The 72089-nt window shown below is 35.9% G+C and overlaps 2 protein-coding genes and 1 pseudogene across 2 annotated transcripts; 2 read left to right on the top strand and 1 right to left on the bottom strand.

Annotated features, from left to right (window-relative positions):
- Positions 1–20062: 20062 nt before the first annotated feature.
- On the top strand, positions 20063–26967 carry LOC113729297 (UDP-glycosyltransferase 83A1-like; annotated as a pseudogene).
- An 8934-nt stretch (positions 26968–35901) lies between these two features.
- On the top strand, positions 35902–37592 carry LOC113729296 (uncharacterized). Its single transcript, XM_027253608.1, has 3 exons — positions 35902–37074; positions 37238–37369; positions 37458–37592. Exons 1-3 carry the CDS (start codon positions 35902–35904, stop codon positions 37590–37592), a joined length of 1440 nt encoding a protein of 479 aa, XP_027109409.1.
- Positions 37593–53279: 15687 nt separating this feature from the next.
- Positions 53280–66071, bottom strand: LOC113732657 (peptide-N(4)-(N-acetyl-beta-glucosaminyl)asparagine amidase). The gene is made up of 17 exons (XM_027258574.2): positions 65818–66071; positions 65667–65720; positions 65347–65508; positions 64891–64989; positions 64604–64690; positions 62413–62495; positions 60649–60762; positions 59502–59556; positions 59347–59433; positions 59052–59107; positions 58909–58968; positions 58568–58655; positions 57731–58477; positions 57539–57599; positions 55826–55928; positions 53830–53964; positions 53280–53734 (listed from the first exon to the last, which is right to left on the bottom strand). The coding sequence occupies exons 1-17, from the start codon at positions 65893–65895 to the stop codon at positions 53635–53637; spliced, it is 2169 nt and encodes a 722-aa protein (XP_027114375.1). The 5' UTR covers positions 65896–66071; the 3' UTR covers positions 53280–53634.
- Positions 66072–72089: the final 6018 nt, after the last annotated feature.

Raw genomic sequence — 72089 nt, 5'->3', positions numbered from 1 at the left:
TGAGTATAGAGTATATGGGCCCCAGGCCTCCTCCGGTATCTAAGTATGCGCCGACGTAACACCTGATTCACTGGACCCCCAGCACTCGGAGGTCTCGGTCCCGATCCCACGCCACTGGGTCTCGCACCACTAGGATTACCCGGATCCATACCTAGAAAACATTAAGTCGTCAGTTCACCGGCATTTCAACTTAAATTATACCATTCATCTTAAATAGAAATATGTAAAGCCTATCACGTATATCTCACTTGCCCAAGTCCTCTAACCTAAGCGCTCTGATACCACTTGTGACGCCCCCACTTCTCCAAAGAGCGAACCCGAGGGAATCGGCGAGACGCCGGCCTTCCTCGCGCCAGGACTCGAAACACAAAGCAATAATCTATATAAACCAAAAGAGTACTATTCACAATATATTCAATCCCAAAAGAGTATTTACATTCTCAAAAGGAGTTATCCAGACTACTACATTATTTTATGCTAATAACCAAAAATATCAAGTAGACCCAAAGAGGAGTCCTTATACAGGTCACTAAAACAAGAAGAAACATCTTAGTTGTCCAGCTATTACAAGCCAATCCTAACTATACTAGTGATTGAGCCAAAAGTTCCCCGCATCGGCCCTTGTTAAGGAAAACAAAGGGAAAGGGGTAAGCTATATGCTTAGTAAGTAAACAGGGGTAAAAACATAAATTTCACAGTAATACGAACAATTACGTCACAAAGATGTCAAATCGAAATTATAAAAGTAACAACACAAGTTAAGGATACAGGTTGGCTCCAAAGCCACGTCATGTGCCATGTGTGACCTCCTGTCGACACTCCGTCGACCACAAATAAGGTTCCGTAGAACTCCACTTACTCTCACCGTACACCTTATCACCCACACTGGCCAGTCACCTCACAAAATGGCTCGAGCGACTGAAACAAAATTGAACTTGGTTCACAAGCTCAGTTCACAAACTTGGTTCACAGAACCACAAACTTGGTGACCTTAAGACTAGGTTGGACTGGCTTCGACCAAACCCCTGCCAGCTCGAATAGTCCATCTAGGTCTTGAGATCGGGCCCATAATTTCATCATATTTCACAAATTTCACAAAAGTCACCCCGAGCTACAAGCTCAAGGGGTTCAGCACCAAAATAATTCATATATACACAGCTCATAAAGAAGCACAAGTACAATTTAGGGTTTAGGTTGAATGTGATCAAGTACACCCTCGCCTAAGTATCCTCTCATCCATGCCAAAGCACATAAGCAAGTTATATACAAAAAACGGCCTGAATACTTACACAAAGATCAAGTATAGCAAAATGTAAAGATCACGTAACGTATCCCAGCTAGTAGGCTCCACTGACACCGTCTAACCCGTCACCGTCTGAAATAAAAGATTGCACCACATTACCACACAAACAACTACTAAGATGCGCAAATAAAGCGCAACAGCAAAACGGATACACACACGCGCGGAAATGGTGAACGGAAGCGGAAACGGCCGGCAAACGGAAATGAGCAGATTTGCTGCCCAAAACTGTTTTGACTACAAGTTAGGCTAGGAATGTCGGATGAAAGTGGGTGAGAAACCGTTTCGAAGCTAAGAGAACGAGTTACAACTTTCATGAAGGCCCTGTAGTCCAGATCGCAATGGAACTAGGGCAAAAATACACAAGACAGTCCCAGCCGTTTCAATTTAGATTACCGAACAGGCCCTGTTTGAACGACCATAACTCATGACTCAGAGATCGGAATTAAGAAATTCTAGAGGTGTTGGAAAGCTCATTTATAAAGCTATAACTTTTGTGTTTTGATCCGAAGCTGAATCAGTACAGAGTATAAGGAAAAACGGGTCCAAAGTTCCTATTTTGCGGCTATTGATCCAAAACTCGGTGGTTACGTTGAAGTGAAGATGTCTTGGAGTTTACACAAAATTAACAAAAGAAGACAAGAAAGAAGAAAATTCTTGTCATCACAAGATGACTTCAAATAAAGCAAGAGATACAAACACTTTATATAACTATAAATGAGTTGCTCTATACTCTCTAATTTTGGAAAGTAAGTCGATCTCAAATCTTAAATAGAAAGGATGGATTAAATGATCTTCATATATATCTTATAGGTTTTCACGACAATGAATTCCGACCAATTGCAATTTCAATTATTTGAGATAATTTGTACAAAAGGAAGACCAACTATTAATAGATCTAGCTGCTATATTAAAATGCAATACTTTATCCAAGAGAATTCACAACTAAATCAATTAAAGAGCATTGTCCAAAATGAGGAACAAAAGTTATAAAAAGTGGACCAACTATAGCCAAATGCAAAATCTAAGAACATTTGACGAGTAAATTTTAAGAGCTTTTCTTAAAGCAAAAGCTCGGGGAGGGGACGAGGTGGAAGTCAATGGGGCTTTCTCCCAAAATTATATGGCAGCGAGGAGGAGGACTTCAAAAGTATTTCTCAAAATTTATAGGGGATTAAAGTTCAAAACTACAACCCCTGCGACCCTCTCCCTTGCAATTTCTAATTTGCCCTAATTCCACTCTGTATCCTTAATGTTTTGATCAATTTAATTTTTACCTTTCTATTTTTTTTGGTGCAACTTCACAAACAATAGTGTTATTATACTCTTACTTTGCAAATTATATTTGCGCACGTATGTCTTCATGACCTAACTCAATTTGGTAACAACATTAATAAAAATGTCGCGAGATCTTTAGTTTGACTCTCAAATTTTTTTTTTTAATATTTTTTATCCTTGTAAGATTTAGAATCTTTCTTGAACAAAAATAATAATAATAATAATAATAATAAAATCAAATAACATAAAATTGAATGCTAACTAATTCACAATCTAAAGTTACTGACGCATCCCAATCTTTCACACTATTAAGAGAGGTACGGAAACTTAGGATTATGCGCATCCCAACTGCTCTCCTTTATCATTGGAAAAAAGGGGGTGAGTCAACCTTGCTAGGAAAAAAAATAAAGCTACTCTCCTTTGTCAATGAAGAAAAATATTGTACATACACTTATTAATTTCACCTATTTCTATCAAGAGTGCCAAGAAATGGGGTAATTTGGGACGTTTTGCTAGCTCAAGGATGCAAATTAAGTCATTAACATGCAAAATGAGATTGGATGTACATTACTTAAAATAAAGTTGGTTCTTGATTAGATTATTCATCGAAAGGAGACAAGAATATGAAGGATGCAAAGACTGAGATAACGATAGCATTCACCCATCGGGGGCCAAATGGGGCTGGGAAAGAAGGGGACGGGCAGGGCATGGTCGAAAGGAATCCCCTGCCTATTTCTTCCTTAAGAAAACATGAGTGATGGAGATTGCACTTGTAGAGCAAAGGTATTTGTACTAATTTTTATTCCAAAAAAAGAAGAAGAAGAAGATATCCATCTTTTCTTTATCACATTCATATCGATAATATATATGCCAGCTTATTGAAAAGTCCAAGTCCAAGTCCAAGTCTGCACAACGATTACACTTCAAGTATTCAATAATTGGAGTCCCAAGTCTTCTCCGAAAGTGAATTGTGGACTTTATCTCAGCCACAATGTAGCAGATAAAGCAAATTAGCTTGATTTCTGGGACAATGTCTCGATATGGAACACAAGAATAGTTAACTAACCAAGGAAGATGGTTAACTGACAAATAGTTGAATAAGAGCATTGAAGAAATCAGCAAACGGTTACACAATGGACACCACTGATCAGCAATGACGCCCCACCTTATCAACCTGTCTTTAGTATCCAATCGATATTTCTACACATAACTCATGATAAAGGCAGGTCATAACAATTCCATTGCTGGCTTAATGAAGAAAGACACAGTCTCATCCCTTTCTTCTTCCCATTGGCAATTTAATACTACCAAACTACCTCACTATAGTACGACCATATTTCCGCAACAGAGGGTGCCATTAATTTTCGAACCATATAAGAGTGGAATCTCCATTGCCAATCACTGACACAATATAATCTGGTGTTAAATGTGTCTTATTTCCACTTTTTCTTTTCCTCCAAAATCAGGAATAGTCAATAGGATTTGATATCGCCTAGAGCCCAGAACTTCATCCCTCAAGTTTCAGAAGTTTGATAGGAAGTTGTTTCCTCACATAGAAACTCAGCGCATACCATTATTCCGAATGGAATGCCATATGGAATTGCAGTTAATATGAAACTGAATGCACTGGTAACATACTGACGTTGTTTTGACGTCAATATAAACATGAGAAAATAACTTGTTTCATCCTTCACATTGTAGTTAAAAATTTCTTTTGTCTTTCTAAATTCTCATTTAGATGCTTAACCTCGGGCTTGAGCAAGTTGGCATCTACAACCTGAATTGCTCCTTTACGCAGAAAGTCTTCTACCCAACACTTTTGGCTGAAATCTTCTTTGAACATTAGACTACTAGGCTTCATTCTTTTAAACGTTCCATCAATATTATGCCAAAGGTATGCGCATACTTAGAGCAAAACGTTGCCCGAAAGTCTTATTCATAGGGCTGAACCTTCTTCTTTCCAATGAAGTGAAGGCCGAAGCCAAATCACAAACTTATTAGATGTCTGCTGCATGTTATGCTCAACAAGTTTTCATGTAATGTCACCTTTACCAAGGTCATGCATCATTGTGAATTCTAAATAAATTTCGTCAAAACATCCATTTACGTTTTGCCTTCTCTCTAGAATTAAGAAAGAGTACAATCCCATCTGCGATTTTCTCATGTCTTTTACATATAAGATTATATTAAGTATGATTAGCTAAAGCGTTGTTAACAAAATATATTGCCAAGAGGGAATCAGCTTCAAATACAGCATGACAACCACCAAAAGTCCCAGACCATTTGTAGACCTTCCCGCAGCCAATATTGTAAGATTACCCATTGAAGAGCCATTTTCAACTTGGTCCAGCCCATCTTAAGAAAATTCAAACCTTTTTTTTTTATCTTGAGGTATGTTGAGCTTAGCCCTACACATTGATTCCAATATCACCAGTTGGTTGAGACTTACAGCCCAAGTTTCCTATCATACAATAGTAGGATTATTCATTTCATTCATATTATTCAAATTAAACAACTTATTATAATGGCCATTGTTTTTGCATTTTCTAACTCACAATTGAAAGTGGTCTGATGGGATCTCATGCGAGGCCATACTAAAGAGGTGTTTTCCGTAAATCATATTTTATACCAGTTCCAATACACATTTAATTAATGCAAAACGATTTGTTTATTAAAGCACTGGTTTTTTTTTTTTTGAAGGTGCACTGCTTGTCTTCAGACACAAGTTCAAAACGGCTGGCCTTTCTTGACCATAGCTTAAAGTATAAAAGTGTTTCATATAACTAATTTTGGGCCTTGACAGTGATACAGAAATATACTAAATTCCGGCCGAGATGTGATCTTCTGTAATTGGAAAAAGTTCACCTTCCAAGAAGTCCTACTAGAAAAGCCTAAATGATAGGCCTACTTATTTTTCTGTCATCAGCTGGTGCGATTAGCGAACTCCCAAGACGTTTATGCATTCCACAAATAACGATTGCGTGATAATTGTGAGGACTTGCAAATTCCTTTTATTTTTCTTAAAAATTCCCTTTTATTTGGAAATTATTATTTTATAATAGCCCTACTACCGTTTGTTACCGAATGAGTACACCACTTGAACACCACTTTATTATCTTAATCCCCTTGTTATGAATTGAACAAAATTAGCCCTAAATATCTTCTCCTTTCAGCCGAAAATGTGGACCAAAAAAAACAAGAGAGAAAAGAAAATTTTGACTTCCAATTAAATTGTGACACTTGTCAAACCTTTGACCAAATTAACTCCAACCTTCTTATCATTTCTAGAGCTTTGTTTCTTCTTCATTTCTGCATATTGCTGGCCGAAACTTGAGAGGGGGAAAGGGAGAGAAAACTTCATTTTGCACTTCAATTTCAAGCCTCAATCTTGAGTTTCAACCGATAATCTTGCAAATTCCTCCACAAAAGTTGATCTCCAAGGAAGTTTAAGGGTTTTGGTGGAGTGATTTGGGAAGAGGAAGGTCTTGGCAGCTTCTTGACATAGGGATTAAGGTGAATTTGGTAAGAAACTTCCCTCTACTTCTTATATGTGTAAACTAGAAGCTTAAAGTTGTAGTTTTGATGGATTTTTGGGAAAAATTTCATGGGTTAAATGAGATGTTGGGATGTTTAGTTAGGGTTTATATTTTCAGCATTGATTATGGTTATCTACTTCTTACTTGATCTTATTGAGCTAGTAATTGGTGGGTTTGATGATAGAGCACTTGTTAGATATGAATTTGTAGAGTAAAGGTGCAAATTCCAGAAATTGGAAACCAAGTTGCTCTGTTCTGTCCGGTTTTAGTTCACCATGATAGAGGCCGAATTAGGCTTAGTGCAAAACATGAAAGTTGTATAGAATGATGTTTTATATTTTCCTACAAAATTTCAGCCCAATCCGAGCATTGTAGCTCATGAAAAGACAAAAATACCCCTGAGACTGCCCTAGGTAGCGTCCAGCAGACAGTTTTAACATTTCCTCATGTTGGCTGCATTTTTCATCTTGATACGTACCAAACCAGTCTTTGACTAAAACATGAAACTTTTATCCCTATGTTTCAGCTTTCCAACGCAATTAAAAACACCTCAATCGGACTTCGATAGCCTGAGTTATTGTTGTTTACGTATAGTGCGGTTAACTAGCCCGAATGTGAGATTTTGATTCTGTAATTCGGACTTTTGACCTAGATACACTATGAACTGTGTGACGCCCCAAAAGAATGAGTGCGAGAACCCAAAAATTTTCTAAGTTTCTAGGGTTTATTTTATTGTTCGCCCGCCTTTTCGACATTTTCTTTATTAGAAAATTTCCCAGATAATTTTATTGAGTAAATATAGTTTTTAGATGATTTTTCTAGTATCAGTTGGTTTTTGAGAAATTAAGAACATATATCGGACGTGGGACCCACTAGTGCGGAAAGTTCGGTAAAATTCGGCCAATTAGGTTAAGTTATGGATACCGGATTTATTTTACTAGGTGCTAAGAGATAATTAGAGGTTGTTATATGGATGAGAGTGGAGAGACAAAAGGATAATTATAAGCCAAAAGAGATGATAGGTGTCGCGTTTTCATTGGACCTTGGTTTTGACCACTATTCACCAACTTTACTAAATATCAAAAATTGACCAAAATGAGCTTCATTTTCCCTTGCTCTTGGCCGGCCATGGAGGAGAGAAAGAGAGAGAGAGAGAGTTTCTTCAATTTTCCTTCATTTCTAGCTTGAATCTTACAAACCTACCGGTTAAATTCCAAATTTCTCCACAAAAGTGAGTTGCTAAGCTAGTTTAAGGTGTTGAGTGGAGCCATTTGTGAAGAACAAGCTCTAGTTGTCTTGTTTCTTGAAGTTGCAAAGGTGAGGTATTAAATATCTTCTCTCTCATGCTAATAATGATCAATTAAGGATTTCTAGTGGTAGAGCATGTCATTTTATGGATGATTTCATGACCTATGGGTGAGATTGATGGATTTTCTTTTGTTCATGAATTTTTCTGATTTCATATGGTTGTTATGGTGTGGCTATGTATGATGATTGGAAATGATCTAGAATGAAGCTAGAAGGTGGAAAAAGTGGTTAATTGCTGGAAATTTCTGTTTTGGAAGGAAAATTGGAAAACTAGGGTTTATGTTCCTACATTCTGCCCGGTTTTGTAGCTCATAGTTAGAGGCCGAATTGGCCTTGGGTTAAAACATGAAAGTTTTAGGAAATGATATTTTAGAGAAACCTGCAAAATTTCAGGTCAATCGGAGTAGCGTAGCTTGAGAAAAGATGGAATTACCCTTGCTGCCCTGGTTTTACCCGAATTTGAGAATTGCTTCTGTAATTGGTTATTTTGGTTAGGAATGCTTCCGAATTGGTTGTTGAGGTTTTCTTATAAAATGTAACCCTATTTCTTAGCTTTCAGATGGCTTTGGAATTTCTTGATTTGGACTTAGGTAGGCTGATTTATGATGTTTGTACCAGAATGCGATTTGTGAACCTATTTTTGCGGTTCTGGTGTAGTAGATTGCATTTTTGACGTAGTTACACTCGAAACTAGGCTGAGTGACCTTCTGTAATATTGTAGCCCTATCTCTTAGCTTCGAAACGGTGTATCTTGCACCTCCATCCGATAATCGTAGTGCCAATGGTGCCAAAACCGCAAAAGGATGTCAAAAACTGTTTTTTTTTGGGTTAGAGTTAATTCCATTTCCGGATCTTTCTGGTTTACTCTAGTACTTATACATTCTTATGGAGCCCTATTTTGGTGGTATTTGGAATTGATTTATGACTTGTAATCGAGTCTTATTGTGATTATTTGAATATTTTAGGGCTTGACTTTTATTGCCGGATTTTTCCCTAACTTGAATTGTACTTATACTACTTGGAGCTTACTGAACGGCTATTGAATGAACTTATTTGTGTGACTTTGGGACTGGCTGAGGAAATATTGAAGCCATGATGGCTGGAAAAGTTAGCAAATTTAGTGGAAGTGCTGTCCGAGCTTTGAAAGGACTTGATTGCATTGAGTTTGTGATCTACGACTTGGATTTGAGCAAGGCAATAATATATGATGGATGGTTTCTGAGCCATGGAGGTGAGTGGCCCTAAACTGTTTCCAAAGTTACTTACGAAGTGTTTCTTGCATTATTTACTCGTTTGCATATCATGTGTGCCGGCATGTGAGTCCATGAAATGATTTGGCTTAAATGAGTTCTTAGGAAGTCTTGTGTTGAACACCAACGTCTCTACTCCTGTTTATTGTCCATGACATGATCTGGAGCTCAAAAGGGGCTCCCTCTTATTGTTTAACGTTAAGTAATCTATTTGAGCGTTGGGTGTTTAAGTGCAATGATTTCACTGGCTCATGAGAGCGATAAACGAACATTTGATCCTTAATTCATGACATCATTGAAGTGCATTATCTTGAAATATATTTGCTTACTGATTTTGCTGGTTACTCACTGAGCTTTTAGCTCACCCCAAAACTATTTTATTCTCCTCCACAGGGCTCGTGGCGAAGGAAGGGCTTGTACTACGTTATTTGTATAGCTGGATGGCGTATCTCTTGTACAGTTTGGATTTGGAATTATTTTATGTATAGTTAGGAATTGTTTCCGCTCCGCTTTTGATATGTAATTATTGGAGACTTGGATGTATAGTTGAGATTTATATTGTAATTCATTTGAGAACTGTAGTGAACGACTGAGTCCCGGCGAGAGTTGGGCAGGCGGCCCGCCGAACCCTGGGGTACGCCTTAGGGGGAGGTGGGGCTGTCACAAACTGGACTAAGTAGTTTTCATCAAAATTGTAGCCCTCTGTCTTAGCTTCGAAACGGTATAAATTGCACCTCAATCCAATAAGCGTAGCCTCGGTTGTGTCCGTTACGTAAAATAACATCAAATCTGTCTTTTGGTTCTTGACTCAAACTTCATTTCCGCACGTCCTTAGCTTGATTTTGTACTTGTATGACTTTGAGCCTATGGAATGGCTATTGAAATGAGATGATTTTGTGTGTGACTTTGGGATTGATTGAGAAAAAGAATGAAGCCATAAATGACTGGAAAATAGGTAAATACAAAGGGCGTGCTGCCCAAATTTACGCTCGAAGACGAGGTAGATATACTTGCGACTTGAGTAAGGCTTGAGAGCGAATACCACGTGAACCATCTAGGATATTTGCGTCTTCTTTTTTCGAGGTATATAAGTTAGAACTTGGCCGAACTTGTACCCTTGAGAAAATGGAAATAACGACTACTTGAAATATGTTTTCCTCGTTCTTTCGACTCCAATGGGAGTTCTAAAGTTTTAACCGCTTCCTTACCAAAACTAAACGAATGAGCATGAATTTTTCGGGATTTGATAAGTATCTTGAATACTACTTAAACGAGTTACATTTACTTGATTTTCTTGAAACGAAACTTCTATGTTTCGAACTCTAGAGAGTTTTTCATTCATATATGATATTTTATCACAGATTTGGACTCCAACCAAGGAGTTGGACCTGAACGTGACTTTTGAGAGGCACTAGACCTTTGGTGAGTGCTTCCTAATACCTGGTTGAACTGGACACTTGTTCACAATACTTGATCAATGTAAATAAATGATATGAGATTTGTTGATCGGGCAAGAATGTACTTTATCGCACTTGCCCTAACATGATATATTCTTGTTTATTGTTGCAATTAACTTGATATACTTGTACTTGAGTTGTAAGTGCGGAGCGGCAGTATGTATCACACCAATTCGAGTGGGAGGTGTCTCTCATTCCCGTCTCCGTATTTTTATTTTGATTCAGTCGGTTGGAGATGTAATCTCATCGACAATCTTGGGGACCTAAACCCCACTGGCTAGTTAATCGAGTCGAGTCGGCAAGGGCTTGGTCGATTAGATAAAGAACCATGGGTAGTTAGTGATGTCGAGTGGAGTGTTATCTTCTCGACTAATCGGTATATTCGAGTATTATCACCAGTGTTTATTGAGGATTTTGGGCCCAGTAGGGGGTGTGAATGGTGGACAGAGAGTAGTGTAAGTGGTGCTCTACTGGATTGGTTACTTACTTGAAGGTTGATGGAGTGTCAACTATTACTTGATCAAGCTCTGGTGATGCAATGGGAATTTGGCTCCTAAGAGCCATCCGTATCCTTATACTTTGGAATGATTATTGCTTATTGGATTATTGTTTCTTCTGAAAAACTTTTACACTCGCTCACTTTGAGATTTGCTACTTGAAGTATTGAAGTGTTATTGTTCACTTTTACGAACTTTTGATGCTCATTAATTTTGCTATGTTGATATTCGTACTTTTAAAATGGTCAATTTGTTATTTGGAACCTCACTGGATTTTTAGCTCATTCCACGCCATTTGTTTTCTTTACAGGGGTACGAGTTAGGCGTGAGTCGCGTACAGACTAGCATAGGCTAGATATTTTGAATTTTGATATGTACTCGCGCTATTACTCAACTAGGATGCTTTGTACTTAGATTGTATTCACTTTGAAGACTTTTGGTATATAGAAGCTTTGTATCTTAGTTTTTGCATGATGTATATTATAAGGTTGAGCGTGAGATACTAGTGAGTAAGTTCTGGCGAGAGTTGGGCAGGGGTCCGTCGAACTCTAGGGTACGCTCTAGGGGGAGGTGGGGCCGTCACAATAATGGTAACAAAAATGTTTACAACCCAAAGTCGAATGAATTAAAAGAACGCTAACTAGTTAATCAGTAGGTGAAATCTGGGAAAGAGACTGTTTGGGGGACTGAATTGAGAGAAGAAATAAACGATATTGCGGAAGCGAAAATCCAACTCAATAAACGACATTAGCTATTGTCTTGCTATTAAGCATCATAAATAATTCATGCAAGTTGAAGTTATAATTTTTTAAAACTCTTTATAAATATGTTTGCTTAAAAGGAAGCTTTGTGCATCATAATATTTGGAAGAAAGGAGTGTAAGTGCGAGATTTCGGGTTCAAGTTCTTCCACTTTAAAAAAAAAAGAAGAAGAGTTGCAAAAAAAAATATATTTTGAAGAAGATCAATTTGATTGTATTAATGAATAATGATCTTTTATTTTGTATTACTACATCTATGAATATCAATATCTAAGGCTACTGTGAAAATCATCAAAAATACTCTGTTGAAGAACCAGACGGTAAAGTTGGTGGATCTCTAATAATTAATTTTTGATACTCACAACAAGTGATGAGTACTTCTCCTAATAGAATTCGCCTTATATGCTTAGTCAGGCAGGGTATTTGAGTTACATTTGTAAACACAGAATTCGATCACAAGAGAGTTGTCAAATCATTATCACAAGAGGACAATGCACCAACTGTAATGCAACTGGTGTCAATCCCAGATGGTGACAAAATCACATGCATTATTGCTGATGAGACAATGGGATGGGTACTCGAATTGCAAAGAAAATGAGAATCAAGGTGGCAACCTTCTGGCCAGCGTCAGCTTTACTATTGGCACAGATATTCTATTGGACGCCTCTACAGTCTAGTATCAAAATTGTACAAGTGGTGTGGGAATTAATAAAATATAGAAGAAGAAGTCAGATTAAAACTTGTCAACTAATAGAGCCAAAAACTCAGCAATAGGACACGGGGTGAAAAGTAAAGAAGAGTACTAGTTGTTCAATGTAATATGATGCACCTTAGGGACATCAAAAACGTCTGAGATGCAATCGAGGGATTCTTCTTGACACATTATCAGAAGGATTAGGGACATCACCAGATGAAAAATATGCATTACCAAGAATGAACAATGAGATGAATTGACTCAATTTTCTCTGACTTCCAGCGCGATCCTGAGCTCTCCGCGAGCTTTCATTGTAAAACTCTAATTTAGTATCATCAATTTCAAGTTCGAGCTTAATTGAGTTCGAGAAAAAATAATAATAAGTGGTTATTATTTTATTTATTAAAATAATAATAAAATAGTCATTTATAACATAAATGAATAGTCATTTATAACAAGTCATTGGTAAAATAGTCATTTATAAAATAAGAATAAAATAGTCATTTATAACATCAATTTGTTAAATATTCATTTATAACTTCGAGTTTCGAATGTTTTATGCTACCTAGGAAGTTTTAGAAAATAACATCAACTTTAACTTGATAGTCATTTATAGTCATGGTCAAATTAGTTCACAAATTAGATTATATTATAGGGAAATAATAGAGTCAATGTAGTTGTTAGAATAAAATGTCATTATAGTAATAGAAGTAAATAACACCAAATTATCGTATGATCTAATGGACCAAACGAACTCTTCATGAAATGAGAGGTGGTTACTTATCTTCGGATGAGTAATCTAGTTGTCAAGCGTTTGGTTAGTTTTACTTTAGATGTTTAGTTTAACAGAAAAATCAAGTTCCTTGTGTTTCATCAGGAATAGGATGAGATGTATTTACTTACTTATAGACCAAAATTGCTTTTGGGCAAATCTACTATTAATTCTATCAATAATAGGGGTAAATTACTCCAAAAAAGTAAAGTTTAATTGTCATGGCCAATGTAGTCCAACACATAAATTTTGTATTCGTAGAAGCGGGTTTCAGAGAAAACATTATTTATTTCTTTAAAATGGGTAAATGCATAAAAAGTTTAATTTTGTTAGTTGTATGACCACATCGGTCCAAAACCATGGTATATGATTAACATAGATTAGTCTAAAGCTTAATTTTTTTTCATTCATTTTTTGATTACATATGTTAATATTAAATTTACAAAAAACATATAGATTTAATGAAAAGGTTATCATTTATAGGATTGTAAAATGAGTTGAATCGATTCAATTTTCTCGACTTCCAGCACGATCCCGAGCTCCACGAGTTTTCATTGTAAAACTAGAGTTCAACATCGATCTCGAGTTCGAGCCTAGTTGAGCTTGAGTGAAATAATAACAAGTAGTTATTATTTTATTTGTTAAAATAAGAATAAAATAGTCATTTATAACGTAAATTTGTTAAAATATATTCGTTTATAAGTTCAAGTTTCGAATGTTTTATGTCATCTAGGAAGTTTTAGAAAATAATATCAACTTTAGCTTGATAGTCATTTATACTCATGGCAAAATTAGTTCACAAATTAGATTATGTTATAGGGAAATAGTAGACTTGATGCACTTGTTAGAATAAAATGTCATTACAGTAATAGAAGTAAATAACTCCAAATTATCATATGATCCGATGGACCAAACGAACTCTTCATGAAATGAGAGGTGGTTACTTATCTTCGGATGAGTAATCTTGTTGTCAAACATTTGGTTGATTTTATGTTAGATATTTAGTTTAACAAAAAAACTAGGTTCCTTGTGTTTCATCACGAATAGGATGAGATGAACTTACTTACTTATAGATCAAAATTGCTTTTTGCAGATCTACTTTTAATTCTATCAATAATACGGGTAAATTAGTCCAAAAAAGTAAATTTTAATTGTCATGGCCAAAGTATTCAAACACATAAATTTTGTATTCGCAAGTGTGGGTTTTAGAGAAAACATTATTTATTTCTTTAACATGGGTAAATAGATAAAAAAAAAATTAGCTTTGCTAATTGTATGACCATATCGGTCCAAAATCATGGTATATGATTAACTTAGATTAGTCTAAAACTTAATTTTTTTTCCAATCACTTTTTTATTACATATATTAATATTAAATTTACAAAAAACATATAGATTTAATGAAAAGGTTATCATTTATAGGATTGCAAAATGGGTTGAATCGACTCAATTTTCCTGACTTCCAGCACGATCCCGAACTCCATGAGCTTTTATTTTAAAACTTGAGTTCAACATCGATCTTGAGTTCAAGCCTAGTTGAGCTCGAGAAAAATAATAACAAGTGGTTATTATTTTATTTGTTAAAATAAGAATAAAATAGTCATTTACAATATAAATGAATAGTCATTTATAACAAGTCATTTATAGTCATTGGTAAAATGTTAATTGTATCACGATATCAGTCCAAAATCATGGTATATGATTAACTTAGATTAGTCCAAAACATATTTTTTTTATTAGTTATAGCAAATTAAGCCAAAATTCTATTATTTTATTAATATGTAGTTAACATAGTTTATATAGTTGTTTGAATAAATTATTATATAGAAGATATTGCATTAATGTTTGTAGATTGTAATAAAAGTAATATAAGGGGCACAAATTGATGAAATGGACGAAATCGAAACGTGTACAATTCACTAGGGGAAAAAATTTTGCAAATGCATGGGCTTGTTTTCTACTTCAAAGTTCAAACTAGGAATAAATTTCACAATTGCCGCACTTTCACTTCCCGCCAGATGCTAATTTGTGGTGGGATCCCAAATTTTGAAACATCAATTAATCTCCCATAGGCTTGTGCTTGGTGTTTATTCCTTTCCAATGCTAGGGCCACTATTCCTATAGTCAAACTCCATGCATTAGACTATTGCCATCATTCATTCCCTGCCTACTTTCGCTTGCTGATCTTGAGGGTCAAAATGGAAACCACAGAACTTTTGGCTTGAGTTATTTATGTTGCCAGTTGCAAAACCATAGAACTATGTTTGAATAGTAAATTTTTTCAAAAAATTTTTTGCTTACATCATAAACATATTTTCTAATTCATTTTTTATATTTTTAATCACTTTTTTATCTCATATACATTACATCACAACAAGTGATACAATAATTATTTGGAATGATACTCCATCCAAATAAAGCCATAATTTGGTGGTGGCTCATTTTCATTGCCCACAGTCTTTCTATAGCCATTTTCTTCCACATATACATATGCGTCTTTTGGATATTCATTTAAATTCAACATTGATTGTCTTCCATACATGCCTCCGTTATCTTCCATTTTTGTTCTACAAAACAAAAGATTCACATTATTATATACCATTCATGTCCGGCAGAATTTGTATTCAATATTCACATCCCTTTTATTAGATTTCATTTCCGTGTGGTAAGACTTAGGTTTCGTTTGATAAAACTGAATCTGAATTTTGAAGTCTGAATACTGAAACAATTAATTTACTGAATTTTAAGTACTGAAAAGAAATATATGAATATCTGAATTTTAATGCTAAACCTATTTATACCGTTTGATAAACATTTATAACTGAATGCTTAATAAGTTAAATTTGACAATTTTGCCCTTATATCTTTTCATCCGAAAAAGAAATAGAACCTATGATTTAATTAGCTAAAAATGTTAGATATGAAAATGACAATATTTATTTTTAAATCAAATTAATATAAAAGATGAATTATATTATATGAGGAGTATGGAGAAGAAGTGAAAGTCATTCAAAATGGAGAAAAGAGAAATAGAAAATTATTAGATAGAGAATATTAGGTTGTTTAATTATATAAGAATTTTGAACATAATTAATAAATAAGGGTAGATTTGGTAGATAAGATAAGGTAGTTGAAGTAATTCTATTGATTCTTATTAGAATTAAGCATTCAGTTAGGATTCTTGTACTGAAAAAAATACACACAAGTTCAGCACTACTTAACAAGTTCAGCAAATGGATTTTCATTTATCAAACACCCAAAACATCTAAATGTTTGAAAAAGTTCAGATTCAGCACTTTTTTATGTTATCAAACAGACCCTTAGTACTCCAACTTCACTTGATAAACGAATTCAATAATATAAACACGCCACTTTTAAACTTCGCTTCTTCCACAAAATTCATAATTAAATTAATTATACAAAAATGTAATACATGTAATTCCTTTTTTTTCCTTTCAAAAATAATATAATTAAATTAAATCTTTAAACTTAGTCCTACCAAAGAAAAAGAATGGAGTAGCAGGAAAAAACATTGAATTGAGCCCGGCTTCGAAATCAGTAATAGGATTTAAAAGTCTGAAAAAAGGCCTCTATGTTAATTATCCACCATTTTCTCCCACTACCCTGCTTGCAATAAAAGATATAAGTGGACAAAAACAGTTTACTATTTCATCTGGAGTTCTGGACACAAACTCATTCACAATTTGGTTAGTTAATTTCTTCCAATGCTTTCTCCCTTATAATTTCTTCCTATTCTTTCTTCCAAATTTACATATATGAAAATTATGTCTTTATAAAGTTTTTATTGTCCGTCACATTCTTATATTAATATTTTAAATTATTATTATGATGTCAAATCCATGTCCTTAACGGAACAAATAGTCAAATAGTGACCCAAAACTTAGTGAAAATAATTAAACAAAAAATTAGTTGCATAAAAAGTGACTTTTTTGTAGTTCATAAAAATTAATCAAACAAAGAGGTGCATATCCCGCCATAAAATGCAAGACCTGGAGACGACATTTTCCTCTAACATTAGTGATTTATCTAATTATTTAAAAAACATAAACATGGTCTTTATCAAAATTTAATAAATATTATTTACCTTCTTTTCAACTTTGGGAGGTTTTCTTCGTTGATTTTCTGCTACTTTTCTTCCATATGCATTGTGGTGGATCCTTTCCTAGCGCTCTTTGACGTTTACAATTAGAGGTTTTCTTTGTTGATTTTCTACTACTTTTCTTCCATACGCATTGTGGTGGATCCTTTCCTGGCGTTCTTGAAGAATTTGTAGTATAGGTTTAAAGTAATGCCATTTATTATTTCCAACAACCTTTTCAATTCATTAAATTTTTTATAACTTATTTCCAAACGCTTCAGTTACTGTTGGTGAAAGCATTGAATGCAACTAGGAGAACAAACTTTGGAACCAATCCTCGAACAATCGAATTATGGTACAACTAGAATTGAGTTTTGTAAAAAAAAAAAAATTGAATTTTGTCAAAAAAAAATTGAATTTTGTTTGATACAGTTTTGTTGGGAAGACCATGAATTTTCGTGATGTGCACGGTTAAATACAAGAATATGCTCTTTTGATCTCAAATCTGGGCCCCACTTCTCTCATTTTTTAATACAAATGTTGCCGGTTATGCATCTACAACAACCGGTCATGAGTCTCATGACCCGAGGCAGAACACTTATTTTCATCAATCATTACAAGTATCAGTTGTTGAGGTGGCACTCCCACATTGGACAATGATGAATACAACACGTCTAGTATATCTATGAGCATCCTAAAGCTCATAGATAATAGAATCATAAGTAGCACTGGTAAGATTGACTCATTTCAGATAATTCCTTGCCAGCACCATTAGAGAAAGAAGATAAATTATTTGTAGTCATCAAACTGCTAATCATCATAGCACGTATTAGTACCATTGGTTCTACATTTTGCTATTTTGTATGCAGTTGAAAAGGTTCTAAACATGTCAAGCTTTTTAGTGCGACCAGTACTGTGTTGAAGAGCCAGATGGTAAAGTTGTCACCTACCATACCAGAGATGAAGCCTGAACATCTTCTTTTGACCTGGTTTAGTGATCCCACATTACAAAATTTTGCTTTTGATACCTTGTTAAAATTAACATAACAGTTAAACTGGCAGATTAGTTGATTGCAATATGAGTTGTGAATTAGAGGTGGCAGCCTTCACTTTATTTGCTCAAATACTACCTGGAGGCCCTCTTTTGGCAAGTAAGGGACTTGGAAAATCGGTTGGCTCCTTCTGGCTTGAAGATTCGGATTGGAGAAAATTATCAACATGGCTACTAAATTTTTGGAATCATTGAGTTTTGACTTTTGGACTATTAAAAATCTAGTTTTGGCCATTAGACTACCTAAAGTTTAGATTTTAGGCTATTTCGTCAGATTTAATCGTTAACTATGCTAGATCTGAGTGCACGCGTGATTCACGAGACAAAAGAAATCAGCATAGTTAATGATTAAATCCGATAAAATGGCCTAGAATCTAAACTTTAGATAATTCAGTGATCAAAATCAGACTTTTAATCGTTCAGTGATCAAAACTCAACAATTCAAGAATTTAGTAGCCTTCTAGATAATTTGCTCCCTGCTTTGTAGATTTGATTGTGCATTTTTATGATCCAAATTTACTACTTGTTTTTCATAATGTTCTGAAGGAATCTTCTCTTTTTCTTTTGAATTATTCAACAAAATATCGTATGATAAGGATCATTATACATACCAAGGCGCAAGCATATGAAGACTATATTTTTCAAACCAGTTGACCATTTAATTAGAAGTTGAATACCTGAAAAATTATGTAAAAACTCTTACTCTCTTAATTTTAGCCATTCAAAGACTGAATACCTAATAAATTATGTGTGTACAAATAGGCTACTTATCATTATTGTAATTTGATAAGATAAATAATGGATAATTTTTTTTTAAGTGGGAGATTTTGAATTCAAAATATTCTACTTATAATACCATCCACCTTATCACCTAACCCAACCATCTCTTGGGTGTATTTTAGAATTGCAAAGCATATAGATCACTATAGAAGGGACTGTCCCTTAGTCAAATACATCAAATCAAGAAAGGAAACCTATAATCTATATTACAAGTCTCTACAATGTCATCAATGAAGTAAAGAAATATCAAATTCACTGCATAGTTGTAAATTTTCCTGCTTTCTATTCATATTCTTCCATCCTATTAGTAGACTACGGCCATCCTTAAGAATCACATGAACCATACACTCAGGAGAATGCAATATTTTCTTAAGAACCTGTTGATTCTTGCTCCACCACAAGTGATACACAGTAGCTGCAAATGTGATCCTTCTTACTTGAGAAACAAAGTTCTGCTGAGAGCAATCAATGATCATCCATTGCAATTCACTATCCTACTCAGAAGCCTGCTTGTAAACCAAACACTTTTGTTGCACATGTTCCCACACATACCTGGAATATGGACACAAGAAATATAAGTGGTCCATAGATTCATCACATGTTGAACAGAACTCACGTACATGTTCCCACACAAAGCTAGAATAAGGAGACATTAAAACTTTATTTTAAGTTAATATAAAAGGTCTAGAATGAAACAAGACAAATAACATGAAGATACGAAGGATATTCTTAATCAAAGATATAAAGGGAGATAGACAAAGGAGTTGCGTATAAAAAAATCAATGTAAAACCTAAAATTGCAAAAATATCACATATAAAGAATTAATTGTTGTAATTCAACAAAGTGAGAAGAAATAGTTCATCTGTGAAGAAATAGAAAAAAGGCCTTTGCAAGGTTTTTATCTCTTTAAACAAAAAGTAATCTCTAAATTGTCTTAAACTGTGTACCGATCCCTACATGTATTAATTAACTCATATCACAACCAAATTTCAAGGGAAAAAACTTTTGTCTTTGAATAAAATAACTATTTAATATATCTATTCTAAAATATGTGAATGATTGACTAAATATTTCCAATTTTAAATCACAACTCCTAATAGTATTATATATATATCCATAAGGCAAATTAAGTAATGTTAATTCATGACTAAATAAAGAGGTTTCGTTTCAGTATTGATTAACCAACATGTGCAATGCATGTGCATTTTCCTAGTAGTCTGTAAATGGCGGGACAAGTAGGGAAGTTCTTGTACTACATTTTCTGCATTAGAGGAACATCATGAATCATCTTCATCCACATGTTCTAGTCATTCCTTATCCAGCACAAGGTCATGTACTTCCCTTAATAGAACTGGCCTTGTGCTTAGTCAAGTAGGGTATTAGGGTTACGCTTGTAAACACCGAATTCAATCACAAGAGAGTTACCAAATCATTATCACAGGAGGACAATATACTAGCTATGATGCAACTGGTGTCAGTCCCAGATGGATTGGAATCATAGGAGGACAGTGTTAGGAAAGGCGCACTGGTGCAAGCACACAATATCAGAGTAAGTCCAAGATAAATTACTCTTTCCCCAAGTACTAGTTAAAATAGGAATAAATTAAATCACCAAATAATAATGCTAGTAGTGATAATAAAATGTAAGAAAAATAAAAGGCACAGGACACCAAACTTTTTACGTGAAAAACTCAAATTGGAAAAAATCACGGGACCTAGTCCAATAAAAAATCTCCACTATCACACTAATGGAAATACACAGGTCTATCCGAAATATTCGGATGATAATAATATCACCAATATCAACCAAACAAAATTGCTGCAAAATCACCCCCAAAAACTACAACTGTCAAAGAAGTGAGTTTGGAAAGGTGTTACCAAATGAAGAGAAAATCTGAAATCTGAATGGTAGATGAATAGAGTTTGACGAGAGGATCACGTATATAAAATTTCGTCTCAATTGGATTTCAAATCACTCCAACTGAGGCTTCAAAGTTACAAAAAAGTTTATCTCTCTTGGTCTCACTCTTTCTCTCTCTTCGTTTCTCTCACAAATTGTGCAGCTAGAATTCTTCTCACCAAATTGCTTTCTTACGGCTATCTCAATATATACCGTCACTCGAGAAACCCTCAAGTCTTGATGGTTTGTGTATTAGGTTAGCCCACAAATGGGCTGACCCACACAAATCCAATAATCTCTCCCTCCAGCTCATTTGGGGGGTTCCACCAAACCTGTTTCTTGTCTGCAAAATAAAAGTTTCTCCTTAGGCAATTCCTTGGTAAACATGTCAGTACCATTATCATTTGTATGCACCTTCTCAAGTGTCAATTACTTGGAATCCAGTATTTCCCGAATCCAATGATATCTCACATCAATGTGTTTGGATCGAGAGTGAAATGTAGAGTTCTTACACAAATGAATAGCACTCTGACTGTTACAATAGAGGTTGTACTTCTCTTGCTTCATACCCAACTCCTGAAGGAATTTCTGCAATCAAAGAGTTTCCTTGCATGTTTCAGTGGTTACGATATACTCTGCCTCTGTACTAAAAAGGGCGATATATTTTTGTAACTTACTTTGTCATGATACTGCTCCCCCTACAAAAATCATCAAGTACCCAGATGTGGACTTCTTGTTGTCAAGATCACCTGCCATATCTGCATCGGTGTACTCATCTAATATAGTTTTACCATTGCTGAAACACAGACACAATCTAGAAGTTCCCTTGAGATACCTGAGAATCCATTTGACAGCATTCCAATACTCCTTTCCAGAATTAGAGAGATATCGATTGACTACTCCAACTGCATAAGCAATATCTGGTCTGGTGCAAACCATAGCATACATCAAACTACCAACAGTCGAAACATAAGAAACATTCTTCATGTCTTTTTTATCTTTCTCACTTGTAGGATACTACTTGATATTTATTTTAAAGTGACCGCAAGTGGAGTTGAGAGTTCCTTAGTTTTGCTCATATTAAACATGTTGAGTACTTTCTCAATATACTTTTTTTGAGACAACCAAAGCTTCCTATTTTGCCTGTTTCATGAGATTTTCATCCCCAATATTTGTCTAACCGGACCCAAATCCTTCATTGCAAAGGATTTACTTAACTCCTTCTTCAGCCTATCAATTTTCATTGTATCACGGCCAACAATCAACATATCATCAACATACAACAAGAGAATAATAAAGTTACCATCTGAAAAATTTTTCACATAAACACAGTGATCAGATGTAGTCCTGTGGTACTCGTGGTCTATCATGAAGAAATCAAACTTCTTGTACCATTATCTTGGTGCCTGTTTCAACCCATATAAGTTCTTCTTGAGACGGCATACAAGATTTTGCTTGCCACTTTCTTTTAACCCTTCCGATTGCTCCATGTAAATCTCCTATTCCAAGTTACCATGCAGGAAAGCTGTCTTCATATCAAGTTGCTCGATCTCCAAATTTAAACTGGCTGCAATACGTAGAACAACTCGAATTGACAACATCTTTACCACAGGAGAGAAAATTTCTTCAAAGTCTACACCCTTCTTTTGACTAAATCCCTTCACAACCAATCTTGCTTTGTACTTTGGTTATATGCTGTGTTCCTGAGTTTTCAACCTGTAAACCCATTTGTTCTTCAAAACTCTCTTACCCTTAGGTAGTTTCACTAAATCATAGGTATGATTCTCATGCAAGGACACCATTTCCTCTTGCATGGCTCGCAACCAATCTTTTTTATTCTGATGCTCTAAAGCCTCACAGTAGGACTCTGGCTCTCCTCCATCTGTTAACAACATATATTCATCAGGATTATATCTGCTAGAAGATCTCCTCTCTCTGGTAGATCTCCTAAGCTCATCTTGTGGTGGCACCGGTGGAGTAGGTGGCGCTTCATGCTTAGGTTCATCAGCAGTAGGATTATCACCATGATTAACATCCTCTCTCTGAATTTGAACTGTAGGAATGTCATTTGAAGATTTTGTGTTGTCACCTTTATCAATTCTTCAATGGTTTGATCTTCAAAGAAGACAACATCTCTATTCCTGATCACCTTTTTTCAATAGAATCATACAACCTATAACCAAAATCTTCATGTCCATAATCCAAGAAAATAGACTACTTTGATTTTACATCAAGTTTTGACCTCTCATCTTTAGGAATATAAACAAATGTCCGCCAATCAAAAACTCTCAAGTGTTTAAAAGATATATCTTTTGCCGTCCATACTCTCTCTGGGATGTCACCATCTAGAGGAACTAATGGAGAAAGATTAATCAAATCGACCGCAATCCTCATTGTCTTACCCCAAAAGGATTTTGGCAACTTAGTATTAGAGAGAATGCATTTGACCCATTCAGTGATGGATCTATTTATCCTCTCTGCTACTCCATTCTCTTGAAGAGTTTTTGGCACAGTCTTCTCCAATCTAATCCCACGGGAATTGCAATAGATTTCAAATGGTCCTCTGTACTCACCACCATTATCACACGAATACATTTTACCTGGTTGTCAGTTTCTCTTTCAATTTTGCTATAAAAATCTTTAAATACATCTAAAACTTGATCTTTGGATTTCAAAACAAAATACCAAACCTTTCTAGTAAAGTCATCAATAAAAGTTACAAAATGAACAGCACTACCAAGAAATTTATCTTTCATATAGCAAACATCAATGTGCACCAATTTTAACGGATTCAATTTCCTAGATAGAGAAAAATTTTGAAATGCAACTTTGTGTTATTTCCCATAACTGCAGTCAACACAAGGTTTAAGTGCATTACCTCTAACTTCAGGTAGCAGTTGTTTGCGAACAAGTGTCTGAATCCCTTTTTCACCCATGTGCCCAAGTCGCTGATGCCAAAGGTCAATTGATGAATTACGAACTGCATTCACTTCTCCCTTTTTCAACTTGGCTTGCATCAAGTAGAACGTACTCTGCTTCTTTCCTCTAACAACAATGATATTTCCTTTACTACGTTTCCATTTGACTCCACCTTGCAAGTTATGATAACCCTCATCGTCAAGTTTTCCTGTAGAAATAAGATTAAAACAAATATCAAGAACATGTCGAGCATTTCTTAATATCAGCTGGCACCCGATATCTGTATCCAAATATATGTCTCCCATGCCAACAACTTTGCATGAAATCCCATTTTTTATCATAATATATCCAAAATCTCCTTCGATGTAGATTGAGAAGAAATGTCTGTGAGGAATAACATGATAGGATGCACCCGAATCAACTACTCAATCACTGTCATAATGAATAATATTCACTTAACTATCATCACAGAACACAAACATATCATCATGAGCTGCCATAATTGCTGTAGTCTCTTCATCACCTTTTTCCTTCGCCTTATTTTTTTCTCAATTGTTCCCGTTTTAAGATTATGCACTCCTTCATATAATGCCCATTCTTTTTACAATAATAGCATGTAATATTTTTTCGTGACTCAGATCTGCATCTAGATTTGTCATTCCTGTTTTGGAATTCTTTACTTTTGCTTCTTCCTCTTCTTTCTTTCTTTTCTATCACCAGGGACTGGGACTCATAGACAATTCCTTGTTCCTTCCTCCTGAACTCTTCATTCGTCACGGCCTCTTTTGCCATAACCATGGTCAACACACCATTCGAAGCTGAATTGCTGATGGAGACCACTATGATTTCCCAACTATCCGGTAGCGAACTAAATAATAATAAAGCCTGCACTTCATCATCCAAATTCAAATTTAACGTAGTTGCCTGATTTATCAATCCCTGAAAATTACTCAAGTGTTCCGTCATATCTTCCCCATCTTTATATCTCATCCGAATAATCTGCTTCAGACAGCTAGTCTTGTTCAAATCGATCTTCCGTTCATACATACTTTCAAAATTTTTTCCATAATATATCAGATCTGGTGTCATTAGCAATATGTTGAAAAATATTTTGACCAATCCATTTTCTAATATTACCAACAGTTTTTCTATGCATAACAGCCTATTTTTCATCACTCATATCATTTGGATTACCTTTATCCCCTAGAGCAGGTTCAAACAAATCTCTACAATACAAGTAGTCTTCCATTCTAGGCTTCCAAATCGAATAATTAATAGCATTCAATTTTATCATGCAACCACTGTCCGAATCATCTATTTTTAACCAGTACAAATGAGCAATCTAACCCGACTACTCTGATACCACTTGTTGGGGAAGGGGTACCGGTGAAGCACATAATATCAGAGTAAGCTCAGGATAAATTAGTCTTTTTCCAAGTACTAGTTAAAATAGGAATAAATTTCACCAAGTAATAATGTCAACAGTGATAATAAAATGTAAGAAAAATAAAAAATACGGGACACCAAACTTTTTACGTGGAAACCCTAAATTGAAAAAAATCACGAGATCTAGTCAAGTCAAAATCTTCACTATCACAATAATGAAAATATACATGTCTATCCGAAATATTCGGATGACAATAATATCACCAATATTAACCAAACAAAATTGCTGCATAATCATCCCCAAAAAATTACAACTGTCAAAGAATTGAGTTTGAAAAGTGTTATCAAACGAAGAAAAAATCTGAAATCTAAACCGATAGATGAGTAGAGTTTGACGAGAGGATCGCGTGTGTAAAATTTCGTCTCAATCGGATTTCAAATCACCTTCCAACTGAGACTTCAAAGTTACAAAGAATTTTCTCTCTCTAGCTCTCACTTTTTCTCTCTCTTCGTTTCTCTCGCAAATTGTGCGGCTGGAATTCTTCTCACCAAATTGCTTTCTTGCGGTTGTTTCAATATATTTCGTTACTTGAGAAACCCTCAAGTCTTGATGGTTTGTGTTTTAGGTTGGCCCACAAATGAGTTGGCCCACACAAGTCCAATAGACAGAAATGACGTAATGAAATTGATGCTATCAGTTTACCAGGTCATACCTGCGAATCCAGAGTCTCTAATAAAGAGTATAAATCAATGTGACAGTGATAAAATCACATGCATTATTGCTGATAAGACCGTGGGATTGGCACTAAAAGTTGCAAAGAAAATGAGAATCAAGGCAGTAGCCTTTTGGCCAGCGTCAGCTTTATAGTTGGCACAGATATTCAGCATCCCAAAGCTCACAGATGATGGAATCATAAGTAGCACTGGTAAGATTGACTCATTTCGGATAATTCCTTGCCAACACCATTAGAGAAAGAAAATAAATTATTTATAGTCATCACACTGCAAACGTTATGTTGTTTTATAATTCAATTGAAAAGGCCTTAACATGATTTTTTTTGTGCAGGTGTTGTATTGAAGAAACAGATGATAAAGTTGTCACCAACCACACCAGACATGAAGCCTGAACATCTTCTTTGGACCTGCTTTAGTGATCCCACATTACAAAATTTTGCTTTTGATATCTTGTTAAAATCAATCAGAACAGCTAAACTGGCAGATTGGTTGTTCTGCAATACAAGTTGTGAATTAGAGCCGACAGCCTTCACTTTATTTCCTCAAATATTACCTGTAGGCTCTCTTTTGGCAAGTAATCGACTTGAAAAATTGGTTGGCTACTTCTGGCCTAAAGATTCAGATTGCTTGGCATGGCTTAATAAGCAGCCTCCGCAATCTGTCATTTATGTTGTTGCATTAGGGAGCTTCACAGTTTTTGATCCGACACAATTCAGGGAGCTGGCGCTTGGGCTTGAACTCACCAATAGGCCATTCCTGTGGGCTGTGAGACAAGATTTAACTACCGAGACAGACAATGCATATCCAGAAGGCTTCAAAGATCGAATGCAAAGCCGTGGGAGGCTAACAGGCTGGGCTCCTCAACAACAGGACTTGAGCCATCCTTCGGTGGCTTGCTTCCTCAGCCGTTGTGGTTGGAATTCTACTATCGAAGGTTTAACCAATGGTGTCCCTTTCCTCTGTTGGCCTTACTTTGCAGATCAGTTCCTTAATGAGAGCTACATATGTGATGTTTGGATGATTGGTTTAGGATTTGAACTGCAAATGGAATCATTCCACAAGAAGAAATAAAGGATAAGATTGAGCAGCTTCTAACTGGTGGAGAATACAAAATGAGGGCCTTAGATTTAAAAGCCAAGGTTATTGATAATAATAAAAATGATGGGAGCTCAGGCAAGAATTTCAGCAATTTGGTCCAATGGATTAAGGACGAGAAAAACCATTCCTGCATTGGGCAGTCTTGACCGCCACCTGTGAAACCGAAGGATAGGCCTGTAAATTGCTGGCTTCAACCATAGAAACCATTTTTCTTTTTCGGCAAAAAAATTATTTTGAAGAAGATCAATTTGATTGTATTAATGATTAGTGATCTTTCATTTTGTATTCCTACCTCTATGAATATCAGTCTCTAAGGCTACTACGTAAATCATGATAATTTTATTATAGCATGCAATAGGACATCTCATGCATGCATGACTCGCCTGTAGGAGAAAACTTTCAATTGTTATATCATTTGAACAAACAGAACTTGGACCAAACCACACGAGATGAAGCAACTGATGAAGCTGTATGTGATTTGTACAGCTTTCTTAGTTACTTTGTACTGTTCTAGCCAATCTCCAAAATCTTTGCTCGTTATATAAACTATCAATACAAAAGTTAGTCGTTGAAGTCAGTATTCTATAATGACCTACTGCTAAATGACTAAAGTACGTAGATAGATCCCCTAAAAAAGAAAGTACCAAGAATCTCTGTTTTTAAATTTGGAGAAATTTCCAGCCATTCTTCTCAAGCGCATATTTTCAACTAGTAAATATGTTTGACTAGTGACCTGCTGAAATCTATTTAACAAGATCCCGCAATGTACAGGTTTGAGTAATTGAGTTCTTTTTTTGGTTCCAATGCAAGGGAGGGTCATAGACCCATTACACAGAAACTAATCTAGGTAAAGATATACCACAGAGATCCTGACATAGTAGTCTTCTTAGGTTGCACGGAGGTTCCCTTAGATTACTTATCCCTGGAGCTAGACTCCTCCCCATCTTTGCTAAGTAATCTGCACACGTGTTCCCTTCATGCCAAACACAAACTATCTTGTATTCCCTGTTAGGGTGGTTATTTATATTTGACCTTTAGTAAAAATCATCACCTATTAAACCCAAAATCTATATGGCGATTACTAAGAAATAAACTAACAGTAAAATAGCGGAAGCGTACTTGGATTCATATCGACAAACTGGTATATGAATTTCTAAGGGTATTGGGGTGGCCTTCCAGGTCAACACGTATTCACCGATTCTTGAGAGAACCTTTAGTATCTCTCTGGTATCTTTCCTGACGATGGGATATCAGGGAAGAGTTATATTTTGTGGTACTAGGGAAATACGACAAAAGAATGATCCGTATGACTTGGGGACCATAACCCTATTTATAGATAACATTCCTGTTATCTTTTGGAACCCTATTTCAACCCATCATAGAAATAGGAGCCCTTAAATTTCTACACATTAAAGGCCTACATCCTATTAGATACATTAAATCCAAACTATATTTGATCACTTTAATTGGACTTAACCTTATTTGACAGTTTCCAACCCATAATTATTCATATATAAGTCCAATGTTGGATTAAGGATCCAACAATCTCCCAGTTGAACATATAACCTTATAATTATATTTTGTAATTAACCGTATGAGCTCAACTTTACTATCATTATCACAATGTATCTGTAACCAATTCGGTCCATCAATTACGCCAATACAGGATCAAAGCGGCCTTTGTTACAATTTCGTAACTCGACCCATCAATTGTCACATATATCGATGCAATTGAATGACATGAATCATGATGTGTGTAGCATGGAAATTTCATGTAATGTGATCAAAACATGCCTATTTTCAACTGGTCCACTTTAAAATTTTATGAGATCAAACCATACCAAAATCAGAATGTAAATAAATTCAAATTTTATTTATGCATAAAATATCCTTAAATCATTAATAACCGAAACGTATCATAAGAGCATTTAAAATATCAAATTTTCACTAAAACTGTATATCATTTATCAATATGACACCCATACGAGCATTATGCTCATGAAATATTTTATGTGATAATCCCTTAGTAAGCGGATCCGTAACCATGGAGTTTGTCCCGATATACTCTATTGATAACTGTTCACTCTGCACTCTTTCTGTAACAGCCAGGAACTTGATATCTATATATTTAGATTTCGTCGAATTCCTGTTATTATTGGAATATAGAACTGCTGACTTATTGTCACAAAATAATTTGAGTGGTTTTTCAATACTATCTACTACATGTAATCCTGTGACAAAATTTTGCAACCAAATTTCTTGATTGGATGCCTCATAACAAGCTATAAACTCTGCAATCACAATAGAATATGCTATGAGGGGCTGTTTAGAACTCTTCCAGGATATGACACCTCCAGCCAACAAGTAGATATAACCTGACGTTGATTTCATAGTATCTTGGCATCTAGCATAATCGGAATCAGTAAACCCAATGATCTCTAACTCATCTGACTTCTGATACGTGAACATGTAATCTTTTATTTTCTGTAAATACCATAAGACCCGTTTGGTTGCTTTCCAATGATCTAATTCAGGATTGCTTAAATATCTACCCAACATTTCAGTAATGTATGCAATATTCGGATGCGTACATACTTGAGTATACATTAGACTCCCTACTACTGACACATAAGGAATCTTTTGCATCTCTTTTTTCTCAAAAACATTCTTAGGACACTACTCAAAACTAAATTTATCTCCTTTAGCCACGGGAGTGTCACCTGATTTATAATTTTGCATGCCATACATTTTGAGAACCTTTTCGATATAGCCCTTTTGTGATAGTCCTAAAATACCCCGAGATTGATTCCGGTGTATTTGTATACCTAACACAAGATGCATCATCAAAATCTTTCATCTCAAAATTCTTAGTTAGAAATTTCTTGATTTTATTCAATAGATCAATATCGTTGCTGGCAAGCAAAATGTCATCGACGTACAACATCAGAAAAATGTACTTGTTTCCACAGAACTTATGGTATATGCAATCATCTACTAAATTCATTTCAAAATCAAATGAGATGATCATTTGATGAAATTTGAAATACCATTGTCGAGACGCTTGTTTGAGCCCATAGATAGATTTTTTAAGTTTGTAAACCATATTCTTTGGATCTCCTGATACAAAATTTTCAGGTTGCACCATATAAATTGTCTCATCAATGTTACCATTGAGAAATGCTGTCTTTACATCCATCTGATATAATTCAAGATCGAAATGCGCCACTAATGCCATGATAATTCTAAAAGAGTCCTTTGAAAAGACCGGAGAGAAGGTTTCTTTATAGTCGATACCTTCTTTTTGGGTAAATCCCTTAGCGACAAGGCGAGTTTTGTATCTTTCCACATTGCCTTTCGAATCCCTCTTGATTTTAAATATCCATTTACAACCAATGAATTTCGCATCTTCTGGCAACGGGACAAGATCCCAAACATCATTGTCCTTCATGGATTTAATCTCCTCATTCATGGTATCAATCCACTTTTGAGAATTTGAACTTTTCACGACTTGACGGAAGTTGATTGGATCATCTTCCATCAATCCAATGTCATCCTCATGTTCTTGGAGAAAAACAATGTAATTATCTGGTACTGCACTTCTCCTTTCTCTAGTGGATCTTCTTAATGGTACTGGTTCTTGAGAGGAAGAGTTTGTTCTTCTATAACAGTTTATTTTTCGACATTGTCTTGATTTGTCATGTCATGATCTTGTTCAGGAATAGGATTTTGAACAAGATCAATGACACCTGTGGGAATATTAATATATTTCTCTTTAAAGACAATATCACTTACTGTATTTTTTCTCCCAAACTCGACATCCTCAAAGAATCGGGCATTTCTTGTCTCAAAAATTGATTTAGTTGTGGGATCATAAAACTTGTAACTTTTGGATCTTTCAGAGTATCCAATAAAATAACAACTAACTATTTTTTAGTCCAATTTCTTTTCAATTGGCCTATAAGGCCTTGCCTCAGTTGGACACCCTGAAACATGCAAATGCTTTAATTTGGACTTTTTTCCTGTCCAAAACTCATAAAGGATTTTATTAGTTGTTTTAGTTGGAACTCTATTAAGGATATATACTGCAGTCTTAAATACTTCACTCCAAAGTGACTCTGATAAGGTAGAATGACATATCATACTCCTTACCATGTCTTTAAGCGTTCTATTCCGTCTTTCATAGTGGGTGAACCCGACATAGTGTACTGTGGGACGATACCGCATTTCTCTAAGTATTTAGCAAATGATCCTGTACATTGTTCATCTGAACCGTCATATCTATCATAGTACTCACCACCACGGTCAGATCTGACGCTTTTAATTCTTTTGTTGAGTTGATTCTCAATTTCAGCTTTAAAATTTTTGAACACGTCCAGTGACTGTGACTTTTCTGAAATGAGATATATGTAGTCATATCTTGAAAAATCGTCTATGAACATTATAAAATATTGTTGACTATTCTGAGCAGATGTAGAAAATGGTCTACAAATATCTGTATGTATAAGTTCTAAGACGTCTAAGGACCTATTGGTTTCAAATCTCCTTTTATTGGTTTGTTTCCCCTTTATACAGTTAATACAATCATTAAAATCTATAAAATTCAAGGGGTCGAGAATTTCATTTGACACAAGTCTTTCCATTGTCCGTTTGGAGATATGTCCCAATCTCTTGTGTCATAATGCAATTGAATTCTCATTGGCTAATTGTCTCTTTACTCCTCTAGTACTCAAATGCAGAGATTCATTAAATGAGACAATCGTATCAATTAAATATAGATTATCGTAGTACATTAAAGAACCAGAACTAACCAATTTTGAATCACGAAATAATTCAAATTTTCCATTTCCAAATGAACAAAAATAACCAAATTTGTCCAAAGCAAAAATAGAAATTAAATTCCGTCGAAAAGACGGTACAACAAATGTTTCATTAAGATCCAAATAAAATCCGATCTTTAACAATAATCTAAAAACTCCAATTGCCTCAACTTGAACTGTTTTGCCATCGCCCACGTAGATATATCTTTCATTATCATTAGACTTTCGGCAATTCAGGCAACCCTGCATAGACACACTGATATGAGTTGTTTCACCAGAATCTAACCACCATGTGTGTCTAGGTACCGAAATTAAATTAACTTCAGAACAAACTAAATTAAGAAGCATACTTTCTTAGCACGCCAAGCGTGATAGTTGGTGCAATGCTTTTTTTATGTCCTTCAGTTCCACAGAAGAAATAACTATTCTTTCTCTGATCATCTGATTTCTTTTGTTGTTTCTTTTGTGGCGCTGTACCTGCAGCTTCTTTTTTCTTCTTTCTCTTAAGTCCTTTACTTTTATTATTAGTGGTTGATATCAGATGGGTACTTTCTATCTGGTCTTGTTTCAACCTTTCCTCTTGCTCTACACAGTGTGAAATGAGTTCATTTAGAGACCAAGTCTCCTTTTGACAGTTATAACTCACCTTAAACTGGCTAAACTATGTAGGAAGAGATATTAAAATCAAATGCACTAATAACTCTTCAGAGAGTGTCAATTTAAGTGCATTTAATTTTGAAACAAGATGAGACATTTTCATAATGTACTTTTTGATATTACCTTTACCACTAAATTTTATTGAAACTAGGCGAGTCAAAAGCGTACTAATTTCAGTCTTTTCGTTCTTGACAAATCTTTTTTCAATGTCCTAAAGGAACTCTTTAGCGGTTACTGTCGTTTCTGACATTGTTCCTCTGAATGCTTTTGGAACGGCCTTTTTAATGATCATCAGACACAAGCAATTCGATCTCTCCCACCTCTCATTATTTTTCTTTTCATCAGAGGTACTCTGATCTATAAGAGGTGGGGAAGAATCATCCCTTAACGCAAGGTCGAGATCCATTATTCCAAGTATTATCAAGAGATTTTCTTTCCAAGATTTGAAATTTGTGCCATTCAACATAGGAATATTATTGATGTTGGTAGTAATACTCGTAAGATCATTTACAACTGAACAGAAAACATAATATAATTAAAACTATGCTCACATAAACCAAAAAAATAATAAATTTAAATAAAGGTAACCTCATCTCAAGATACCGATGTTCCATTAATATTTTCTCTTTGGACAAAAATATTAACTTTTAAGTGATATCTTGGTATAGTAATAAATACTGATAATAATAACATGTCAAAAATAAATTTTCCTTTGGGCTAATTTATAAATCACATGTAAAATCTAAATAATTATCATGTATTTATTACCACAAGTGCACATGTAATTTATTAAATATTGACCTTCCTTTGGACCGATCAATATTCATAAAATTACAAGTACCAAACTAGTTATATTTTAGAACAAATTAATTTTCATAACAAAGGTCACTTTGGTGGCATATTATTTCAATTAATTTATTCTAAAATATATATAATCATACCAATATTCAAATTTAAAATTACACAAATAAAACAAAATTTTTTTATCAAAGTCAACTTTGGTCAACTCTGGTCAAAACGGCCAATTGGATCAAGACTTATTGGACCAAAGGTCCATATCCATAATTTGACCCAATTTATTTTTCAAGCCCAAAATTTTCTTGAAATTCATAATGTCTTATAAAAGTGTTAAAAACATAAAAGCCCCCTGTGGTATAGTTATTACACATAAAAATTCCTTGTGATTTCAAATCATACCTATCGGTACCCCATGATTTGAAAGAAAGTGCATTTTCGACGGAAATCGTTAAAGGAAATGGAGGTCAGTGAAAAGACATAAATACCCTAACAATATAAGCGAAAAATTGGTGAAGGAATTAGTCAGTTTGGCTGTTTCAGAACAAATGAAGAGAGAGACAAAGAAGAAGAAAAAGCCCTAGAGAGAGAGAGAGAGAGGCAATTATCAGCCAAATTCTCGATTGTTATAGCAATCAAACTCCGACAGCGACAAGAAATACAAGGAAGTGAAGATTTGCTGAAAAAATCGAAGAAAAATGGGTTCGTATGCCGTCCCTCATCTATTTCGATTTGGGGTTTAGGGTAGTTTGTGATTTTTATTGTGATTTACTGGTTTCATACTACATTTTAAGGTCATTATTTAACAAAAATAAGATTTTTGATATATATATTAATGTTGTTAATGAATTTAAGGTTTTTGAAATATGCCCCTACATTTGCTATTTTGATTATCAATTGGCAAATTTGTTAGGATATTGTGTTTGGTTGACTACGAAAAAGAAAAGCCTTATAATCTGGAGTTGTTAGTGGAGATTCTTAGTTGCTGAATCTGAATATTTGATTGTCTTTGAATCTTAGTCAACTAAGTTGTTCGTCTTTGAATCTGTTGTACTATCGAATTGGAGTAATTGGCAGAAGACTGAATCTGTCCAAATTTGTATCGTTATCAGTTTTTAGGAGTTAATGAAAACATGTTGTAGTCAAATGTGGTCCCCCATCTCACATATAATGAATTATTTGTTCTGGATCTGTTGTATTATGTTAGCTTTTTGTATAATTGTGAAAGATAAATTGCTGAAAAATGAGTACTTTATTGTTTGTCATGCAACAGCAGAGGAGAACAGCAAGGATAAAGTAGACATAAAGATATACTTTGGTGAAAAATTCAAAGAAAAACCAAGTCTCCACTACACGGGAACCCACATGGCTATTTTCAAAGAAAGAGTTGAAGATAAGGTAGACATAGTGAGTTTGTGTAGAATGTTTAAGAAAGTAGATGAAGGAGCAACGGGAGCAATGTTTTGGTTTTGTGCCCCCTTTGTTGATTTGGATGGTGGCCTACATCCAATTAGAAACAATGATGATATTAAATTGATGAATTTAGCATATGAGGGGACACCAGAAAGACTAATTTATGCTTGCAGTGGGGATGAGCCATTTGAGAAAGAGCCTGAAGATGGTGGGGTCAATGATGGTACATCTACAAAGGAAACATCCAACGACACAACAATAAAAAAGAAAGGCAATGATACAAAGGATGGTGGGGTATCTATAGTTACTATAGGGACAGATACAAGTGTTGATGATGATGAAGAGCCAGAATGGTTAAAAGAGGGGTTAGAAACAATAGAACATGAGGACATATTTGCACCCAAGAAAGATGCCGCAGGAGACAACAACCAGACCAATATAACTAGTAGAGGCAACAACCAAAAAGCTGATGGAGACAAGGACAAAGCTGATGGGGCCACTATTTCAGCAAGACTACCTCTGCACGTATTCTCATTTGCTGAGAATAAAGATGAAAAAAGTGCTGCTAAAAGTGTGGATGCAAGGAAGAAAAAGACAAGTAAAACCAAGCAATCAAAAGGGCCTGATGTGATTCAGAAAATTCCACCAACTATTTCAACTCAAATACCATCACAAATTCCATCAGAAGATGAAGCTGTTAGAACTGAAAAAGACCCTTCAACAGTTGGAGATCCAGATTTGAGAGCAGACACACAACAGCAAGTAAATGATGATGTCGTTGAAGAGAATTGGCAGGAACCAGTGATTTCGGATGAGAAGTTGTTGGATGCAAGAAGATGTGATGGTAGAGAAGATGATGATTGCCTTGACTTTAATCCTGAAGTTGAGTTTAAGAAGCCAAACTTTGAGCTGAAAGTGGGGCAGAAGTTTACTAATTTCAAAGTGTTCAGATTTGTGTCGCGTGAATGGCTAGTCAGAGAAGGATATGAAGTTACTTGGGTGAAAAACTACTCCAAGAAAATTATTGCCAAGTGTGCAAAAGGCTGTACATGGAGGATTCATGCAACACCAATTCAAGATGAATCAACCTTTCAAATAAAGTCATTGAAGGGTGAGCATGTGTGTGCTCGAGAGTATAAAAACAAGCATGCAACAGCTGCATATTTGAGCATCAAGTATCAAGATAAGATCAGGGATAATCCAAGAGGTGATTTGATGGGGCTGAAGAACGACATCAGGAGAGACTTAATGATCAATGTTTCAATTGCTAAGGTCGGCAGAGCTAAGCATAAGGCAAAGGATATGATGCTTGGCACGGACATGGAGTAGTATCAGAAACTTTGGAGTTATGCATCGACAGTCCGAGACACAAATCCTGGAAGTACTGTCAAGATTCAGATGGACAGACCAACTGAAGGTTCAAATGGGACATTTGAAAGATTATATTATTGCTTGCATGCATGCAAGCAGGGTTTTCTTGATGGTTGTAGACTAATAATTGGTCTAGATGGCTGTTTTCTTAAGACAGCATTTGGTGGCCAATTACTGTCTACACTTGGGAGAGATGGCAACGATAACATGGTGGCAATAGCAGTTGTAGTGGTTGAGGTAGAGAGGTATAACTCCTGGAAATGGTTTTTGGAGTTGTTAATGGCTGATTTGGGCATGGGAAAGGATGACATTCCTTGGACATTTATCTCAGATAGACAGAAAGGGCTAGTACATGTTGTGAATGAACTTTTTCTAGATTCGGAACATAGATTCTGCTTGAGACATATGTACCAAAATTTCAACCAAAAGTTCAAAGGAAAGGAAATGAAAGACATGTTCTGGGTTGCTGCAAGTGTTGGCAATGAAAAGGAATGGAAGGTGGCAATGAATGACTTGGAAAAGGTAAACAAAGAAGCTGCTGAATGGCTGAACCGGATTCCACCAACTCTGTGGAGTAGATCACATTTTAGAGGAAGTAGTAAGTGTGACATTCTAGCGAACAACCTAAATGAGTCATTCAACAATTATATATTAGAAGCAAGAGAGTTACCAATCATTGGGATGCTTGAATGGATAAGGAGGAAACTGATGCATAGAATTCAAACAAAAAGATCTGGAATGCAAAAGTTTCATGGACAAATCTGTCCAAATATAGCAGAAAAGATTGATAAGAATCAAAGGTTGAGCCGGACATTTGTTGCGACATGGGACGGACATCACAAATATGAGATAGATTGTGGTCCGAGAAAATGTGTGGTTGTTGATTTGCATGAATGGACTTATACCTGTGGTTATTTTCAACTAACAGGTTATCCTTGTGCCTATGCATGTGCTGCAATAGGAGTGTGTAGATTACCTATTCACAATTATGTTCATGCTTGCTACACTAGAGTAGAATATCTGAAGACATATGCACACACTATCACACCTATTCCAAGTGATACCTACTGGATAACATGTGAACAAGAGGGCTTAAACCCCCCTGCAGTTAGGAGAATGCCTGGCAGACCAAAGAAGATGCGTCAAAGAGCACAAGATGAGCCTAAGAAAGGCCAAATATCAACTAGAAAGGGTCTATCTGTGCATTGCAAGAGATGTTTTCAGCCAAACCATAACTCACGGACATGCAAGAATCCCATTCACCCTAACTCCAAATTTTAAAAGGTAATCTTTCATTGTACACTTAAATGGCATTGTTACAGCATTTGTATTTATTATTACTAATGTTAAATGCTCTTTGTAGGCACCTGAAGCAAGTGTTACAACTTCCATTCAATCACAGCCAATTGTTGAGTCATCTACTGAACCACAGTCATTTACTGAAGAGGCTGCTGCAACCGGAACTACTACAAAGACAAGCACTAAGGCTCGGAAGGTGTACACTCCTTCCATAACATTCACTGGTTGAAAGACTTATCAGTTCAGTGGGACATTTCTAAATTGTTTTTTTGTTTTAATTACAGTCTGTAGCTGGTACAAACCAAGGGTGTAACAGGGCTGATGACACCACTGCACCAACAAAAAGAGCTCTGGCTCGTAGTGTTACTGATGTCCTGCAGAAATTAAGGCCAAAGAGGGCAAAAGCTGTCCAGCCTTAATTACTTGCCTAATATTTGCCTATCTGTATTTAGACTTTCATTTTGGAATATTACGTCTGGTTGTAATGATGCCTGCAGAATGATTGGTTGCCTGCAGAATATCTGGAAATCTTTTGTCTAATTTTTTGTACACTTGACTTGGCAGTAGTTGCCACTATTTGGTTGTACCTTTTGAATGAAGTTCTCTGTGCAGCCAGGTTATTTTAAAGAAATTTTCCACCAAGTGCTAAACCTTTTGTCTGTAATGGCACTTTGTGCCTCTTTGATCACTAGTTATTTTACAGGTTATTGAACGTCTGGAAATCTTTTGTCTGTAATGGCACTTCGTGCCTCTTTTATTTTTTCTGTTCATTTTTCTAAAACATTTGCTGCTTATGAGTATTCTATTCAAAGTTTTAAGCTATAGCATTTTGAAAGCAGTTGAAACAGTCGAATTATACTTCATCAAGAAAGCATAGCATTACAAGGTTCTAGCTGAAACAGCCAAATGATCAGCTTTAGCAACTCCATACAACTGGCTACCAAATTCCACAGTCTTATTTGGTAGATATCAACAACAGTAAAACAGCAAAAGCAGATACCATAACACAACCTCGGACTAGAAATTTTAAGTTCTTCAACTCATTATCTAAATTTTCCAGTTTTGAGAGCACGCCATCCACATAGGAATGTTCTTCAACGGGTTGGCTCACAAACTAATTTTCCTGATCTGGTTCATCTCTGTAAATGGGATTACACCAAGAAAAGAACCTACATTCATCTTTTTCACAAACAAAATATAACATTCCCTTTGATGGCTTTTCCGACTCAACAATCTTTAGTTTTGCCTTCCTTCGACAATTACACATCTTGTACTTGTATCGAAGATCTCTAACTCCGTTTCCCCCACTGCCTGATCGAGAGCTTGAGGAAGACATCATCGTACGGTTTCTTAATTATTCCCTTCACTATTTACACAAAGAAAAATATAGAGTTCATTATAAGAATTTATTGATATTCCAAATGATTAAAGGTTTTATCTTTTGAAACTTGCACTTAAGGAGGCACGAGCCTGCAGATTTTCCTCCTCGATCTTAAGGAGGCACGAGAGCTTGAGCAATTCTTCGGTCAAAGAAGCTGGGTTGCTGCAAAATGCCGAAGAAGCTGATTGGCTTGAAGTTTTAATAAGTTGTCAAGGGCACAAGAGGTATATCAACTCAAACTTTGAGTTAAAAAACCATTTTCCGAAGCAACCACGCTCCTTTTCAGTGCGTGGTTGATAATCGCGTTTCCTTTAATGATTTCCGTTCAAAATGCACTTTCTTTCAAACCATGGGGTACCGATAGGTATGATTTGAAACTACAAGGGGTTTTTATGTGTAATAACTATACCACAGGGGGCTTTTATGTTTTTAACCCCTTATAAAACTATATATTTAGTGGGCCAAACATATGAACTTTATTGGGTTTAAATGTTTTATTTAACTTTATTAGGGTTTACATAAATTAGAGAAACCTTAATTTCCTTAACATAAATATATGCATGTTTATTCTCTTATACACCGAAACAAGTCAAAAGGAAAATATAAATCACGATTGAATCAACACAAGAAAATTGTGTACCCAAGATTTAAGACATAAACCATACAAATATATGGGTCCTAAGTATATTGTTTGTGCCTGACCATGTCAATAATTTACATGAAAACTCTCGATCATTTAAAGTTGAGTTTTTGACCACAGTAATCATGCGTATAACCATTGCCAAAATTACGAGGCATGTGAAGTTGAGCAACAAGCCAATCATACAATGAAGACAAACTAAGCAATCAAGAACATGTGCTAGTGGACTTCAACAGATTACGTGGCAAGGAAAAGCAACGGCCTCTCAAGTTTGGTATTCAAGATATAAACGTGTCAACTATAGTCAAGTGTTGACCCAATTCATGAATCATATGATGTAATTGGACAAAAGCATAAAGACTCCCATCAGCAAACAAGACTTCCAAAAATAAATGGCAAAGCAGAAACATGAAATCCGAAACACGAAGCCGTATCATAAAACAATCATGGAACTTGACAAAAGCCACGAAACAAAAAAGCTTTCAGCCGTGCAAACGAAACCTAAATTAATCATAAATATATGCATGTTTATTCTCTTATACACCGAAACAAGTCAAAAGGAAAATATAAATCACGATTGAATCAACACAAGAAAATTGTGTACCCAAGATTTAAGACATAAACCATACAAATATATGGGTCCTAAGTATATTGTTTGTGCCTGACCATGTCAATAATTTACATGAAAACTCTCGATCATTTAAAGTTGAGTTTTTGACCACAGTAATCATGCGTATAACCATTGCCAAAATTACGAGGCATGTGAAGTTGAGCAACAAGCCAATCATACAATGAAGACAAACTAAGCAATCAAGAACATGTGCTAGTGGACTTCAACAGATTACGTGGCAAGGAAAAGCAACGGCCTCTCAAGTTTGGTATTCAAGATATAAACGTGTCAACTATAGTCAAGTGTTGACCCAATTCATGAATCATATGATGTAATTGGACCAAAGCATAAAGACTCCCATCAGCAAACAAGACTTCCAAAAATAAATGGCAAAGCAGAAACATGAAATTCGAAACACGAAGCCGTATCATAAAACAATCATGGAACTTGACAAAAGCCACGAAACAAAAAAGCTTTCAGCCGTGCAAACGAAACCTAAATTAATCATAACCCTAAAAAAATATGAATTACTAAATTCAAATTATTTCTCAATAATCAACCATAATAGGCTCTGATACCACTTGTTAGGGTGGTTATTTATATTTGACCTTTGGTAAAAATCATCACCTATTAAACCCAAAATCTATATGGCGATTATTAAGAAATAAACTAACAGTAAAATAACGGAAGCGTACCTGGATTCATATCGACAAACTGGTATATGAATCTCTAAGGGTATTGGGGTGATTTTCTAGGTCAACACGTATTCGCCGATCCTTGAGAGAACCCTTCAGTATCTCTCTGGTATCTTTCCTGACGATGGGATATCAGAGAAGAGCTATATTTTGTGGTACTAGGGAAATACGACAAAAGAATGATCCGTGTGACCTGGAAACCATAACCCTATTTATAGATAACATTCCTATTATCTTTTGGAGCCCTATTTCAACTCATCATAGAAATACGAGTCCTTAAATTTCTACACATTAAAGGCCCACATCCTATTAGATACATTAAGTCCAAACTATATTTGATCACTTTAATTGGACTTAACCTTATTTGACAGTTTGCAACTCATAATTATTCACATATAAGTCCAACGTTGGATTAAGGATCCAACACTCCCAACTCCTGTTTCAGCAAGCTCCTAATCTTCTCAATCAGATTCCAATATTGGCCATCGTCCCTTGCCTCATGTATCAGTGATAATGCCACTTGTCAATCTGGTTTGATGGATGATCACTTTATCACATCCTTCTCTCAGCAGAGTCTGCATACCCAATAGGATTGCCCAAAGTTCTGCAGCAAAGTTGCTTGCCTTTCCAATATTCGCACTGAATCCTGTCATCCATCTTCACTGTCCATTTCTGAATAAACCTCCCGCACTGGCAGCTCCGGGGTTCTGTACTGATGCACCATCCACATTCAGCTTCACTCATCCTTGAGTGGCTTTTCACATTTAATATACTTCATTTCCTTCGACCCTTGAATTCCCTGCTTCTGATTTAGCTCCTGTGCTTCAAGTGCCTGTAGCCTCAGGAAGTGTGGTTGCACTTTCATTTTCCTGTCTGTGGACCATATCGTTTCTTGCTGTCCATGCCCAGTATACAACTCGTTGGAATTGCATTGGCCAGTACACCTCTTCTTGATCCCTCATCACTCTTGCGTTGACATTCCAGTCTATCCACTGTATCAAGCTTTTAGATTTAAATTCTCTCCATTTTGCTGGATGTACCAGCTGCTTCCAAATTCTGCTTATCCATTCACAACCTCTCAACGCCTGTATTTCTGATTCTCTTCTAATCCAGCAGAGTGGGCACTTTCCATCCAGGTGCAAATGTCTCCTTTGCTTCTCTGCATTCATTAACAGTCTGCCATGCCTTATTAACCAGAGTAATTGAGTTTGACTCAAAATACACCTCGTCCGATTGACTTGCAAATGAGATATCCGACAAGCCACCAATTTATGAACATGAAAGTTGTGCTCCTACGCACCAAACATTCACACAAGTGAATCAAACTTTTACCAAGTCTATCAAGAAATCTATCAAACCTAGGTGTATTAATTAATTTTAGTAGAATATAAATAAAAAAAGGAGTTGAATTATAGCCAATCTACAATCATGAGCGAGGTTGAAGAAGAAGAAAAAAAAAAGGGTCAATGCCGAAACATGTAATCGAGGAAATTAGAAATACTACATAGGAGCTCATTGTGATTCTATGGATTTTGTGCATAGGTGTTGCGATTATAATCAAATCAGGAGAGCTCATTGCATTTTACCACAAAAGCAATCGTTTGCAGATCTCTTTAATCTTTTTCAAGAAATTGTACGGTTTTTTAAGGATTTTAGCACATAAAGAGTAAAGTTACGACTTAATGAGTTCCTTCATTTAAGGATTTGAAGGAATTTTTTCATACTTTGTTTAATCAATTACCTCCTCAGATAACTTCTTACCGAAAAAAAAACATAATCCTGTTTTCCGCTGATGATCCTGTTTCAAAAGTTTGTCCGTCAGCCATCTACTCAGATCAAAATATGTGAGTCTAAAAGACGAAGAAGCAGTGGCTCATGAAGGAGATTTAAGATGGAAAAGAACGAAAATGACGGGCAAGTGCATCTTCAGACTTCAGTTGACCAGCCCTTTGACTGTTGGAAAACTCATTTTTACCTGGCATAAAAACCTGAACGACAATGATATTGGTACTGTCCATGTTGATGCTCTAATAAATGAAAAATCTGACAAATTTTGTTAAACGAAATTAGTTGGTGCGGGACTTCTAACTTCTGCTGATTGAGCATAGGCAAATTACATTCATTTGCTATTCACTTCTGCCCATCAAGAACAGATATTCACTTCTGGTCTAATGGAGAGTGAGCTGGAGAACAGCAAAGGAGGAGACACTAGAAGTGTCAGGAAAGGAGACGGAGGGATGAAGAGTTAAGTAATGTGGAGGAAGCCCGGAAGAGCAGAGGTGAAGCTGTTGCCGCAGAATTCTACAATTTGTACGTTGGAATGAAAATCAAGCAGCTAACCTGAGTACATAATCTTGATAGTACCATTTGCGCGCACAAATTTACTGTTGTCAGTGTACAATTCTGTTCCTTTTTTTTTTCCAGAAACGATAACGATTTTATTCATAAAATTAATGAGAACATACACATTATATGAGCAAGGGCTCAAGCATAGGCTTTACAAAAGTGGACTAAACCACAGAGGAACCTAAAGGTCCTCATTAAAGTATCCGCATAGCTAACTTGCTCAGTTTTTCACTGAGCCTATTCACTTCAACAGGTAAACTATCAAATGAGCATTTCCTAAACATTGAGCTAAGGTCTCTGATATCCTCCAGGTGAGTTACCAGCCTTGAATTGCTAGTAGCTTGGGGTCGTAGCATATTCAGCACCTGAGTACATGGTGTTTGGATCTTGATATGTTGCCACCCTTTCTCGTTTAGCTTGCAGAGTGCCAGTTTGATGGCCATCAAGTTGTCCAAAACAGCCGAACCAGTACTTCTCTCCTTCAGTATCCAAGCTGCACATTTCTGGCTCCTGTTATTTTCTGCTGTAACTCCAATTCCCATGTTTTGGCCTTCTGCATGTTGTCCTACCTCAACACTGATGTTTAGCAGATTATCCTCTTCCCTCAGCCTTTCCTCATCTTCTTGTGCTACTTCTGTTTCTGAGATGCTCATATGATGTTCCATTTGTTGCGCTTGTTGATACTCCTCCCAATCCTTAATTGCTTTCCTGATAACTTCCATTGGATGTCTATCCTTCTCTTCGAATTCAGCTTCATTCCTAGCTTTCCAAATCTGCCAGAGTATTTCCACTGTTAAAGCTATATGTTCCAGTCCCTCCCGTCTGGTTTGTGCCTCCATTAAAATGCTCCACCATCTTCTGAAGTCAGCAGTATGTTCCTTAATTCCATCCCACTGGAGGGGTGCCATTTGCCATATCATTTGAGCCTTTGTGCAATGAAAAAAGATATGTTCAACTGTCTCACTACCTTCTCCACACAGCTTGCAAATCATGTCACCTTTGCCTATTCGTTTGTATATTGCTTCCCTACCCGGCAAGACTTGGTTCAGACTTTTCCATATAAACAGCTTTTGTTTATGCTTTATCTTCAACTTCCATAGCTGTTTCCAGATTTTCTCACTCCCTCCTTCCCAGCTTGTCTCCCCCTTCAGTCTCCCATTGGATTCCTGCTGCTTAACCTCCCTTGTAATTGCCTCATACGCTGATCTAACTGTGTATTGGCCATTGGTACTATAACTCCAGGAGTAGCAGTCAGGTCGACCAGTTAGGCTTACAGGAGTATTAAGTATCTGTCCAGCTTCTCTTGTGTTAAAGGTCCTGAAAACAAGTGGTGAATTCCATCTAAAATTAGATATCAGTTCACTCACTTTGCTCATCAGGCACCCTGTGGGTTTAGGGGACTCTAGCTTTCCATCCTTCCCATCCTGAATCCAAGCATCCTCCCAAATTCTGGTCCCCTTCCCATTTCCAATCCTCTTCCTTACACCTCGCTTAACCTCCTCCCTAGCTCCCATCAAGCTTTTCCAAATCCAGGATGAGTTGCCTTTTACTTCACAGCTCAAAGGTGACTCATTCCAGTAGTACTTTGCTTTCAACACCTTGCTCATCAGCAGGTTTGGACTCGTGAGGAGCCTCCAGATTTGTTTACCCAACAAGGCTTTGTTGAAAGCTTGTAAATCTCTGAATCCTAGTCCTCCTCTGTTCTTCCCAGCTGCCATCTTTTTCCATGAACACCAGTGTACTTTTCTTTTTTCATTATCTCCTCCCCACCAGAATTTTGCCGTTAAGGCATGTATATCCTTACACAATTTCACTGGAAGCTTGAAGCAAGACATTGCATAGGTTGGCATGGCCATAGTGATTGCTTTCAGTAACACCTCTTTTCCTGCTTGGCTAAGCTTTTTGTTGCACCAGTTAGAGACCGTTTTCTGGCATTTGTCTCTGATATAGCCAAATATTTGTTCCTTGGTTCTGGTTATTACCATTGGCAATCCCAGATACTTTCCTTGATGCACCCTTCTTATATTTCCTAGTCTGCTGCAGATTTCTTCTTGATCTTCTTGTGTCACATTCTTACTAAAGAACACTGAAGACTTGTCCATGTTTATCATTTGTCCCGAGCCTTTTCCATATTTTTCCAATATCCTCGGCACCTCTTCAGCTTGACTTGTATCAGCTTTGCAAAAAATCAGGGAGTCATCTGCAAAGAAAAGATGACTGATTGCTGGTCCACTTATGCTAATTTTCATTCCTGTCAGCTTCTGGTTACTCTCAGCTTGAGCCAGCAGATTTGAAAAACCTTCAGAGACTAGTAAGAATAGGTACGGTGATAAGGGGTCACCTTGCCTAATCCCCCTAGAAGGTATCACATATCCTCTTGCTTCCCCATTTATATTGAAAGAGAAAGTAGCTGTTGTGATGCACTCCATGATCCAGCTGATCCATTTTTCACAGAATCCCAGTTTGATCATTATTTCCTTCAAATATCCCCACTCCACCCTGTCATAGGCTTTTGACATATCTAATTTTAAAGCCATGAAACCTTGAGATCCCTACCTTTTGTTTTTGAGATAGTGCATGTACTCATGAGAGACAATGACATTATCCAAAATTTGTCTTCCAGGCACAAAAGCTGCCTGGTTTTTACTGATGCAATTATCCAGCACTTTTTTCAATCTGTTTGCAAGTATTTTGGATATGATTTTGTAAATGACATTGCAAAGACTAATGGGTCTGAACTGCTTTATATCAGTGGGGTTTTCTACCTTAGGTATCAGGGAAATGATGGTATGATTAACTGCTTTGAGCATATGGCCAGAATGGAAGAAACTTGTGATGGCCTGAATTACATCTGTTTTGAGGATATTCCAGAATTTCTGGAAAAAGTTTGGTGTCATGCCATCAGGGCCTGGAGCTTTTGTTGGGTTCATGGAAAACAAAGCTTCTTTGATTTCTACCTCCCTAACAAGTTCAGTAAGTCTAAGGTTCATTTGGTCAGTGATGGTCTGTGATATTCCTTCTAGAACCATGTCTACCTGTTCAGTCCCTTTACTGCAGAAGAGGTCTTTATAATGACTCACCACTTCTTCTCCTATCTCCTCTTCTGAGTTAGTCCAATCCCCATTCTCTCGTAGTAATCTGTGAAGCTTGTTTCTCTTTCTTCTACCCTTCACACTAGAGTGGAAGAAATGTGTATTCCTATCTCCCTCCTTTAGCCACTGAACTCTAGATTTCTGACTCCAAAACATCTCTTCTTCCTCATACGCCTCCTTTAATTGCCTTTTTAGCATCTTGTTTCTCCTCTTCTTGTCTTGGCAGTCAGTGTCTTTCAGCTCCTCCAGTTGCTTTTTTACCTTGTCAATATTCGTCCTTGCATTTCCTTGAAACTGGTTCCTCCATTTGAAGATTTTGTAAGGCCTGGTGCAACCCAATGAGTACAAACAATTTCACAATGATGCACAAAGATATATCAAATTTAAGCACAATAAAGAAAACTTAATTAAAGAGAAAAGATGAGAAATGCAAACCAAATATCAATCCAATAGCCTCTTCAATAGATGGCGATGCTAACCAAGATGTACAAGTGAAGGCTCACTCCTTCCTCACCCCAAACACACTTTGGTTGAGCCAAGGAATTTTACAACTATTCTAGTTAACCCTCAACAACCTACACTTGAAAGATCACTCACCCAAATAAGAACTATTTTATACAAATGAGGCAACCTTCACCAAGGTTTTACCACTCCAAGTGATAAGTTCACCTTCACCAAGGTTTTACTCCACCTAGAGAGTAACCTTCACTTGAGCAACCTCACAACCCAACTTTCCCAACCCCTTATACAACCAACAAAGAATCTTTCTACCCAAAAATCTCACTTGTAAGCTTGTATTTTGTGTTGGCAAAAGTCTCTTGTCTTCTTGTGCTTTGGGGTATTTATAGAAGGTGAGAAATGGCTTCAAAAGGCTCTCTAACGGTCAAATATTAAATGCTGTCAAAACTAGCCGTTGGCCTGTCGGACGTCCGAACCACCTGTCGGACGTCCGAACCCTGCGTCCAAACCACCTGTCGGACGTCCGAACCACCTGTCGGACGTCCGAACCCTGCGTCCGAACGTTGTCAGAGAGTCATCAAATCTTTGCGAAATTTCTCGGACGTCCGATGCGATCGATGTGCGTCCGATGCGTGCGTCCGATCCTTCCGGACGTCCGATGCTTCCTCACGAGCGTCCGACAGAGTTTCCTTCTTGATGTTCTTCATCCTTTCGGACGTCCGATAGCGTCCGACATGAGTGCCCTGTTTTTGCTTCTTCTTTTATGCCACAAGAATCTGTTCTAACAAATTACTCACATAAAAACATTAACCCAAATCTACATATTGGTTTGTTAATCATCAAAACCAAGGATTGATCGACCAAGGTCAACAATCTCCCCCTTTTTGATGATGACAAACAAAATGAATATTTCTTTTATCAAATAAGTTCAAATAAAACTCCCCCTTAGAAAATGCCAACATGTTTAAATAAAACTCCCCCTTAGAAAATGCCAACATACAAAGAAACTTCAATAAGTCCTACTCCCCCTTTTGGCATCAATCAAAAAGCCAACTTCCCCTTTATTTTTCAAGTCAAGACCATAATAGGGTCCTTGGGAGTTATTACAACATGATCTAGCAATCCACATGGATTTCATACCTTTTCTCATATTTTTCTTTACATAGCAATCATTTTGCATATGTCCAAATTGGCAACAAAAGTGACACATGATAGAAGTATTTTGCACATAGGTGGATTTAATGCAACTAATTTTCTTATTTCTTATCATAGCAAACTTATTTGTGCCTTGAAAAGATTTGCTTTCTTTTGTTTGAGAAAACTTTTGTTTTTCATTTTGGAGAAACTCGTTCAAGTCATTAATTCTTTTCTTTAACAATTTTTGTTCCTCCAACATTTTTTCATAAAACTTTGTTTTCTCTTCCAACTTCCTTTTCAAATTATTTTTGCAATCAAAAACATTTTTTTTGATTTTTTAAATCATCGTTTTTCATTCTCAAACATTTATTTTCTTGAAAAAGTTTGGAATTTTCTTCCAACAAATCATTTATTTTTGTTTTCAAATCTTTATTTTTAGCATAAGATTTTCTCAAACTTTTATGCATTTTAATCATAAGAATTTTCACATCATCATCTTCATTATCTTCATCACAAGAAGAGTGATAAGAACTTACCTCATCTTCTCCAACGGCCATTAGTGCCATTTGGGCCAACTCTTCTTTTTCTCTTTTTGAATTGCATTCATTCCATGTAATTTTGCAATCTCCTCTTGAACATCTCTTGTTGAAGATCTTCTTGAAACTTTTGATGTGAGGAGTTGTATCATTGTCCACTTCCATGATTTCATTACCCATGAAGGATGGGTTATCCCCCACTTGAGATGCTTTAAAAGCTATGCCTCTCTTATACATTCTTGCATTTTCTTCCTCTTGCACTTTGAATTTCAGCTTTAATTCATAAGAGGTTAGGGTATCCACAAGAGATTCAATGGACATAGAATTTAAATCCTTTGCCTCTTCTATAGCATTTATTTTGTTTTCCCATTCTTTTGGCAAGACATTCAAAATCTTTCTATTTTTCTCACCCAAAGAATATTCTTTTCCAAGCAATTTAAGATCTTCAATAATGTCACAAAATCTACTACACATCTTATCAACATTTTCAAGAGGATGCATTTTGAAAAATTCATATTGAGAAACAAGCAAAGATTTCTTTTGTTCTTTAATATCTTGGTTACCTTCATGAAATACACACAATTTATCCCAAATATCTTTAGCTGATTTACAACCTTTAATCCTACTAGATTCATTTACATCTAATGCATTGTACAATATACACATGGCCTTGGCATTCAAAGAAAGGTATCTCTTGTCTTTTTCATTCAATTCTTGTCTAGTCTTTAATCTACTCAAATTGGTGGTAGAGTCAACTATTCTAACTTCATAAGGACCATCTTCTACCACATACCATAATTCAATATAAACGGATTGTAAGAAAATCATCATTCTTTGTTTCCACATGCTAAAATGAGAACCATTAAACATAGGAGGTCTATCAATAGATTGCCCTTCTAAAAAAGAAACTTTTATGGTTGCCATGATCTTTACTCTAAGCGGTTAAGCTTGATCAAAAGAGACCAAGCTCTGATACCAATTGTAAGGCCTGGTGCAACCCAATGAGTACAAACAATTTCACAATGATGCACAAAGATATATCAAATTTAAGCACAATAAAGAAAACTTAATTAAAGAGAAAAGATGAGAAATGCAAACCAAATATCAATCCAATAGCCTCTTCAATAGATGGCGATGCTAACCAAGATGTACAAGTGAAGACTCACTCCTTCCTCACCCCAAACACACTTTGGTTGAGCCAAGGAATTTTACAACTATTCTAGTTAACCCTCAACAACCTACACTTGAAAGATCACTCACCCAAATAAGAACTATTTTATACAAATGAGGCAACCTTCACCAAGGTTTTACCACTCCAAGTGATAGGTTCACATTCACCAAGGTTTTACTCCACCTAGAGAGTAACCTTCACTTGAGCAACCTCACAACCCAACTTTCCCAACCCCTTATACAACCAACAAAGAATCTTTCTACCCAAAAATCTCACTTGTAAGCTTGTATTTTGTGTTGGCAAAAGTCTCTTGTCTTCTTGTGCTTTGGGGTATTTATAGAAGGTGAGAAATGGCTTCAAAAGGCTCTCTAACGGTCAAATATTAAATGCTGTCAAAACTAGCCGTTGGCCCGAACCCTGCGTCCGAACGTCGTCAGAGAGTCATCAAATCTTTGCGAAATTTCTCGGACGTCCGATGCGATCGATGTGCGTCCGATCCTTCCGGACGTCCGATGCTTCCTCACGAGCGTCCGACAGAGTTTCCTTCTTGATGTTCTTCATCCTTTCGGACGTCCGATAGCGTCCGACATGAGTGCCCTGTTTTTGCTTCTTTTTTTATGCCACAAGAATCTGTTCTAACAAATTACTCACATAAAAACATTAACCCAAATCTACATATTGGTTTGTTAATCATCAAAACCAAGGATTGATCGACCAAGGTCAACAGATTTCAACTCTGCAGGTTGCAATTTTCCTATGTACTTTGTACATTCTTGATCCACTGTGGGGACTATTCCAAGCCTGTTTTACTACTTCTTCCACACCTTATTTTTTCAGCCACATTTTATCAAATATGAATCTTTTTTTCCTTCTTTCTCGCAGGGGGTTAGCATCCAGCAATATCATACTATGATCTGAGCCAAAATTCTCAATGTGTTTGACTGTAGCTCTGTCAAAATGTTGGCTCCAGGCACTACTTCCTAGTGCTCGATCAAGTCTTTGTCTAATTTCTCCTTCTTGAGTCCATTGATTGCTCCATGTCCACGGTTTCCCCTCAAAACCCAAATCTATGAGGCCATTTTGATGGATAAAAAGTCTGAAGTCCCTAAAAGAACCTTCCTCTCTTCTTCTACCCCCCCATTTTTCATCATTGGAAACAATATCATTGAAGTCTCCTGAGATCAGCCACCTTTGTCCCCACAGTACCTTCCTTCTCTCAATCACCTCCCATTGATTCCTCCTAATTTGATCATCAGTGCTAGCGTAAATTCCTATGAACCACCAGTCCACATTAGCCTCAGAATCCATGATATGGACTTCCACTGTGAAGGCAGTAGTTACCACATCCATTACCTGCACCTCATTGCTCCACATTACCGCCATCCCTCCTGCTTTATTCATAGATTCCACCACCACACTTTCCTCAAATCTCAACTGTTTTTGTAGTTTTTCCATGAAAATTTTTCTGTTTTTGGTTTCACACAGGAACACCAAGTTTGGGGAGAGGAGGTTACAAGCCTCCCTCAACTGGGGAATTGTCAAGGGGCTCCCAGCACCTTGACAATTCCACACCAGAGCTTTCATTTATCCATGGGTGACCAAGTTGGGCTGGTCACCTCCCCCTCACCTTGCATTACACAACTTTCTTGACCTATCTCCATTTTTCCTTTCTTTCCCGTAACCTCAACCACGTCAACATCCACCATATCTGCATCTACTAGATGAAACTTCCTTTTTCCTGCAGGTTCTTTATTAACCAAGAGGTTTTGTATCTGTTTCAGAGGTTTCCTCCTTATAACTGGAGTTTTGGCCTGTTTCCTTCTCCTTATAGATGCCTTCTGATTGCTTGTGTCCCCAACATTTTCCAAAGTTTCTTCTACTTGCATACTCTCAGTTTCTAAGTGCTTTAAAAGCTGTTCACCAGAATTCTCTGGCACCTTGTTCAGCTTTTCTGTACTGAACATCTCACCCCCATCTTTCGTAACCTGTTCCATTCTTACTGTCCCTACATTCCTGCTCTCCTCCATCTCTAATCTCTTCCCCTTTCCTTCTGTTTTTTCATTTTCACTCTCTTGTTCTTTTGTAGCCCGGTTAGTCCCTTCCTGACTACCAGCCACCTTCAGTCCAACTTCCTTATCGCCTACATCCTTAATACCTTGCTGCTTTTTTTCCATCAGTTTCCCTCCTCCTGTCCTTGGCACCAGTTCCCCATCTTTGAATCCCCAACGCTGTTTGTTAGGAGATGTATTACCTGACTGTCTGTCTCTCCCTTCTCTCTGAGATGACATCTTCCCCCCTCCTGCCCTGAGCCATGGCCCAAATTGGTTATCCGCCTGGCCTTTCTCCACTTGTATACTATCAGAGCAATTCCTTTCACTATGTCCTATTTTACCACAAGTGTAGCAAAAATTTGGGCACCTTTCATACCTAAAATTAACCCATATCACTTTTCCATCCATTTTAACTGTGGTACCTCTCATAAGGGGTTGGGATATATCTGCCATCACCAATACCTTAATGTGCCTTCCTTCCTTACCACCCCCTTGAGGTATGATAACTTCCTTTGTTTCCTGGAACACCGAAGCTATTTTTCTCCCCACTTCTTTCGAGAGCCAGTGCACTGGGAGGTTCCAGATTTGTATCCATAGTGGGGCGATATTAAACTCAGCCGTTCCCTCTTCAAAACCTTCAAACCAAGGCCTTACTACTAACATATGGCTGTCGATGATCCATGGCCCTCCCTTAGAGATCCTGTCTCTATCTGTGTCACTGGGGATAATGAACTGAAACGTATTGACTCCTACCTCCACAACCTTCAATCCTTTAGGGTATCCCCATGCTAAGGTAACAAAGTTTTTCACTCCCACAAAGTTTATTATTTTTTCACCTTTTATTTTCCCTACCAGGCTTTCTTCACATTCCTTCACGCTCGGTCCTACGTCTCCCCGGTCAATTTCTGTGCCACCCAACTCTTTTTTTGATAACACGAATTTTTGCAAAATCTCTGCTATCTCCTCAGCCATAGAAAACCAGCTATGTTTCCAGAGAAGGAATATCACTGACCAAGGCACCTCCAGGAGATGGAGCAAGGGTTAGGCCTACTGAACAGGGGTGGTCTAAACGAACTCTAACACTCTAGGTATGAAGCTTCCACTGAAGGGAAAGCAGTTTAGAGAGACGACTGGACAAAAAAATAGAAGCGTACAACTGCATCAGTGCACTTAAAACACCATAAACCAACAAAAACCAACACAAGGCCTACTTTTTTTTTTAATTATATAAAAACCTTTTAAGGCTGTAGAAAGCCAACGAAAAAACAGAGTGCCCTCTCCTATCCACGAACAAGAAAGAAATAAACAAGATTTCGGAAATAAAAAACCCTTTTTTTTTTTTGGAATGCACAGGATAAACGCGAGGACAGAGAGGACCTCGGCGGGAAAAATAAAACACCTTTCAAGAGTACATGCAATACCAGGCTAGATCCGTACAGTAACGCTTTAAAGTTACCTGTCTGAGCTTTGAAGACAGAGGTTAGTGGAAATCCTACCAGACTGCCTTGATTTTTGGCTCCACCTATCTGAAGCTGAGAAAAAATCTTGTCCGTTGTCTTTTAATGCTCCTACTTAAATCTGTCGGAAGCTTTAATATATGTAGAGAGTTTTGTATTCTTGCATATGGGTTGGAAGTTGTATGGTCACTCAGGTTTCAGGCAAAGTTTCTCAGAAAGACCTCCCAAGGAGGGAGATCTGCACACTTCCCAAGAGAGAGAAAATTTTGAACTCTCACACGGCGGGAGAGATTAAATACGTTATGTGTACAATTCTGTTCCCGAAAATGTAATTATGTAAGAATGGGAAAAGTCGAGAAAACTGAAAACATTCAACTATCTAGAAAATGCAGAGCTTTCACCGGAAACTACAAAACAGAGAAGTACATGTGTATGGGATTAATTTCCCCAATCAGGTACAGGCCTAGCCTGAGAAAACACGCGTTGGATTCCTTGTCAAATCAACCATACACGAAGGAAATTAACTGATACTGAAGTACAAATATTACACCATATATTAACATCCGTTAAAGCACTTCACAAACAAAAGGAATTTTATTCTACAATTGCTACAGGAATAACAGAATGGTAAGTCCTTATAACTCGCTATCAACTGTACATTTTCCTCTATTCTCTTCCTTCTTATTTTCTTGCATCTCTATCGGCAAACACCATCAGAAGTTACCCCTCATGGAAATTAAGCCTTATAAATGCATAAAGGGGTTTATATGAAAAAATATATAGAGGCAGGAGAAGTACAGAGCTTTGGTTTTAGGTTTTTCCTCTAACTTATAATGAAGCGGGGGATGAAGCAATAGCAGGATCACTAGACCAATGTATGACCATTTTATTTTTGACAGGCAGACTCTGCTTTTGAATAGAAGTCAATACTACCTATTTGGAACCTTGAAGTTGCTTTTGGATCTCGTACTGCTAAGAACCTTAACCTGCCATTTTAAAGATCATGATCAATTATAATGTTGTGTGCTAAGATTACATGATATCAAATTAGAAACAACTGAAGAAACTCCATCCAGTTTACCTAAAGGCATTTGCTAAAATTCCGGGTGATTTGACCTTAAATACTTTTCGCTGAAACCGTTCTTCAAACATTTGAGAAGTTTCCTTATCCAAAATATGCCAGTTCAAGCCTCCATCTTGACTTCCTTCGAGCACCCTGAGAGCAGAAAACCAAATTTCTCAACTATTTTCACTTGGAAAAAAGAAAAATTCTTGCTTGGATATCACATGCACAAGACCATTGAATTTGCATTTGATGACATGTAATAGGGACCTTGAACGACTAGAGTAACTAAAACATTCAAAGCTTAATTTCTAGAAAAGCTGAATTTACATTAGCCAGCATATAGCTTTTACACTAACTATTTGATATGCAGAACCTAAATCGGTAATGGTTGTGGACCACAATATCTTCTGTAAGGATCTTGTGAACCTGTTTTGTGCTGGAACTAATTTATCATGCATCCCAATGTTAGTACACAATCACCATCCGTGTAAGTTACGGTCCACTTCCTCAGACAATACGAGTAAACAGGACTACATACAGGGATCATTATTCGTCAACATAAGCTCTCATGAGACAAATTTCTTTTAACTGAGATGCTGACACAAAATTTGCTCGATCAAAGACTTTCTTTATTTTTGCACGTGGGAGGGGAAGAATTAGAAATTAATCCATGGTACAACAGGATACTTCTTAAATCTACTGGTGCAACAGGATTTTCTGGCCAGCAATGGATGAAAATACATTGTTCTACTTTACGTGAAAGGCTTAGTTTCTCCACATGGGACTTGAGAAATAGAACTCCTCTCCAGTCATTTTCAGTCCAACTCTTGCATTGTATTCAAGATGGCTAACAGTGGCGTCTATTACTCTGGATCAGCTAAGCCAAGCATTAGTTCTCTTAAACCAACAGGAATTCTCAACTGTAAACACATATTCTAGGACTTAGGAAGGAAAACCATACAATCCTACTTGCAGTCAAATCGGTTCAATACTTTCAAACTTAGTCCTTATATTTCAGAACACATTAAACCTATTTGGGCTTGTTTTTACTGTTTGTCAAGTTTATGAATTGGAACATCAAACTTTTAGTTTAGCTGACATAGTTATTTAAATTATCCATAAGGAATCTTCTAAAGAGTCTGGAGGCTTTACAGATTGATATTTCAAACTTTTATTTAGCTGATATAGGGATTTAAGCTGAACATACTAGTTTCACAAGGTATTTTTCTAAAGAATCCAGATGTTGTACTGTCAAAATCATTAGCAGGGAAAAGAAACATTTCCTAGTCAGGAACAAAGAAACCAATTATGGAGAAAATTCAGAAGGCTCCTGGGCAATATACTTTCATGGATTCATTTTTTTCCTCCCTCATTAATGAAATTTCATGTCAACTCTTTTGGTTCAGGCAACATGGTGATAAAATGCTAAAGGAACTTTTTGAGGTGGCAAAACAATCAGGGTTTTCCATTCAGATAAGGTCAAGGAAAAGGCAATGACATTTTATACGAAGGAAAAGCTTTCTAGGAACTACCTTGAACATATCTAGTGATTCAGGACAAGAGTGTAAAAATACGATCACCCACTTAATATGTCAGATTTCACTAGACAAGAGTTGATATCATGTCCTCATAATGTTTTCTGCAAAGCATATTCATGAAACTAAAAAGAAGAAAAACGAATGAGGAAAAGAAAAGAAAACAAGAAATCAAAACAAAAGGATGCATACTAGACTCTCCTGCTTTTGATTTCTCTTAAATCATTGCATAGCTCAACAATAAAGAGGTTGCTCCCTTCAGAAAGTAAAGTGAAGCCTTGGGATATATTACATCTAAGCTAAGAAGGTTCCAAGGAGAATGGTTCCCAAATTTGACAAAAATCACCACCACCCCAGATTGATTTCAAACTCAAAATGTGAACTAAAGTGGAACTATGACATGGTAATCCAGTGACATCAAACCTGCTCATGCATATGGAAAATGATGTCATTGAAGATGCAAAAGAAAATCATACCAATCCAATGGATCCCGCTCAGGTGCATCATTGGCAGACATTAGCTCATAAGACACTAGCTCATACACTTGATTGTCTGATACTTTATAAATTATCCAACAACCTACATGGAAAGTAACATAATAGATTAAGAGATGAGATGTCAACCAGATTTTAACCATGATCAATAAGGTAATACTTACAAATTCAATGCTCAAACTAGGTGTTCTCTTTCCCCATTTTGAGAAAACGTTTGTATTATCCTTTTGTCTTCTTTTTTAAGAGTTTATGACAAAATTCCAAAATAGTAGATTAAATGTGTAAAAGAGGTAGAAGAAATGCATACATCAATTGTGTAAAATACCATATTAATTGTGTAAAAAAATAACAGAAAAAACAAAGAAGGGCACTGGCAGATGAGTGAAACTAGGAGTATATTATGAAGTTCATGACTGGACCTAACAATTCACAAGAAATGCATATATAGAAAGAAGAAAAAGCTACAACATCATCAACCTAGAACAACATGAGCTGATGAGCACATGCTTATGTAAATGTCCAGGGTATTAAACAATGATCAGGTTTTTGTTCAATCTTTGTTGTTTCCCATTCCCAAATGTTACTCCTGCTCTCTCCAGTCTCCCTTTTTTCCCCTCTTTCACATGCATACTCTTCTTCACCATCCAAGAGGAAACAATTTTATGCAGAAACTTAACACAAACGTATAAAACAGGCTTATTAAATGGAAATCAATTCCATTTCACAGGAGCACAAGTTTAAAGCTGACCAAGCTTCAGTTTCTTAATAGTAAGTAAGATGGCATTTACTTGCAAAAGACGATTTCCCTACATAATTCAGATTTCACTCCAGTTAAGCCTAAATGCAGAGATGCAGTGGGTAACTGATAGTAATTCCATCACGTTTTCACTCTCCTAAAGCATGAATGCTAATGCATGTTCCATTTCCACATCACAGAACTCAATTGAATGACTTCAAAACATTTGTCGGCAAGTGGCGACAAATCAAACTTAGGTTATCTTTCCTAAAAGACCTTTAACCTTTAAAGAAAAAACTCAAGTATGTGGTCCTAAACATTCTCAATATCCTTTCCCCTATATTTTCCTTCTGCATATAAAGTGTCTTTGGAAACTTTAGTAGCTTGAAACAGACATATTCAATCAGAACAAGATTGAACAGAAGATAACTCGCAGCCTGCAGGCACAACATATCCAAAGAACTGGTATCGCAAGCATACATCAATGAAAAAGTAATGACCAAACTCCCACATTACAATGATGACGACAGAATATAACATTTTTTACTCATAATTGTCCATGTAGTGTGCAACACCAATGTTGCAAGACAAAACAATGAATCCAATGCAAAGTTGAGAAATGATATCTTTGATAACCATATCATTCCTAAGAGATAGCAGCTGGAATTAGAACCAGTACCCCATTTGACCAAATTCCCAAGCATTTTTTTGTAAAAAGAGTAAAAAAAAAAAAAAAATTTGTCTAGAAGTATTAAATTTATAAGCATGTATTCTTTAGCCAAGAATTGTTGATATTAATGAGGCACCTTCCAGTCTATTGTGTTCAATATTAGACAGACAACATGCATAAAAGAAGTAATTTAAGGACACCTCTTTGAGTATTAACTAGGCATAACATTTGCATGTGGCTATATCCCCGTATTATGCTTATCTGACATGAATATATGTACTCCTGTTACCTGTTGCACCATTTGGTTCTTCCCACTTAGACATCCGAGATCCATCAAATGCTGATGTAGACTGATGTGTCATGAAGAACAAAATTGAAGAATAAACATCCATCAAATAAGTACAATGAATTTCTACCACAGCCCCATTGAGTTCACATTTCCTAATGAACCGAATTCAAGTCTTTAGGTCAAGAGTCTTACAATACCAAAAGGAAGCTCCTCTCCACTAGCCTGGACGAGACCGCAACATATTCTGTTTAACTTCAGAAGTGGCCATGAAAGGGAATTTTTATCAAATTGCTTGCAGTGGTGAACATTATATATTAGATCATCCAAGGCATGGAACACAACAGGCAGTGCTATGGATGTTTTTACAGGATCAGATGCCAACGAAATGCCAATCCTCCTATTCACATTTGACTCGACCTTCAGGGAAAGAGCATCAAGCAATTGGGTAAAAGACGGGATCATCCTAATAAACAGCGCATGACTTGGAACATGATCAATGTACGTTCTCCTGGTTTTGAACGGCATATTCTTGAGATCCACTAAAATCTTTTTCAACAACCTTAGGACTTCAGTCGCTTGAGATTTAGAAGAAGATTGCCCTATTAACTGTGAAATAATAGGAGAAAATGCATTATAGATCTTTGTCACATGGTCATCTACACATTTACGAACTGGACAAGAAGAAGAAGTCAAGGACTCAGAGCCAAATTCAGATCTTGATATGCGCCACTCCTTGTCACCACTCTGTCTTCCTGGTAATGAGACTGAAGCATTTTCTTTAGAATATAGATCTCTCTCAAGTGCTTCTGCTTCAATTCTGTCACGTTCCTCAAGTGCTACACGAAATTGGGATGAAAAATTTTGTCGACATTCTTTGTTTATATTTGAGAGAATAGTTGCAACGGCGGACTCTGTAGCCAAGTTTCTTCGAGCCAGGACCTTCAAGATCAATGAATGCTTAAAAATTGTAAGTTCATGCAACATGAAAGGAAGCAGATGAAATTCCACTTAACGGAAGAAGATGACTACCTCATGCCACTTTCTTGTGTAACGTTTAGTGACATCATAAACTCCATCTCTGGCTATAGCAATCACATAGTTCAAATTCTTTTTCCAGCTTCAAGAGACAAAGTAGTGTCATTATGTCTTTAGCACTAGGATCTATAAAGTATGGAATTGGTGTACAAGAAGTGCATAAAAACCATCCTCAAATTAATATAAGCTCCTACTCTCAGAGAATCAAGATATTTGACAAACTCATGCTTTGGCCAGTATCAAAGGACTGCACAAGTAGATAAAGTATAGAATTGACAAGCAACCGTGAATCCTACAGATTCTAAAGAACTTATCAGTAAAAAAGCAGGAAGTACCCTTTCTCATACAATAGAGGATTGTCATAAATTCCTTCACAAGGATCAAGATGCATCCATCTGCAGAGTTTAGACCAATGAATAGATTTGGCAGACCATTTGTGTAGAAAAGTATAAATTATAGCAAGTCTATAGAAAAGTACCTTCCTAGAGAAGGTGAGAAGCATTCTGTCCAAACATGATCAGTGAAGTCCAAAATCTGTACAAGAAAGCAACAGCAAGAGTAATATGTTTGTCATTTCAACCTCATACCATATTGACCTTAGCATCACACACAAACGGATACCATGAAGTAAACTAATAAATGCCTTTCTTAAACTAGCAGCTTCAGTTGCAGAACCAAACATCTATTAACAAGCCTTGGCATTAAGCCCATGCAGCAGCAAGCAGAGTATCAAGGAACTACTACTACAAATTTATAAAGGAAAAGCAACTTACTAATCGAGATTCATAGTTAAAGGCTCGACAATATAGAGTGAAGCAATTAGCCCACTCCCCACACCTCCCCTTTCTTGTTTCAAGAAGCTGCAGAGGAAAAACAATGAGAAAATTTAAAGAACAAAAGATCTTCAGAACACAGAAAAGTTAATTACCTTTAGAGGATCATTATATCTCGGGAAGCGAGTGATACCTTTGCACAAATTGCATCTGCCAAAGTTGAACCAACATGAGAGAAAATATATTAATTATGCAGAAAAGTACCATGTCACAAAAACCCCCATTTTGTTCACAAAAGCAGTATGCCAGAGTCCACTTTAGCAACGTTAATGATTCTCCTTAAATTGTCAAGCAAGAAAAGTCTATCAGCAAACAGCTCTTCTACTTTACGTTAGACATACAAACACCAAATACTTTGCAGTGGCACTTTTCAATAACAGAATTCATTTGAAACTTGCCTATGCGCAGGCAGTTAAAAGCCACAAGATTCAATTTTATTAATTAGATTGCAAAACTAAAAGATGATAATTAACACCTATGGTTGAAGTACAAAAAATGCTACAAGCCGATTAAATTCCACAGGATGTCAATATGTAACACAGCAAAAACTTGGTGTTCAGAATGCCTCAACTACTTGCTTATGACTGGTACTGAAGTGCATACCTTTGAGCAAATCATTGCATGTAGAAGCCAAATATAAATTGTCAACAAGAGGAAGAGAGATCAATCAATCTAAACTATATGAGAAAATAAAGTCTCTGGCAACCGGGTATATTATTTTTGAATGAAGACAGTTTTTTAAGGAAGAAAAGCTATCAAATTGTTGGCTAGCACAAGTCTGACAATTGAACCAGAGTACAAGATCCTCAAAAGTAATTACCTTATGATGCAACTCAGAAATAATTCTAGAAAATCTCTAACAAAAAAGGTGGAGCTTTGTCTTAAGTTTTTTGAATTGTAAAAAATTTAGTTCAAGCCTTCATAGAAAAGTACTGCTGAGCCAAATTCACAGAACAAGGATTTGTGTAGAATCCAGCTAGGTTCTTTAAAGCATAAAAAATAACTAGACTCCATAATCTTTTCAGAACATTTAGTTTTGATCCTGGAGTCTTTTGTTATTTATAACTAAAATACACTAATAGACACATAGAACTTCATACAAGATGCATGGTAATTATCCACATTTTTCCTAATATGTTCCAAGATTAGAGAAAATCACTTTGGGAAAAAGGCTAAGTAAAGAAACAAAGCATGAAAAACTAACTATAGGCAGATGGTAAATGACAAATCTTCAAATCATACCGATAAAGCTCAACCCGAGAAGCTCCATAACGAGTTTCAGATGGATCTGCAACACCCCCGCCCTGTCCGACAGTTTCATTACCACATTTATCACAATGAGGTGCATTTACCCACCTAGAATGTAGAAAATCAACTACCTTAGATGGCCAGGCTCAGCTTGAAGCAACTTAGTATTAATATGAGAAACTGCAATGCTAACAACAGATGATTGCATGTAATCGATCGAAAACAACAAACACCAATCAAGGGAGAGATACTCTAAGAATAGTGGAGTAGGCTCTCAATGTGTAGCTGATCCTGCACACAATGCTCTCTGTCCTTTTTTGTTCCCTAGTCCTTACCCAATCTCGATGTCTTCATTAGTTTCCAGACAATTTTCTTCTCTGAATTTATGATTAGAGATCTAACAACTGTCATAATCATATACAATTAGTCATTTTTAGGATAAGATATAGCCTAAGCTTTCTAAGTTCGCTTTTTTTCAGATGGAGAGCTGTTATTTGCAAAATCTTAGAACTTAAAGAAACGTGTGTTTATCACTCAATAGGTTTTGACAGAATCTAATAACTGCCAATGATCATTTTCAGCAACATGTAGGAAGGCCAATGATCATTTCCATCAATGGAATGTCAAAACTAAATGTTACATGATGGATGAGTATTATAATGACGCAAATGAAATCTTAACAAGTTCACCTATCAAAAGTTTAAGCATTTATATGCTCAGTTGCAGCGCAAAACCATCTTTTAATAAGAAGCTCCAATGAGACAATGGACTATTACAAAGCAAATCTAAAAGAGCTACATCTACAAGCCAAAAAAACCAGTTTTCATCCTATGCAAGATGACATAGTTTATTAATACTTATACTGACATCAAATTTTGCAAGTACTCCGTTCATTCCAAATAATTATGAATAGTCAACTTGAACTCTGTTCCAAAAGTCAAAGCTAGAAAGCAACTTCTGAAGGTCTGCAATGGAAAGAAAAAGTGAGTATCCAACACATTTTCATGATATTTGGACCTTTTCTTCCCCACTCCATGTGGTTTAGAAATTTGTGTGGGCCACCATGTCACCAAACCAAGGGCAATAGAGGATTTTGCATTTAGACAAGAATAATGAAAGCATTAAATGTGCTAGACCCACCACAATGAAAGGATTTCTTGTCATACAGTTAGCTCGTGGATCATAGGATAAGGAAAAATAACATTGTGTGCTTGTTACGAAGAGCCTATGCAACTCAAAGAAACATGTAATTTTGTTTTAAAGCTTAAGGTTAGCAAATGCTGACGCGTCTCCATATCATAAAGGCAAAAACCATAACTATGTTGGTTTATGAGCTAAGGAGGCAAAATTTGACCACAATAAATGTTCAATAGCAAGGTTAGTTTCCATAAATTCACCAATACCAAAGAAAAGAGTTTCTATCAGAAATAAAATGGAATATGTTATTTACTTATTTGTCACTTACCCAAAAAAAGGAATACTTGTTTAAATGACTCTCAAGGTTATTAGAAAGCTGCTCAATCACTCATTGGAAGATATATCCACTAACATCAACAGAAATGCAATTCTCACTTTAAAGAACTGCAGAAAAAACATTTGCCTTTTTGTTCAAGTCCTTGTAAACTATGTCTTTATGCTATAACAAAAAACATAAAAAAGATGGCAAAAAACAAAAGGCAGGTAGGTATTTTATCTTAAAAAATACAAATCCGGTTTGGGTATGTGGAAACCCCAAGGCAGTGGCATAAAAGAAGAGACCTGAATGATTGCTTAAACCAGAACAGCAGCTGCAGGAGGAAAGCATGATCTTGCTCACCTTTTGTAGGTTCAAAATTTCCCTCCTGAAAACATGCAGGTAGTTCATTAGAGATGCTTTAAGAAATATCGAAGCCAGGTTTAATCAACTCATTACCCATGGTACATACTTTACTTAAGATTTGTAAAATCATCAACAGACTAAACCTTGACATTGAGCACATGCAGAATTTTTTTAAACATTTTATTATCAGAAGTAAAGAAGGAAAAAGAACGTGAAGCTAAAAGTCAAAGAGGCATACCTAATGTATTGCTCTATGTAGAAACTGCATGCAAATACAATGCTCTACATATAAACTACGATTGAGTAATAAGAAAACACAACAATAAAATATTCAGGTGTATGCATGGAGAAGTCCAAGTTACTCAAAGTACTGCTAAATGGTAAGTTTGTAATAACCAATATTTGCAAAGTATTTAAGTGGCAATTGAAAAGAAAGAGATAGGTGATGTTTATAAGAAGAAGATGACTAGTCAACTCTTTCAGAAATAGCCTCCACTTAAAAGAGCAGATCTACTAAAGTTGGCTGGAATTTAAAGATTCATTTGACCACTTGTAAAAGAATAAGAAAATGGCACAAATGGTGCAAACTATTACATATTCCCCGTTTTGCTTATTAAATTTTTCTTTAGCCAAAATAGTCGCTCAATTAAATAAAATATACATTTTTTGGCACTCAACTAAAAAAATGCACCTTTTTGGTAATTCAATGCACTTTTGAATTAGTTGAGCAATAATTTTGGTTAAAGAAAAAGTCTAGTGACCAAAATTGGAAATTTTGAATAGGTACCAGTTTCTCAAAAAGAATTTCCTGTTAAATCATCCAACTTTCCTCAAAGGCTACAGATAAACATTGGCCTGTAAGTGTGCAACATGAAAAGAAAATTATTTGCCTTTTCTATCATAGTAACATGCCATGTACATATATACAGTGGAACATAAAATCTAATACCTGTACATAGGCACAAATAATCACCATATTCAGAAGATGCCAACACAGAGAGAGAGAGAGAGAATGTTCAGGAAAACATGATGATTTAGGCAATTTGATGCCCTTCAATGTGGTTGCAATCTTTTTCAGAAAATTTCCTCCATTTTACTTGAAAAAATTGGTTTTCACGAGATGAAAAATGCTTATAGGAGGAAGAAATAAACCAATGTACATGGTCAAAAATAATTTGTGGGAAAGAATGTAAAGGGCCTAAAACAGAGGAAATATGAAAGTTCTGCTGGCAAAGTATGGTGTAGGATCAGCTCTCTTACAACCACATTGAAGCCTAACTTATCGGAGTCAAACTAAACATATTTTCCATTTAGAGTCTTGTTAGCCGGCAATGCAAAAAATGACTAACTAGTTCAGAAGGTAGTATCTCACATGGGACCTTAAGATAAGGCTCATAAAAATCCCTTCAGCCTATCTGCCAATGAAATTGTAAATGGACTTCTTGTGAAAGTCCTCTGAAGAAGAAATACATTATCACTTCCTAAAGTAGAAAACTATTACTAATTCTATTGCAGGTGTCATTTAAAACACAGCTGTTGACGGTTGTTTATATTTAGGTTTGCACGTAAAGAAGTAGCTCTATGGCCAAAATTGATTGCTGAGTAGCCCAGGGTGTATATGGAGAACAGAAAACAACGCCAATGTTAAACTTGGTTTAGCTTTACGATGATTTTAGCCTCCTCATGGATAATTTTGTGTTAAATTTTTGGTGGAAAAACACAGATAAACAGACCAATTCCAATTTGCCATGAATCGCGTCAACTAGCACCGAAAGGAGATTATGGACGTTAAGAGGAACTTGTCTGATGCTGACACATTTGCGATTGCAAAATGCTATAAACTCAGAAAAGCTCACTGCTTCAAGATTCATATTTTCAATTTGATATCCATATCAAAAAGTTACGAGAACTTTCATTATCACAGTAAAGTAGATAACCAAAAAGAGGTTACTTTAACAAATCTGTATAACCTATCAATGGCAAATGAAAGGGAATCGACCATTGGCCAAAGCCACAAAGATGGTATTATTCAACTACAAATTGCCAAGGTATCTCAAATGAGATCCGTTTAAAGCTTATCAATCGAAGAGAGCACATCAAATATGCATATTGAAATATTCAAACACTAACCCTGGCTAAAGCAACCAATGCTTTCTCCTCCAGCTTGTCAACAGGAACAGTCTTCTGAGCTGCTTCTTGACGATGTGGATCTTCATACTACATCAAAAATAGGATGTGAATTAAGATGTCAAACAATTAACTTAACCAAACAGAAGTATCACTGGAATATACTAAAATTGATCCTGTAATAATGAGCTAAATCAAAAGAAAAAAGCTTTTGCTTTTGTTACTAAAAGGATGACTTGTTCACATAAACTAGAAATGAAGACCAATAGAAAGAGAGGAACTTGCCCTACCATTCGAACTTGATCAACATACGGCCGTATCTGCTGCTCAAATTGGTCCTTATTCTCACTAACAACCAACTGCTGCATCATTAATGCATCTTCTTCTGCCTAAAATTCACAAACACATACCGTTCCTCAAATCAGTTATTACAGTGCCAAAAATAACCTCATACTATTTAGTAATTTCCATCTGTATTAAATATTTCAGTTTTAAAGAGAAAAATGAAGAAAAAAAAAAGGCAATGACAATTATGTTCATAAAAAAAGCCACCGAACGAATTGAAAAAGAAAAAACCACTTTGCATTCTATCTTTTGTCCCGGAGTTTCATTTTCTACGACATTTTAGTCCTATCCTCACAACTTCTCATAACAAAAGAAAGAAGAAACGATCATAGATAAAGATAAAGCTTAAAAATGTAAAAATAATTATAAAATTCTGAAAAAAAAAAAAAAAAAGATGTTACCTGCAACATCCGCGCAAATTCTTCATCGGAGATTGCAAATTCAGTATCAGACTTCCCCTTTTCTTCATGATCATCAACAGATACCAAGCGAAGCTTATCCGAGGGAACCAATGAGAGATCAGAGTCATCAGACACAACCCGATCATCTTCCCCTCCCAGTATCTGTTCTTACGAAAAACAATCCAAATTCAATTAATGCCAAAAAAAAAAAGAAAAATGTACAACTTCAAAAGCGCAAAGTACAACTACGCTTGAATCAAGTACTGCACATCAAATTCAGTAACAAAAAATGGGTAAGACTATAAAAAAAATAAATTTACCTTCTGCTCGTCAGGAGGAACTGAGGTGAGGGAGAAGAGCTGGAATTTGAAGACCTGGAGAAAAAATGAGGAGATTTGGAAAAACAATTTGAGAACGAATTGCGTGAGGTTTCCGAAGAGAGAGGAGAGAAATTGGGAGACGAAAACGGACTTCAAAGCCATTGTCGGTGTCGTAATCGACGTCGAAGGTGGAATCATCGTGCTTAACTACGAATTTTCGGACCACCATGGTTGCTTGATTCCTTTCTTCTGCGGTGATCACTGGCGCTTTTCTTTTTTCACTTCTTATTCTTCTTTTCGGTCGCGTGAAACTTCGGAGTTTGGATTTATAGGTTGACGAGTTTGGAGAAGGAACATTTGCCACATTGACTTGAATGCTGTCCTCTTCTTTACATTGACTTGAATTACGCTGTCCTCTTCTTTATTTTTAGTGTAACTCAGTGATGTCGAACCGAGAGCTGTGTTGATTTTTTTTTGAGAAAAATGCAGTTTTGGTACCTAAACTTTGAAGCACGAGCGGTTTTAGTCCCCAAATTTTGGACGAAAACAAATTTGGTACCCGAATTTTCAATTTTGAGCACATTAAGTACCCTTGACGATTTTTTTCCAAATTGTTACCGGAAAAAGCCATGTGACTGTCACGTGTCCGGCCAAAATGGAATTAAAAAAGGCAAAAAATGCAGTTTTGGTACCTAAACTTTGACGCACTAGCGGTTTTAGTCCCCAAATTTTGGATGAAAACAAATTTGGTATCCGAACTTTCAAATTTTGAGCACATTAAGTACCCTTGACTATTTTTTCCCAAATTGTTACCAAAAAAAGCCATATGACAGTCACGTGTCTGGCCACAATTGTATAAAAAAAGGCCAAAAAATGTCAAATGCCATTATAATACTAGGTATTAAATTTAAGGACTAATAGCGTAATAAAGAAAAAATCCAAGGACTAAATAACATCACATGAGTCAACAAAACCCAAGAACCGATACAAATGAGCTCCAATTCCAGTTCATTAATCTAAGAATCAAGTCACAAAATTTGTCTGGAATTGGAGCTCATTTGTATCGGTTCTTGGGTTTTGTTGACTCATGTGATGTTATTTAGTCCTTGGATTTTTTCTTTATTACGCTATTAGTCCTTAAATTTAATACTTAGTATTAGAATGGCATTTGATATTTTTTGGGCCTTTTTTTATACAATTGTGGCCAGACACGTGACTGTCATATGGCTTTTTTCGATAATAATTTGGGAAAAAATCGTCAAGAGTACTTAATGTGCTCAAAATTTGAAAGTTCGGGTACCAAATTTGTTTTCGTCCAAAATTTGGGGACTAAAACCGCTCGTGCGTCAAAATTTAGGTACCAAAACTGCATTTTTGACCTTTTTTTATTCCATTTTGGCCGGACACGTGACAGTCACATGGCTTTTTCCGATAACAATTTGGGAAAAAATCGTCAAGGGTACTTAATGTGCTCAAAATTTGAAAGTTCGGGTACCAAATTTGTTTTCGTCCAAAATTTGGGGACTAAAACCGCTCATGCGTCAAAGTTTAGGTACCAAAATTGCATTTTTCTCTTTTTTTTTTCCGGTGTAGGTAAGAGGTTTGGACCCTAGAATTTCTTAGTTACATTCCATCTCCTTTTTTTCAAACTAGGTTGATTTGATAAAGTAGTTCCTTTCTTAAAATATAGGCTCTGTTTGGATTAGCTGTGTTTTTAGAGTGTTTTTAAAAATTTTTACTGTAACAGAGTTTTTTAGAGTATATTTTGAAATATTTTTAGAATATATTTTGAAATATTTAAGAGTGGTAGAGTTTTTAAAATATATTTTGAGATATTTTTTAAATATTTAAAAAAATTAAGATTACTTTTTAGAGTATCTTTTAAAGTACTTTTTAAAAATTTTTATAGTATTTAAAAAATTAATTTTTAAAAAACTCAATGATATATGTTAATAAAAGGGTCAAATTCGATAGTTCAAATAATCAACTCGGTGAATTGACCATTTAACTAGATTGAGTTGCTAGTTGGATTTGATAGGAAGCAACCCATTGAAAATAGACTGATTGGTTCAATTCGTGAAAACCACATACTAGGTCAGTGTTTTGTGTAACTTGATAGTTTTCAAACGAATTCCAAGTATTGGGATTGTAAGATTCAAACGCACAATCTCTATTACTATTAGTATACTAGAACTTTAAAGTAGGTAGTAATTATTGGACCACAAGAAAGTTTCATATAATTTGTAATAAGTTTTACAAGATTTGCAGGTGTATTTGTGACGTTTGTAAAATATTGGGGTTTCAATAATGGAAAGATACCTATCTTGTTTATATATTTTGTGGACTAGTGAAACTTGTTTTCACATTAATCCAATTATCGATTATTTTGAAATAAAACTCAAGAAATCGGTTGTAATTATCTCTCCCATACCCTCTTGCAAAATCATTTTTGCCTTGGTTTGGATGGTTGTCATTGAAATTGGTTTTTTTTTTTTAAAAAAAAAAAATTGTGGAGGCTCGATAAACCTTGAATTAGAGCTCAAGCCCTTTTAGTTACGAATGGTAATGGCACTCATCTTTTTTTATGTCTTATTCTTTGAGGTTGGAATAATATGATAACAAGTTTGGAGAAGGAACATTTGTGTTGACTTGATGAAGCAGTTCCTTTTTTTAAAACATTTCTTTTTTAAGATAAATTAGCAAAGCAAATTATCTAGTATTTCACTTCTAATTTTTCTTTCTTTCTTGTTGCCATTAGCTATTCCTGCATGTGCCCCTGTGATAAATCCGGTATGTTTACAAAATTAAAGATTTTTTTTTGTGTCTACACAAAAGAATAATTGAAAGTGAATTATTGTCGTTGACAAATGATGGATTTGTTACCATTCTTAGTGTTTTGGTTATCTCACGAGGCCTCTGTGAAATGTAATCATGCTCTTTGCGTGAAATGTCAAAATCTTGATGTATTAAAGAGTTTGATGCACCTATATTTTCTGAAGGAATAAATGGGTTTTTTTAATCCTAGAGTGCTAAAAATGAAACTTGTATAAGTTTTTAGAGGCTAGGGCTGTAATTCTACCTATACCGTGCTTCGAATTATATAAAATTTAAGAGACCAGGCTGGAATATACGAATACATACTTGTATGCAAACGAAAGAATGTAATTTTAAAGGCATCTTGATCATAATGTATAAGCTGTATATGGTTAACAGTTGATATATTTACATTTTCCTTTCTCTTTTACGTGGGTACATACGTTTAATAGAACTAGGAGGATAAATGTGGTGTAAAATTAAATAGGTGATATGCCCAGCTTAAAGCCCATTGTTGCTGTATTTTCTTTTTCTTGAAAGCAAAATAGATAATTCATAATTAGTAGTAATGACTTAAATAACTTGATGTTCAAAATACCATATTAGCCAAATATGTTGAGTCAAATCCACTTATATTAATAAAGAAATATAGTTAAAAATATTATAAATTATTGCAAGTTGTATGGATAATTAGATAATTAAAAATATTATAAAATTTAAGAGACCAGGCTGCACAAATAGATATTGTTTCTTCATGGGTTTTGACTGATAAAGCAGTTTTGAAATCTAAAGGGCCAATTCTATAAATGTGTTCAATTTTTTCTTCTGGGATTGTCCAATCTGAATTGTTTATAGGCATATGATATTCATGACTTTGTACTACATTTTCTTGCTTTGAATTAGATCCTATTTTTAATTGTCTAAGAAATGCAGCCATGCTTAATATTTAATTAAATTTTACTTAGACGGGAACAACCGAGACTATGCCTGGAACATCCTATCCTGGACTTACCAACGGTCTAACAAAGCATCAAGTCTTACCAACGTTTTCAGTAAAGTTTAATAAAATATGTAACATAAATGCATGAAATAGCCAAGTTAAAATAGAAATGTAATTCAAATAAAGTAAATGTAAATGCAAAGTTTAAATATGCGTATGCAAATTAAACAAAGGTGTGGCTCTGATACCACTTCTACCCCAGGTATTGAAATGCAATAAACATAAGTAGTTGGACTTACTTTTGATTGTTGAGTGACTAACGGAAGCTTGTAATGAATTCCAACCTTGAAGACTTTATTGTAATGATGAAATCCACTTCTACAAAGACTTTGAGTACAATGGTTATTTTAGAGTGAGTGGGAATAGTAGGAGAACTAAGAGTAAGTGGGAGTAGTAGGAAAACTTAAGACAAGTCTATTACAACTTCTGATATTTTTTCGCCGATGCCTGTCTTCTGAATCTTGAATCTATTTATAGAGGCTCGGTTCTGCATTTCATCTTCATTTCAATTTTGCTTTCATTTGTTGTGGCCGACATTCTTTTTCAAAAGTCGTTTGGATTTTGTCCACCGATGGGGTCATCAAAAGGATCAAAAGTAGATTCTGATGATCCTGCTGGCTCCTCTATTTTGTCTTCTTCTTTTGGCTTTTGTAAATAATTCAGATATTCTTTCAGCATCTCGGGATTCTGCATGATTTGCTTTATTAAAAAGTTACTGGCTGTTTCTTCGGATGCCATTTCCGTCACCTTTTCTTTGTCTCTTTTTGGAGTGAGTGGAGTTGGTGTAGTGGTTGGAATGATTGTTGACTGTCTTGTCTCCTTTTGAGTAGTGGTAGTAGCTGTCCACTTTAATTTGTCTCCAGTGGTCAGGAATCTGATCACATTAGTTTGATCGCCAAATTCTTGATTGAATCCAGTCCACCATTTTATTTTGAATTCTCTTACCAATGACATTGGCAGAGGTTTTTCCAGTTCTTGATGAATTTTGAAACTCCAGCAAAATATCCATGGCACTTTGAATTCCATGTGGAATGAAATTGGTCTTGTATATTCTTCCCCCTTTGCTCTTTTTAGATATGTTTGAAATCCCATGAGAACATTTGGAGGTAGAATCTCTGGTTGGGGTCCAAACCATTTCCACCAGTGATTGAACCAAATTGGGAATTCTTTGCTGCAACTATCTTTGAATGTGAAGAACCAGGAATGGTTGAATGGTCTAAAAAGGAAAGCACGATACCATGCCATTTTGTAATCTTGATATGTAAATCCATCTGGAATAAAGTTTACTGAAAAGGATTTTTTGGAATAAAGAGAAGTCCATTCATTAGGAGAACAAACTTTCTTTATAATACACTTGGAATGACTAATAATATTTGGATTCTTTTTATCTGGAATGGGGTAAATCTCTACAGATTGAGTATCTGTAAGGATTAATTCATAATAATCTAGATTTTTTGAAGGGTCATCTGGTTGCCAATAGCATTTTGGAGGAAAGATCCTTTGAGTAACTTGATGAAGAGTAGAGTATATGGGTATTTCTTGGAATCTAGTTAAAGTAATATGTTGAGTAAATGGCTTTGTAAAATAAGTATTTCCTTGAGATTTTTCTGGGGATTTTACCAGTTGTTGAATGGGTCTAATTGGAGAAGTAATTGGAGTAGCAGCCTGACTGTAAGTCAATGCTGGGAAATCTGATAAAAGTTGAAATCTATTTTGAGTTACAGGGGTAAGACTCATCTCATAATCCTGAGGAGTCTTTGGCCGGGAACTTCCTGCTTTTGAATCCATGTTCCTGCAAAATTAATAAACAACATCTTTAAGTTGGTCAGTTAATTGTCTGTTTTGTTCTTGATAGTGCTGAATAAATTCGTTGTGAAGAAAATCTCCACTTCTGCTTAATCTCTGATGAGTAAGAAGTCGAAGGGTGTTTTTCTGAATTTGTCTTTGTAGAATAAAGGCTCTTTCTTTTGGAGTACTGGTTGCATAGGGACTTTTATGAATATATATTTCATCATATTTAGGAATTTGGTAGGCTGGAATAAATTGTCTTCCATTCGGAGTCTGAATGGAATAGACGTATCCTCTGGATAGAATTGATTTTTCTTTATTTTGAAGGCTAGGAGAATCTCGTTGAGTTCTCAAATAATTTGTGTATTCACGATCATTTCTTTGAGCCATCATTGCTGGATCCATGTCCTTGTAGGAATTCTCTGGTTAGAAAATCTGGTAAAGAATTATTTTCTCCTTTAATAAATTCTATATCAAAATCAAATACAGATAAAATAGCTTGCCATCTAGCAAATATTTGTTTTGAAATAATATTTTGAACATCTTTTTGTAGAATTTCTTTTGCAGATTTGCAGTCTATTCTAATTAAAAATTTCTTATTGTATAAGTCATCCTGAAATTTTGATATACACAAAACTATAGATAGAATTTCTTTTTTAATAGTTGAGTAATTCTTTTGAGGATCTGACCAGGTTCCTGAATGAAATCTAACTAATTCTTCTTTTGAATTATCTATTTTTTGTTTTAATATTCCTCCGTATCCTAATTCTGAAGCATCTGTTTCAACTATCATGAATGCTTTAGGATGGGGTAGGCACAAA

This window comes from Coffea arabica, chromosome 2e (assembly GCF_036785885.1).
Source record: "Coffea arabica cultivar ET-39 chromosome 2e, Coffea Arabica ET-39 HiFi, whole genome shotgun sequence".
NCBI lineage: Eukaryota > Viridiplantae > Streptophyta > Magnoliopsida > Gentianales > Rubiaceae > Coffea > Coffea arabica.
The sequence above is the reverse complement of the archived record's forward strand: the minus strand, read 5'-3'. Positions and strand labels throughout refer to the sequence as shown.

Coding starts and splice junctions, on each gene's coding strand:
- LOC113729296 (XM_027253608.1), top strand. CDS start 35,902: ATGGACAGACCAACTGAAGGTTCAAATGGGACATTTGAAAGATTATAT. Junction 37,075..37,237: donor CAACTAGAAAGGGTCTATCT/GTGCATTGCAAG, acceptor TGCTCTTTGTAG/GCACCTGAAGCAAGTGTTAC. Junction 37,370..37,457: donor CAAGCACTAAGGCTCGGAAG/GTGTACACTCCT, acceptor TTTTAATTACAG/TCTGTAGCTGGTACAAACCA.
- LOC113732657 (XM_027258574.2), bottom strand. CDS start 65,895: ATGGTGGTCCGAAAATTCGTAGTTAAGCACGATGATTCCACCTTCGAC. Junction 65,721..65,817: donor ACACCGACAATGGCTTTGAA/GTCCGTTTTCGT, acceptor TTTTTTCTCCAG/GTCTTCAAATTCCAGCTCTT. Junction 59,434..59,501: donor GATATAATGATCCTCTAAAG/GTAATTAACTTT, acceptor TTTCCTCTGCAG/CTTCTTGAAACAAGAAAGGG.